The sequence below is a fragment of the Osmerus eperlanus genome, chromosome 12, assembly GCF_963692335.1.
Source record: "Osmerus eperlanus chromosome 12, fOsmEpe2.1, whole genome shotgun sequence".
Taxonomy (NCBI): domain Eukaryota; kingdom Metazoa; phylum Chordata; class Actinopteri; order Osmeriformes; family Osmeridae; genus Osmerus; species Osmerus eperlanus.
The window spans coordinates 3,410,990-3,482,530 of NC_085029.1; the positions used below are offsets into that span (position 1 = coordinate 3,410,990).

General features: G+C 43.9%; 4 protein-coding genes and 1 pseudogene across 5 annotated transcripts; 3 read left to right on the forward strand and 2 right to left on the reverse strand.

The window, feature by feature from the left end:
• Positions 1-31,120: 31,120 nt before the first annotated feature.
• Positions 31,121-42,026, forward strand: dhx32a (DEAH (Asp-Glu-Ala-His) box polypeptide 32a). The gene is made up of 11 exons (XM_062475046.1): positions 31,121-31,663; positions 32,899-33,092; positions 33,879-34,251; positions 35,797-36,048; positions 36,134-36,227; positions 36,393-36,542; positions 39,648-39,839; positions 40,020-40,172; positions 40,284-40,474; positions 40,577-40,767; positions 41,055-42,026. Exons 1-11 carry the CDS (start codon positions 31,412-31,414, stop codon positions 41,251-41,253), a joined length of 2,241 nt encoding a protein of 746 aa, XP_062331030.1. The 5' UTR covers positions 31,121-31,411; the 3' UTR covers positions 41,254-42,026.
• Positions 41,041-44,159, reverse strand: bccip (BRCA2 and CDKN1A interacting protein). The gene is made up of 7 exons (XM_062475047.1): positions 43,904-44,159; positions 43,657-43,731; positions 43,451-43,531; positions 43,262-43,351; positions 42,968-43,155; positions 42,176-42,344; positions 41,041-42,031 (listed from the first exon to the last, which is right to left on the reverse strand). Exons 1-7 carry the CDS (start codon positions 44,045-44,047, stop codon positions 41,861-41,863), a joined length of 918 nt encoding a protein of 305 aa, XP_062331031.1. The 5' UTR covers positions 44,048-44,159; the 3' UTR covers positions 41,041-41,860.
• A 9,643-nt stretch (positions 44,160-53,802) lies between these two features.
• LOC134031628 (putative nuclease HARBI1) lies at positions 53,803-55,169 on the reverse strand (annotated as a pseudogene).
• Positions 55,170-60,362: 5,193 nt separating this feature from the next.
• uros (uroporphyrinogen III synthase) lies at positions 60,363-63,963 on the forward strand. The gene is made up of 10 exons (XM_062475054.1): positions 60,363-60,612; positions 61,501-61,584; positions 61,674-61,757; positions 61,855-61,951; positions 62,420-62,494; positions 62,896-62,970; positions 63,069-63,152; positions 63,295-63,380; positions 63,464-63,562; positions 63,687-63,963. Exons 2-10 carry the CDS (start codon positions 61,522-61,524, stop codon positions 63,807-63,809), a joined length of 786 nt encoding a protein of 261 aa, XP_062331038.1. The 5' UTR covers positions 60,363-60,612; positions 61,501-61,521; the 3' UTR covers positions 63,810-63,963.
• A 274-nt stretch (positions 63,964-64,237) lies between these two features.
• mmp21 (matrix metallopeptidase 21) lies at positions 64,238-68,466 on the forward strand. Of its 2 annotated transcripts, none has more exons than XM_062475052.1 (7): positions 64,238-64,731; positions 64,856-65,780; positions 65,863-66,002; positions 66,328-66,469; positions 67,134-67,391; positions 67,495-67,667; positions 67,907-68,466. In XM_062475052.1, the coding sequence occupies exons 1-7, from the start codon at positions 64,579-64,581 to the stop codon at positions 68,210-68,212; spliced, it is 2,097 nt and encodes a 698-aa protein (XP_062331036.1). In that variant the 5' UTR covers positions 64,238-64,578; the 3' UTR covers positions 68,213-68,466. The 2 variants fall into 2 exon arrangements, with proteins under 2 accessions (XP_062331036.1, XP_062331037.1); XM_062475053.1 differs by having other exon boundaries at positions 67,495-67,659; positions 67,907-68,068.
• Positions 68,467-71,541: the final 3,075 nt, after the last annotated feature.

Consider the following 71,541-nt stretch of genomic DNA (forward strand, 5'->3'; position numbering starts at 1 on the left):
TTTAATACCTTAAAAACTTAAAGTTATCAATGAGAAAAGTAATAGCACACTAGAGCAGTTCAGACTTTATCAAATTAAGTTTGAACGGTGTTTCTAGCTTAAACGGTGTGAAAGGAGTAGGTGACGGAAAAAAGTGGGAGAAAAAAAAAAAAAGTATGCAGAATAACAATACTGTTTTTGCTTGCAGCAAACACACTAATTATAGTAAAAACCCATGGATGTGTAAAAACCTCATTCATTTCCCTTTCCCCTGCAATACCCTCGTTTCCCCGATAGATGGCGCACTAGTAGACACATTGACCTTTGTTGGAGTGTAACTTTCCAGCTGCCATTTCCCCCCTTCGGTAAAAATGAGCGGACCAAAGAAAAGAAAAGTGGACACTGAGTGCCGAGTGTTTAAAAGGAGTGGACAACAAAATATTTTTTTACTGAAGTCCGATCAATGGCTGTATGTCTGATATGCCAAGAAACGGTTGCAGTTTTCAAAGAGTATAATATCAGCCGTCACTTTGCCACAAAGCATGCTAACTATGCTAGCAATCAGTCAACACATGAACGGGCGGTTACTGCTCAGAGGTTGGCAGCTAATTTACAGACTCAGCAGAATTTTTTTCACCGACAAACTGCGATTCAAGAGTCAAGTACCAAGGCAAGTTTTTTGCTGGCCAGTGTACTGCGTGATAGTGTACGACATGTACACAAATGTGAGAGCCTTCAAATCCAAGCTGATTTTATTCTCCAGGCAAATGTCAAACAAATCTTTCGCTCATTTTCCCACACTGGCCATGCAGAAGGCCACCCGAAACGTGAAGAAATACTGCAAATCACTGGACGACATGCACAGAGAATTCTGCCATCGGTTCACTGATTTTGAAAAAATTGACAAGTCACTTCAGCTGGTGTCCTGTCCCCTGTCACAAGACCCTGAAACAGCACCGCATGAGCTGCAATTGGAGCTGATCGATCTTCAGTCTGACTCCGTCTCAAAAGAGAAGTTCAAATCTCTTAAACTGAATGACTTTTACGCTTCACTTAACAAAGCCACATTTCCAAACCTCCGGAGGACGGCACAGAAGATGCTGGCATTGTTTGGCTCGACCTACGTGTGTGAGCAGACTTTCAGCGTCATGAACATCAACAAAGCCCGTCACAGATCCCGGTTAACTGACCAACACCTCAGATCTATTTTGAGAATTGCCACAACGAAACTAACTCCAGACTTTGATGCACTGGCAAAAAAGGGAGAACAACAACACTGTTCCCACTGAAATGTGAGTTTCTCTACTGTGTTATGAAAAAAATAGCAACTTGCGCATTTACGCACAGCAGCGGTACAGTAGCTTAATTAACATGCCGTACATCGCTCTCAATTTAAAGACCCCTTTCTTTTGTTGGGTGATAATATGTTCTGAATGTTGAAAGTGATTCCATTGATCTTTTTCCACTAAATGTTGATTTCTTTAAATTTGCACCTTCAATTGTGTCTGTTTTTCATACATTTCAATCCCCAGGTTTGATAAATTACATTGCGTGTCCAAATGCTCCTGGCCCGGCCCCTCTGTCAAATTTTAGAACCCATTCTGGCCCGCAAGTCAAAAAGTGTGCCCACCCCTGGTCTAAAGGCAACAAGATGGACGCCATGTCCAAGATCCAGCTGTAAGAAACATCATCGTTCAAGGAATATTTACTCTAAAACAATGTCGCACAGTTGGTTGCTCTTTTCTGTCTTTGCACACCTTTTTGAAAAACATTTGACACAGCTGTCATTGCAAATTTCCAAATTCCATTTGGTGTCATGTCCCTGGGCTGGACCTGCACTTTTCATTTTCTGTCTGTTTGTCTGTCGGTCCCTTTTAATTTTCAATTACAGGCTCCTGCATTCCTGTCCACACGCTGCGTGTTAACTACTCACATCTTCGAATCATTACTCATCACCTCATCTGGATATTAACCCCGGTTCCACATCCACTCTTCGCCAGTTCAACGTCGTTATTGTCCACGTTAGTCAGCCGTCTGATTTATCTTAGTCAGTCTTGCATCGTATTCTGTCAAATAACTCAGTTTCTCTGTCTGTTTCTTAGACCCGGTTCATACCCCAGCCCCCTCCAGTCTCGTCAGTCCAACATTCCCCCCGGATTCTCCGCTACCGCAGCCCTGCCTTTTCTCAGACTTAGTTGTAATAAATCTTTAATTTACTTCCTGGGTCTGAGTCTTGCATTTGGGTCTACCTGCCAGCCAGCCAGCGTGACAGATTGAACTGGCCATGACAGACCCAGCAGACTCAGATCAGCTCCGCCAAGCCCTCTCACACCAGGGTGCCATCTTGGGTCGGCATGAAGAGGCGCTCCAGTCCATGTCAAACCAGATGGCACCACTTGTCGTCGCTTTCAACAACCTCCGGACTGAGTTGTCCTCCCAGACACCATCGGTACCAGCCCATGCAACAGAGCCTGTCAACCCGCCTCCACCTCAACTACATCGGGAACCCCAAGTAGCCTCCCCGGAGAGGTATGCCGGAGAACCACACCGCTGCCGGGACTTTCTCATGCAGTGCTCCCTGGTGTTCGCCCAGCAGCCGTCGTTGTATCCCTTGGATAAATCACGCATCGCTACATCATTGGGGTCCTTTCAGGAAAAGCCTTGTCCGCTTGTGTCATCATTGCTGAATTAACGAAATGTTCTACAGAAATTGTAAATTATATTATTTAAGACAAATAAAGCAACTCTAAAAATATATAATTTAAAAGAAAAGGTGTTACTGTTTTCCCTTTCGTTAATCTCCGTTTTGTTTTGGTATTTTGCACACGGCACAAGCACAATTGGCTGCCGAACTACAAACTTTGCCATAGCCTACTTTGTTGGTGTTATTAGTCAAAATGGTAAAGAAATCTGTGGTATGGCAGCATTTCATTAAAGTACCGGGTGACTCGAAAAACGTTGAATGCAAACTCTGCCAACAACGGTTTATTTTTCATAGTTCGACGTCCAATATGATGTAGCCTACCACCTGAAAAACGTAAGTTGGCCTAGGCCTACTTCGGTCATGCTAACGCGCTGGGTTGAAAAATGAATATGCCTATTATAAGAATCACATCCAAATCGAATGACATTATCTTCTCCGGCCAAGACAACAAAATCTTTCTCTGTTGCACCGTTCCCCACTCAGCTTCTACGTAAGTTCGCATGCTGCAAGTTTTCAGGCAGTGATAAGCTCGCTCTGATGATTTGCATGTTAAACAAACAATATTTTTTATTTGTAGTACATTGTAAGAGATACTAAATACCATCGGCATTCGGTTACAACAGGACTGGTGATACGAGTCTTATTATTAGTAGGCTATTAGCGGCTGAATCTGCATATTAGTAGGCTATTAGCGGCTGAATCTGCAATGTCCAGCAGCCATTGAGTCAGATCGGGAAAATGTATGTACGTTTTTTTTTTTGTGAAAATAGTAAAAAAAAACGTCAGACGTTTTAGTCGAGTCTTGGTCGACCAACAAAAATCTTAGTCGGGACAGCCCTAGTTCCCGCAGTATGGCTGACTATGCATCGAGTTCTGTAAGCTTGCGGTTGAGAGCGACTGGGACGCCGCCGCACTGCGGGCTACTTTCTACCGTGGTCTGGCGGACACCATGAAGGATGAGTTGGCTTCCCAGGGTGAACCCCAGAGTCTGGACCAACTTCTCGAGCTCGCCATCAGGATCGATAATCGCCTACGAGAGCGACGAAGAGAGAGGTCCTCCCGTCCGTTACCCCGACCTTTGTCTCCTGCAAGGGGTCCTCCAGTGTCGTCCCGCTCTCCGTAGTCCTCCCGAGGTAGATCCTCTCTTGAGCCCGAACCCATGCAACTCGGCCACACAAGGTTGTCTCCAGAAGAGAGAGCACGCAGGCGAGCGGAGGGCGCTTGTTTCTACTGCGGTCAATCCGGCCATACCATCGCTGACTGCACCACGCGGTCGGGAAACGACCGTGCCTGTCGGTGAAAGGGGAGATACTGACGGGCAGGGCCGCTGCTCCCTCTGTTCCGCACTCCACCCTCGACGCTGTCGTATGGTGCCAAGCAACATCCCTACCCCTCCAGGCTCTCATCAACTCAGGCGCTGATTGGAGCTTCATAGACCGGGAGGTCGCCAGACAGCGCGGAGTGGAGCTAGAACCTGTGATCCCACCAGTGGTCGTCAGAGGGCTGAGCGGCCGTCGGATTGCATTCATTAAACACTAAACCGCTTCACTCACTATCATTCTCGCCGGAAATCATCACATATGTCCGCTTGTTCGTCCTGGAGAGTCCCCAGTTCCCTCTCATCCTTGGAGACCCGTGGCTACAATGACACAACCCCCACATTAACTGGGCCTCGGGTGAAGTGGCCCCCTGGGATTCCCGCTGCTTTTCACGTTGCCTGGGCTCCGCTACAACGCCAGACTCCTCCGAACCCCTTGTTTCCGATCCACCCGACCTGTCCACGGTACCCAAGGACTACCATGACTTAGCCCCTGTTTTCAATAAGAAGAGCGCCCTGTCTCTACCACCACATCGCCCTTACGACCTTTCCATAGATCTGCTTCCTGGTTCGCCTCTCCCCAGCGGGCGTCTCTATAACCTGTCACGTCCGGAGACCGCTGCCATGGAGGAGTACATTAACCCTTTCACACGTACGTTCTAAATTTCTTGACTGCCCCCACAGCGTGAGTTCTTTTGGCACGTGAGTTTGTTATTAATTTCAACGTTCCAGAGGTTGATTATGACGCATTAAAATCGAATTTCCAGACAATTTCAGCACTTCTCGGTTCGCATTTGAAATAGGGGTTATGCGGAGCGCCCAGCGTTCGAACCGGAAAACAGATGTAATCGGTTCCGCTTCTCACTTCCGTACACATCTGCAGCACTAGGTGATCCAAAGAACTTATATTGACAGGGAAGTTCAAGGATTTTATAAATTATATTACTCTCTACATTAGGCTAAGTGTGACAGGTAAGAATAAAGTGATGAGTTCATATAATGTTATAATAGCCTAACATTAGACAGTTTCCCAGGACGTAACGCTAGCTCTACACATTACAACGTTAGCCTACGGTACATACACAAATAAGTTATCAATGAAATATATGAATTCAGCAAATTAATTTAAGAAGCTAATTTTAATTTAGTGTCATATCCATATAAATCATTATTCTGGTTTCTATGGCTAGGACCTGCAGTTCCTAGAAGGAATTAAGTTTACTAGCCTACTACTAAACTAGGGGTGGGGAACCTTTGTTCTGCCAAGGGCCATTTGGATATTTATAATATCATTCGGGGGCCGTACAGAATTATCAACTTAAAAATGTGCCTGCTATATTTGGTCAAACATTTAATTAACTCACCCCTAATGTGATGGCTGGAACTGCTTCTCTTTGGTGAGGTTTGTGATGTTAGCTGGCACGGATGCAGCCTGCTTTGCCATACGTTGTAAACATTCGGGGCTTAGCCCAAACCAACAACGTATTCTGGGTTTGATTTGCTAGAAAGGAATTCCACACTTAATGCGAGCGAAATTTTTTGGTACATTGGTACGCAACGCTGCGCGCCTCCACGGTCCTCTTCCACATATTAAAATAGTGCTGCTGCCAACGAATAATTCACCTAATAATATGGTTCCTGCAGTGCCATGGCGGGCCAGACCAAATGATTTCGCGGGCCGCATATGGGCCGCAGGCCGGACGTTCCCCACCCCTGTACTAGACAAACAAATCATTAAAGTTAGCAGGTGCATAAGATTACGCTACCGACAAAATGGACCTGTCAGGGTCTTTGGGAAAGCGATGAAAGGCATAAATACTGTCACATTAGTAGTTGTTGCAGTTGATTGCCGAACACTGCGTTCTTTGAGTCCACTTGGACTTCGTTGTCATATGGTGTCTCTTTCTGTGTAACTGTTATAACTAGCTAGTATGTAACTTTGTTACCTATTAGTCCAGGCAAAGTAGCGTTTTACGACAGACTAATTGTAAAAAAAAAAAAAATGCAGCTTAGATCATTTCTATGAGGTGTCCAGAACAACATACTAAAAGTCCTAAGAAATCCTAGTTGAGGAAATATGTTAAATTCTCATCAATCCGAGATGTGTGCCAATAAGGCCAGGCAACATTACACCCCAATGGGGCTATTTTTTTCCTTTACTCCTATCAAAATGAAACTTTACACACTGAAACTACCCATGACAAGTAAAAAATTTTGTATAACAAGTTTCTTTGAAAATGAATATTAATATGCAAATGAGCTATACACTAATCGAATATGCCAAAAATACACCCAAATAGGCTTAATATTTTCCTTTACTCCTACCACAACAAAACTTAACATGGTAAAAGTATACATGAAAAGTAACTTATTTTGTATTACAAGTTTCTTTTGAAATTAATTTGAATATGCACATGAGCTCCACACTTATTGAATATGCTCTAATTTGAATAGGCAGAAACACCATTCATATGACAAATACATCGGCCCAATCTTCATCCAATCATCCTTCTGCCAATGACCTGATGGTCATTATTGGCATAAATCTCCCATCCAAAACATGCCACCCCCAGTCTTTTGGTCCATAAGTTCACTTCCCCCTTTCCACGCCATCATTTGGTAAAAGACCCAAAGATCCTGGAGGAAACTAACATCAGGTCCAGCCAATCATTCCTAAGTACCGGAACAAGTGCGTCTTGAGCCTTTTCTTGAAAGTGGGGAGACAGTGTCTCTGATGGAGGTGGGGAATTGATTCCACCATTGGGGGGCCAGACAGGAGAAGAGCTTGAGTTGGGACCAGGTGCTCTTGAGCAGTGGGACCACCAGACGGTTGTCAGAAGAAGACCGTAGTTGGCGGGTGGGGGTGTAAGGCTGGAGGAGAGACTTGATGTAGTCGGGTGCAGTCCCATTTACCGCTCGGAAAATAAAGTCTCCACTATATTACGCTGCACCTCAAAATGCTTCTGACCTTAGATCACAATACTTTCTTTTAGAAATTTACAATTTTTATTGCTGCATACATAGCCTAACTCTTACATACATATACAGTACATTTGCCTCAACCCTTACTGCAGTTCTGGACTTGTGCTATTGTTGTTCAGTTTCTGTGCAGGCATGAACAGGGGGGGACAACCTGGATATTGAGCTCTGAGTAATGAGCATGAAGAATGAGAATGAACACACTGCTGTGCCAGCTTTGCACGAACACTGACTGGAGGTCATGACGAAAGGTTCTGAATCACGTAGCACTATCTGTGTAGAATACACAAAGAGACAATTAGACAAACATTGATACTGATGTATCCTCTGAAGTGTTTTTGAAGTGAATTTTGCTACTATTCAGATACCGCTGAATTAAGAATTGGCCTAGTAAAGTTGCTGGGGTAAGTTTGTTGACAAGGGGTTTCCTACAAGTCTATTACAATACGAGGTGAGGTATACCATACCAAATATGTTGCAATAGAAAGATTTACTGTCAATCAACTTTGCCCCAATTACCTTTCTTCTCCACTAACAGGTAGACTATAGCCATTTATCAAGTGTCTCAGAAGAATGTTTACATAGTCGAGAACATGCTCATGGTCAAATGAAAGCAGTTGTAATGTAAATATTTTCGTTCTGAGAGGCTTGATGAACGCATGCTATGCTGTAGTCATTGAACTGGAACAGACTGCAAAATTGAACAGAATACCCAAACCCATCCCTAAACATTAGCCTACTCTCAAGCTGTGTGGTTTTTCATTCTTCTGCATGGACCTGTGACAAGCTGCTCTGACACTGATAGTACCTGTCAACCTGTCTTTGTTTGAAACTGGTGGACAAGAAGATACAGCATTCATCCATTCAGTACTTTTATCATTATTCTAACACTATTTTAGAAATCTGAAACACCTGCCAGAACAGCAGTCTACATCAGCAGTCTACATTAGACCTACAGTCAGATGGATTACATAACGGTTGACCAGCATAAACACACAGGACATTGTAGTAATTATACTGTTGGTACTATAACCCCATCGCTAAAATGCAGTCTTCGTTTGACTGTTTTAAACGTCTGCGAGCAAAAATAAAAGGCTAAACTACTGAGAGCATACAAGTCTAAACTAATTACTAACTGACACTATCGCTATATCCGGTGCCATTAGCAAAAGTTACATATATTACATACCTTCATAATTATGAATAAATGAGGAGGCGTAAAACTTAAATACCTTGTCTAACAGATTACTCGGGGCTCTGGACGTCCGTTTGGCAATACGGTGTACATCGGAAATTGTAATCAAGGGTAGCTCCTGTAAACACCGGCTATAGAAGGTGGCCATTACTACGCTGTGTCTACCTCAGTAGCGGACGGCCAGAAGTAGTTACATCTGTTTTGTAGAACCCGGAAGAATGTTGCGCATAACCCCTTTTCATAGATATATATAAGGGCTAGGGCTGTGTCTACTACAGAGCACTTGTGCACTTTGAGCACTGACTTTCAGTGCTTAGGGCGTTTTCACTGACAGAACCAGCAAAATTCAGGGCACTGAAAGTACCCGGATGGCACTGCAAACAGTCAAAAACTACAATGTACAACGATGGACACTACCCGCCCTAAACAGGCGCCATCTTGGCTACGTAGCGGAGGAGGAGGAGCCCTTTCGGCAGCATTTCATTTCTAAAATAATGGCGGACGAAATGACTTGCGAGCAGATTTGAGTCCGTCACTTCCGCCTTAGATTCGCGGGTACCGCGAGCAGATTTGCGTCCGTCACTTCTTCCAAGTGGTTAACGTAAGTGTTCCATTTGAGACAGCACTAATCAGCGATGGAGTGCACTACAGATGTAAGTGCACTGTATTACAGTGCACTGTATTGCAGTGTACTTCGTAAAGTGTTCTGTAATAGACACACACTGGATGTCTTACGGCGGAGTATAGAACGGCCGCACATGGCGGCCATCTTGCTACAGTCAACTTGCTCACCCATAACATTGTGTTGGTGCTACATGTACTTTTTAAATAATAATAACTTGCTCAATTTTCAACCGATTTTTCAACGTTTTGGTTTGTTATCAATGTCAGAGATGTCGTTATGCCACTGCATACTTCTATTCTATAAAAAACAACAACATCATTATTCATAAGTAATAAGTACATGGCCTTGTCTCAGGTGTCGAACAAGTAAGGTCAGCACAAAGCGACCCATCCCTGCTGAACATCAACTAAACCGTCGAGCACCTAATTCCTTGGTGTACCAGCAGTGGCTAAAAGCCCATCTCCCATCCCACATCTTCATCACATTGCATAGAGGGACTATAGAGAGCATCCCGAGGAGCTGCATCACGGCCTGGTTTGGGAACTGCACCGCCTCGAACCGCAACTCTGCAGAGGATAGTGAGGACAGCCGAGAAGATAGTCTAGGTCTCTCTTCCCTCCCTCACAAACATCTATACCTAACGCTGCCTCCGCAAAGCCACACGCATTGTGGACAAACCCATGCACCCCACACGCACCTGTACATCATCAGACTCCACTCAATATTTTGGCATATGGATGCTACCTCAATAACCGATGTTCACATATGGTATTAGTATGTTATGTTTACATTCACATATTGTATATTATCTGTATATTTAGGAGGTTACCTATATTTTAGCTTATCATAGATGTAATCTATGTTCTGTGTACTTATGTATGTTATGTTATGCCAGGTTGCCTTGCGTTGTCTTGTCCTAAGAATTTCAGTGCCCAGTCTGACCTTGTGGTGTTCTGTGCACCTGACAATAAAAGACTTGAACTTGAAGTATCCCCACCTCTTTGTGTCTTGGGGAATTTGTCAAAAATGTAATCTCGTCTTGTTGGACCAATTTTATTTACCTAATTTTACTTAGTTGTTGTAGTTGTCTAGGTTATGCCTAGGTCCTGGAAGAATGTTTTTTCGTTTAACCCTTGTGTTATCTTCGGGTCGTTCTGACCCATCAGCCGTGTGACCCACCGTCGTATTGCGACAACTTTACCGCATACAAAAACAAAGTGAAGCATTTTCTTTTAACTGTTGGGCTGTCTCAGACCCCCCACATTGCGAAGGTTAAAAGAAAATTATTTTTATTTGTTTTTGTATTGGGTAAAATTGGGTAAACACAACGATGGTTCGTTATGAACCTTTGGGTCATGTGACCCGAAGGCAGCACGAGGGTTAATTGTGTAATGAAAGCCCATCATGATCCTGGATGTCCATAGTGGATCCTGTGTAAAGGTCCTAAATATAGCCAGTACATCACACAACTCAAACATGCTGTACATTGTGATATGTTTTATGGCTCAATGTTTGTGCTAATGATATTCCTTGATATGTAACATGATAGTGACGTGATTGTACCCTTTCCTGGACATGTACCTGAAACGAATTCAAGGATGCTGTGGTAAAAATTAAGAAACGTGTTTATGTGGGCTTTTTATAGGTTGTTGCAAATTAGGGGTATAACTCATTACTGTCATTTCTGTTCCGAATTTGAAATATTCATATAAGTGAATCCCCAGTGATCGGATATGGTATACGATCGTATGTAGCTGTCGACAAGCTAACTTGTCTATAACCGATTATGTGGGCTGCCATGTTTTTTGTTTTGATCAGTACTCAATGCATTGTGGGTGTCAAAAGGTCAACGAGATAACCTACTCTTCTCACAGGAAAATACTGAGGTGTACGGGGTCATGTGTTACATCTTCAAGGGTCACATTTGTTGCCGGAACACAAAAAACTCAAAGATAGCCGCAAGTAAATACGAGACGAAAGACAGACGAATGTCGGATGTTTTAGATGCATATTTGTGAATGTATATCTATTATTTTCGATCTATGGTTGGTTGTACAATAGTAAAATAAGTTGAAAGTGATAGCCAAGTCAAGGAATACGGATAATATTATGGTTTACTAGGTGGCATGAGTAAAAGTGTGAGTTATTTTTGGTTAGCTGTTAGCTAACATTAGCTAAACTACATTGTCTGAATGTTTTCATATATATAATAAAGGTAAACTTTCTCAAAATATACAGTAAATTGAGTCTTATGTTCATAATATACACGTAGGCTAATGTTGAACTCTCTATTGTGACGTTTATAAACAAAACTGGACGTTCTAAGGACGCGTTCTAATCACACCTGTGTGATTGTACGCTCCTGGGCCCAGCCAGAACTGATCACACAGGTGTGATCGTACGCGTCAAAGGGTTAAGGACTCGGTAGCAGACGGTATTATCTGGCCCTCCTTTTCGCCGCTATGGGCAGGATTCTTCTTCGTGGGCAACAAAGACGGAGGCCTGTGTCCGTGTATAGATTACCGGAGCTTGAACGCCATTTCAACCTGCAACAAATATCCTTTGCCACTCCTCAGCTCTGCTTTCGTTCCCCTCCACGGAGCCTCTGTTTTCACCAAGTTAGACCTGCGCAACCTTACCACCGGGTGCGCATCCGGGAGGGGGATGAATGGAAGACAGCCTTTAACACACCCCTGGGGCACTTTGAGTATTTGGTGGCTCCGTTTGGTCTCACCAATGCTCCCTCATGCGTCTTCCAAGCCCTGGTGAATGACGTCCTCCGAGACATGCTGAACCGCTTCGTCTTCGTTTACCTTGACGACATCCTAATTTTTTCTCACTCCCTTCCAGAACACATCCAACATGTTCGGTTGGTCCTGGAACGCCTGCTTCGGAACCGGTTGTTTGTCAAGTTGGAGAAATGCCACTTCCACGCCTCTACTGTCTCGTTCCTGGGTCACGTTCTTTCCGAGGGGAGAGTGGAAATGGATCCAGCCAAAGTGGCCACGGTGAAGGAGTGGCCTGTTCCAGGGACCCTAAAAGAGCTCCAACGGTTCCTGGGGTTTGCAAACTTCTATAGAAGGTTTCTATAAAAGGAAACTTGTGGCTACAGTCAGGTGGCTGCTCCGCTCACCACGCTCACCTCCACCGCGACTCCATTCAAATGGATGTCGGAAGCGGACACCGCCTTCCACACTCTTAACCCTCGTGCTGCCTTCGGGTCACATGACCCAAAGGTTCATAACGAACCATCGTTGTGTTTACCCAATTTTACCCAATACAAAAACAAATAAAAATAATTTTCTTTTAACCTTGGCAATGTGGGGGGTCTGAGACAGCCCAACGGTTAAAAGAAAATGCTTCACTTTGTTTTTGTATGCGGTAAAGTTGTCGCAATACGACGGTGGGTCACAATGACTGATGGGTCAGAACGACCCGAAGATAACACAAGGGTTAAGACCCGGTTCATCTCAGCCCCGTTACTCACTCAGCCTGACCCAGCCCTACAGTTTGTGGTGGAGGTAGATGCGTCCAACACCGGAGTGGGAGCTGGAGTCCCTCATCACTCGAGCCCAACAACAGCAGCCCGACCCCAGACCCGGCCCACAGAGCCTCCGGTTTGTCCCTGACACTGTCCGTACCGAGGAGCTCCAATGGGCTCACATGCCATCCCGGAATCACACGCACCATAGCGTTCTTACAGCAACACTTGGTGGCCTACCATGGCTAAGGACGCACACTCTTTTGTGTATGCCTGCTCTACCTGTGCCCACAGCAAAACCTCCACACGCCCACCAGCGGGTTTCCTGCGCTCCCTACCGGTTCCTAGCCGACCTTGGTCCCACATCGCCATGGATTTCGTCACAGGTCTCCCTCCCTCCGACAATACCACCACAGTCTTCACCATAATTGACCGATTCTCCAAGGCAGCTCATTTCATTGCCTTGCCCGAGCTCCCGTCAGCCCGCGAAACATCAGATCTCTTGGTTGTCCACGTGTTCCGCCTGCATGGGATCCCGGTGGACATCGTATCTGACCGTGGCCCACAGTTCACATCACAAGTCTGGAGGGCTTCCTGCAATGCCATGGGGGCAACAGTCAGTCTGTCCTCGGGATACCACCCCCAGACCAACGGCCAGACAGAAAGGATCAACCAGGAGATAGAAGACGCTGTCTGCAGTTTGTGCTCCTCCAGACCCGCGTCCTGGAGCTCTTACCTGCCCTGGGTGGAGTATGCATATGTGGTATACTCAAAACATACACCCTGTGTTTCTTTTTTTTTGTATTACTCTATGTACAGTAATACGTTATTTCTGTTGTAACATGCACAGCATTTATTAATAGGAACAAGAGAAGTGGAACTAATTAGTTTAAGTGGTGTTGCACCCAGTTTTCGTTAGGTGAGGGGCTCCGCCCTCCCCTTCAGAGAAGATTTGGGAAGAGAAAAGCACGCTTCTGTCTCCATTCCTGTTAATACTTTTCTGTATTACATACATTACGCATACATACATGACATATGAAGAAAACGAACAATGGTTCCCAGTTGCCCCTGCCCGGAAGCGGGTCACCGGGGTCCCCCCCTGGAGCCAGGCCCGGGGGTGGGGCTCGATGGCGAGCGCCTGGTGGCCAGGCCTTTTCCCATGGGGCCCGGCCGGGCACAGCCCGAAGAGACAACGTGGGACCCCCTTCCAGTGGGCTCACCATCCGCAGGAGGGGTCATGGGGGTCGGGTGCAGTGTGAGACGGGCAGCGGCCGAAGGCGGGGGCTTTGGCGGTCGATCCTCGGCTGCAGAAGCTAGCTCTAGGGACGTTGAACGTCACCTCGCTGGCGGGAAAGGAGCCGGAGCTGGTGCGCGAGGTAGAGAGGTTCCGGCCAGATATAGTCGGCCTCGCCTCGACGCACAGCATCGGCTCCGGAACCAGTCTCCTTGAGAGGGGCTGGACTCTCTTCCACTCTGGAGTTGCCCTCGGTGAGAGGCATCGAGCTGGCGTGGAAATACTTGTTTCCCCTCGGTTCGGCGCCTGTACGTTGGGGTTCGCCCCGGTGGACGATAGGGTAGCCTCCCTCCACCTTCGGGTGGGGGGACGGGTCCTCACTGTCGTTTGTGCTTACGCACCAAACGGCAGCGCAGAGTACCCACCCTTTTTGGAGTCTCTGGGGGGGTGCTGGAAAGCGCTCCTCCCGGAGATGCCCTCGTCCTCCTGGGGGACTTCAATGCTCATGTGGGCAATGAAAGTGAGACCTGGAGGGGCGTGATTGGGAGGAACGGCCCCCCCGATCTGAACCCGAGCGGTGTTTTGTTGTTGGACTTCTGTGCTAGACACGACTTGTCCATAACGAACACAATGTTCAAGCATAAGGGTGTCCATATGTGCACTTGCCACCAGGACACCCGAGGTCTCAGTTCGATGATTGACTTTGTAGTCGTGTCGTCGGATCTGAGGCCGAATGTCTTGGACACTCGGGTGAGGAGAGGGGCGGAGCTGTCAACTGATCACCACCTGGTGGTGAGTTGGCTACGATGGTGGGGGAAGACGCCGGTCAGGCCTGGCAGGCCCAAACGTAATGTGAGGGTCTGCTGGGAACGGCTGGCAGAATCCCCTGTCAGAAGGATCTTCAACTACGGGAGAGCTTCGATCATGTCTCGGGGGGGGGCCGGGAACATTGAGTCCGAATGGGCCATGGGTTTCATTAACTTGTTGTGACACTCTACTAGAATAAACCCTTATGTGAAGCTGTAGAAATTATTGTTGAAATATTGTTTTACCATGACTATTTGCCTTAATCCACATGCCTAACATGTCTGATCTTTAATTTACACCATGCGATTTCTTATCAAATCTTACTCAGGCCCACTAGCAATGTTATCAGACTAGTTAAATAAAGATGCCAAGTTCAATACACTTACAATTCAATACACGTACACCTTGATGAAGAACATCAAGTTATTAAACACAACAAACAGAACAGAAAAAATAGTTAATTTTTAAGATTTGAAATGTGTGTGTCAACGCACTTCGTTAACACATCCACCACCACCTCTACCATTCCTGGCCCCAAGGTGTGAGTGAGGAGGCTAAATTGCTCATTACACCTAACTTGGTTGGCGAGGTGCTGGAGCTGTTGTCTGGAGAAAAAGATAAAAACATAAATTCAAGATAAATATTACTTAATGTCTATTATACCTGTATGAGCCAAGATATAGGATTTGGAATATTGCAACTTACTTAAATTTAACAGCTCTCCCTGTGGCCACAGTGGGGTCTGAGGCAGGCAGCATGCTCACTTCTTTGAATTTAATGCTCCTGGCAGCCAGGGCACCAACAGAGGAGCACAGGTCCTTGGCTTCTCCTTAACAAAAATGGGAAAGACATATCATGACACGAACACAGTATTAAATTCAGATTTTATCCGGTGCTGATGGACCGGGAGTGTGTTCCCAGCTTGACGCACTGCTTCCTGTCAGACAGGAAGTCAGTGATGAAAGCAGAGCTGAAGTCCACAAACAGGATCCTGGCATAGGATGCCGGGGAGTCCAGGTGCTGGAGGGTGAAGTGGAGGGCCTCAATCGTCCTCAACAGGGACAGAAGTGTACGGTTAAACCTTTCGCAGGCTCCAGAGCTCCAGATGGTCCCACTCTCGGAGCAGGCGATGGAGTTGTGGGGACAAGGCCGAATGGTTACCAGTGACTGTTGGGTCACCCATCGTTGTTCTGTTGCCCCCAGTGCGGTCTCCAGGTGGACTAGCGGGTTGTTGTCCGTGAACACCGTAACTTGGGCCCCCCACAGATAGTCTTTGAATTTGTCTGTGATCGCCCACTTCAGGGCCAAGAGCTCCAACTTAAAGGAGCTGTAATTTTTGTTGTTGCGCTCAGTCGGACAGAGGCTACGGCTGGCGTATGCTATGACGTCAAATGGATGTCGGAAGCGGACACCGCCTTCCACACTCTTAACCCTCGTGCTGCCTTCGGGTCACATGACCCAAAGGTTCATAACGAACCATCGTTGTGTTTACCCAATTTTACCCAATACAAAAACAAATAAAAATAATTTTCTTTTAACCTTGGCAAGGAGTCTTTGTGCGTCATGGAATTAAGCTTGCGGTAATCCAAACAGAATCTCCAAGACCCGTCTTTCTTTTTTGCCAGGACCACTGGAGCTGCCCACGGACTCAAGCTTTCTTTCACAACCCCTCTCTCAAGCATTCCCTGCAATAAGGCCCTCAACTCCGGGAGCGACAGGGCGGTAGCGTTCCCTTATTGGGGGTGCTGTGCCAGTGGGTATTTGGTGGGTGACCACTGAGGTCCTTCCAAAATCTTCATCGTGTGCAGCGAATACATGTGACCACTTCCGCAGGAGGGCCTTCAGTTACGCCTGAAGTATGTCCTACGTGCTGTACATCGACCTCAACTAACTGGGGACCAGTATTGCGTAGCACCAGCTGCGACCGCCCTTGTACGTCTCTGGGGTCAACCTGGGTTACTGTAGCCAAGGGGCGCCGTTGAGGTAGTTCCAGCGGGAAAGGATTAGGGTTACAGATGCGCAGGGGGACCATCCCGCCGCTCAACGATCTGGCCACTCTCCATTCGTGCCCATGGTCTTCTAGGTCTTCAACCAGGACCAGGCAATCCTGTAGGCCAGCTGCTTGTGGAACTGTGGGCCCAGATAATAGTCTCTGTGGTAGGAGGCAACCTCACAGGGGACTGCCTCTGGAGTCTAGCCACTCCTTGTAGCTCCGTCTGGCCCATCGACGTATCCGCTTTCCGGCAAGCGGCAAAAGCTGCATCCCAAGCCTTCTCTGCATGGGGAGAGAACACAGATTTAAATGCTGTGACTCCTGGATGCCCTCCACGGAATACCTCTGTCCAACAATCCGCCACCACGTTCATTCCAAGGAGGCCATATTCTGTGTTTATACAATCACCACGCCCTTTTTCTTAATGTCTATTCCCCCAATACTAAAATCCAAGACCGCATAACCCACATAGGGAATATGAAGACCATTGGCCGCTTTCAAGGTTAGCCATGGTATCCCACTGGGATCTTGTATGCACCCCCCTCCGAAATAATGTTGGAACAGTGTTTGACTTGTGATCCGGTGTCAAGTATACATGGAACCTGTTGTCCTTTTACAAACACTTCGACTTCAGGGCATTTGCCCACCATTGAGGGCCTTTGTGGGGGTGCGGTCTGGAACCCCTCCCGGTTCACTCGCCCTGCTGTGACCGGGGGTACTGAAAACCCGGTTGGTGAGGGCGTCGTTGTGGACAAAACCTCTGAATATGCCCAGCCTCCCCGCAGTCACAGCAAATGGCTCTCCCTTGGTCATCCCATTGGTAAGACGTATTACCCGGGGGGGCATACCCTAGCCGCTGTCTCGGCCCACTTGGTGCTTGACGCCAAGACTGTTGAGGGTTTGCGTCCCTGGCTGGCGGCGTTGTAGCAGGGGTGGCTGGTGTGATTTTCAAGTGCCCTTGCAGCTCTTCGACGATGGATTTACTTAGGAGGCTCACCTGCTCTGTCAACTCTTGATGCAATTCGGCTCGAAGGGCTTCTTTCATTTGCTGCCAATTGGGGTAACTGTTGAGGCCCTTTTGAATGTTGTGGCAACGGTTGGGCAAACTTGGGCTTCTTCTGTGTGGCCCAGTTCACGCTCTAATGGTTTCGCCTCTTCACAGGCCTGGACAAACGTAAGCTTTGTAATCCTTCTGAGTTGTCTTTGCTGTTCTTGTTTGACCAATCCGTGCCTCAGGCCCATGGCGAACTGGGTGCGCAGCAGTTCGTCCTCCGAGCCCGCGCCCCACCTGTGGTGCAGCTCCCGCAGCCGAAGAGTGAACGTGCCCACATTCTCTCCAGGTTCTTGTTTACATTTAAATAACTGTACTCGCAGCAGGGCTACTGGTTGCTGGCCCCCATACATCCTTGCCAGGGCGTCTAGAATCTTTACATCCGTATTTCGATCAGCCTCGGCCAACAGCACCACCTCTCTTTTTGCTTTCCCCTCCAATATGCTCAACAAAAAGTCTACCCGTTGTTCGTCATTTAGCCCCTGGGCCCGAATAAAAGCCTCAGTTTGGATTCGCCAATCAGAAATCTGGATGGTTCCCCTTCCCCACTATATTTTGGCACCCATGGCCCACTCATGAACCATGGCATCATAGCGGCTACTACTTGGGGTTGTGCCCCCGCTACTATTGGCTGCCCGCCGTTATCCATATTGCTGTGTACGTCAAGGGTCCTGCCGACTTACGCCAAATTTGTAACCGTAGCAGGTTCTAAATGTTTGACCCTCGGATACACAACAATACAGAAACGTATTCGTAAAGAAAGGTTCGATTTTTATTGACAAGATTTAAAACAGTAAAACTATCGCACTATAAAATACCAGCAGAAGAAGTAGTTCATCAATAAGACGGCTAGACTGAGCGCAGGCAGTGTATAGTATGTGTCAAAGCGGCAGAAGGGGCTAGAGCAATCTTAATGACCGTATGCAACCTCCGTAGTAAGCGTCACGTTTGCAAAATATCAATACTAACAAGTCACACTGCAATCGTATGTGTAAAAAGGTGATCAACTCGGCACTACAATCGTCTGTGCAAACGGTGCAATCAATTCAGTCAACGGGTAAACACCACCACATAATGTTACCACGCGGACATCTAGTGCTCTAGACACGGGGATTTACAACAAACAAATAAAGGCACTGCGGGCAGCCAGTGGTACGTACGTCTAATCGTAACTTGCTACACTATCTACGGCTCAAAAGGAGGGACGGCTCACAGGCCAACCACAGTCCAGGGTTCTCACGACCCAACCCACGGCCTAGCCAATAAGAGTCTAGCAGGAGGTTGGCTGAACGAGGCGCTCCGTCCGGCAACGCCTATATGGCCCTGGTGTAGTTCTCCCGTGCTCTCGCTACTCCGTTCAGGCTGGGGGGCAAGGAAGCAATAATGAGCACCAAACAACAATTCTGACCCCGGCCCAATTGTTCCGTGATCACGTTTTGGCGTGAGTACTTTCCTTAGGCCGAGGAAGATGCGTGCGTTGCTAGAACTCGGGGTAGTTGTCTTGGCCGATCGCTCAGGGCTCCGAACGGCGAGTAGCTGGTTCTGACTCTTGTCGTAGTGTGTGGAAATCTTCGTTGTCCGTAGCGTGTCACGTTGAAAGGAGATCTCGTTTTTTATGCCCCGCCGCAACCAATCCCGTAGGTTGCCAATCAGCCAACACAATCGGGAACACCTGCAGAGGGACGTCTCACAAGCACACACACAATCCACAGAAAGAGACAGGCTGTCCGACCCCCAAACACATGTTCATTTATGACATTTTCCCCCGTTACACCAGCACCAGGCGCTCAAAAGACTACATTAACACAGAGGTCAGGGCAACGGGTCCATGGCCGCGGGAACTAGGGGTGTGTGATGGCATTTTTTGATATAGTTACTAAGAATGTATTTTTAATAGACTGAGGTTGTGTTTAAACAAATGGATGTTGCAGTTGGTCTTAAGGTATTTATGGTGTTGGTTTATGATGCCTGATTGAGAAGCTAGGGGCACGGAGGTTGGGGGATATTTGAGTTCTGTGGCCTAAAGGGAGATGGGTAGATGGATCAGTTGATCTAGCAGCCCTGACCTTTTGGCCGAGGAGATTGTGTCCTGTGTCCTGTTTGTGTTTCATTAAGGGTATCTTTACTGTCCTCATTTAGAGAAAGAGCCGTGACATCAAAAGACTTTGGTCACTTGACCTGGGGGGTTATATTGTCTTAACTGTCACTGACCAGTGTTAGCCAATCACAGAGACCACTGCATTGATGAATTGAACATTTATTAGGGGATCTGTTTTAAGTGTATAAAAGCACAAGCTTTATGATTGTTCTTTATCACTCTGGCGAACGACCTGTGGCTAGCACCTCCTTCGTTATGACTGATCACAAAGTACTTTGTTAAATCTTGATTTGTACAAGCAAAATAAATTTATTGTAACCGCCATCTCTTGACTATTCAAATTTACACAGTGCCACTAGAATTTTTCCATAACAGGTGCTGAGGGTGCTGCACCCCCTGCTGACAGCACAACTTGAAAATCCACCACCGCGGCACCGACCCGCAACATTAAACCCCCCCCCAGCTCCTCCCTGATAAAATATGTTCCCGGGGGGGCGCTGCTGACCAAGCATGGAGTAGGACGTGTGTTTGTGTAGCTCTGCAGGAAACTACGGTTAAACTATTACTTTCAGAGGTACCCTCTCTAAACAGCACTTTAAACAAAAAAAATTTTGCTTTGTGCAACTGTTATACACCCAAACCTAGCAAAACACGACAAAAAAAAACATATCTGCGTCGAAGCCATCTTCAACGAGTCAGGCCACATGCGAAAAACCGATGGCAGAAGAAGGCCCCCAGGCTATGCCTCTTGATTTTGAAGGATTCAAACGTGAGCTACGCGAAGACCTAGTTGGTGCAATGAAAAAGGAGGTTCGATCTGTACTCTAAAGCAAACTGGGATTTTTCAAATCTGAAGTTTTGGCTTTAAAATCAGGTTTGGTGGAATTCAAAAACACGACCAACTCAGAAATTGCTGTGCTACGCAGCACGCTAGCTAGCACAGAGCACAGTCTGTCCACTTGTAGTGATGATGTGACTACACTGCAGCGTGATGTGAAGCGTTTGACAGAGCTGGCTGATACCCTTCAAAAGAAATGTGACGATTTAGAAGCGAGGTTGCGGAGAAATAATATAAGGATAGTTGGAATACCTGAATCTCCTGGCAGTTGTTCCACTTCAGCGATTTCAGCTTTGCTCAAAGATGCGTTCAACCTGGAAAAAGCGCCCCTGGTCGACAGATCGCACCGATCACTACAGCCAGCCCCACAAAGACGGTCATAGCGCGTCTTCACTACTACAAGGACTGCAACGATATCCTGCGACTAGCAAGAACCAAACAGAGGATGAAGGTTGACGGCGTGACCATCTCTGTCTACCCGGATTTCACTGCGAGTGTGGCCAAAGCGAGAGCGGCATTTAACGACGTTAGACGAATGTTAAAGGATGTGCCAGGAGTTAAGTTTGGCATTCTTTTCCCAGCCCGGCTACGCGTTACATTCAACGGGACCGAGTCGTTTTTCACGGATCCTGAAGCTGCTCGTACATATGTTTCTCATAACATTGTTCACAATCAAGAGGGCTGACTGGTAATCACAACCGCCATCCATGGGGACTGTCAAGGTGATATTTTTCGTTTTCCTCTCTGTTTTGCAATATGTTTGATTTTAACATAAGCTAATTGTCTAATAATGACTGCCAAAGCCACACAATAGGTTTGTGTGGATTGTCGAGGTGTTTTTTCCTTATTCACCGTTTTGCAGCAGGCTATATTTGTTTTTGATATAAGTTAACTAGATAATAAGGACTACCGAAGCCACAATAATAATTTCAGAAGATATTTATATATATTTAAAGTATTTCAAGGTGATACTTTACATTTTTATTATTATTCTCCTCCTCACTGTTTTGCATTATGTTTGGTTTGGTCATTACAAACTTAGTAATAGATGATGGCTTAGTAATACATGATGGCTATTTCCAATGTTTAAATTGTGGAACCTATGTTTATCATTTCTAATTTCCTGCAGACTGCATACTAGTTCAGTAGTTAGGCTACCTGTAAAGCCATGTGCTACTACCTCTGTTTAGGGGTTGTTTATGCGATCTCCAGTTTAGGGGGATGTCGGCATAGGGGTATAGGGTTCTTACTTGTTTGTTTGTTTCTTTTTTGAATGTATGTTTTTTTGTCTGCTCACCACCTGGACCTTTTACTACAAATTCACCAAGTGTTTTCTTAAAATACTGAATGACTTCACAAGGTAGCGGTGCACCCTGCACCACACGTCTCATCAGTTGGAATATAAAGGGGATGAACCACCCAATTAAACGCACCCGTGTCTTCTCGCGCTTAAAATCCCTAGGCCCGGATATCATTTTCTTACAGGAGACACATGTCTTGGCTACTGAGCGTTCTAAATTAGAAAGAGGCTGGATTGACCAAATATTCTGCTCTAACTATGAGGCAAGAGCCAGAGGGGTGGCAATTTTGATTAAAAGGGGGACCCCTTTTGTCCCATCTCAAGTTATCTCTGATACAATTGGGCGATACATCATAGTCTCGGGGAAACTGTTTGGCACTCCCATTATCCTAGCCAACGTATATGGTCCAAACTGGGACAATCCACAGTTTTTCTCACGCCTTATAGCCAAGTTACCAGATATCAACTCACATCATCTAGTATTGGGTGGTGATTTCAACTGCGTTCTTGACCCAGTTTTGGATAGGTCCAGGGCCGGTGACCCAAATCAATATTTCCAAGTCTGGGGAGGTACTTCTGTCTTTTCTGAATGACTACAGGCTACAGGACCCTTGGAGAAGCTCTAACCCCACAACCAGACAATATTCCTTTTACTCTCCAGTTCACAAGTCTTACTCAAGAATTGTTTTTTTTCTTGTTGATGATAGGTCTCTTTCTTTTGTCAAACATTCAAAATATCACAGTATCATCATATCAGATCACTGCCCTCTTCAGTTAGACCTTCATATACCTAATAGTAGCACAAAGCACAGAACGTGGCGCTTTGACCCGCTGCTATTGGCTGACAAGGATTTTATTAATTTCATTAGTAGTCAAATAGACAGATTTTTTGAGACCAATACAACTCCAGGTATGTCATATAGCATCATTTCAATCAGGAGAGACCTGGGATGAGTGAAAGATGTTTATTACAGAATAATAAATGTACTATGGTGTTTGGAGCTTGAACCCCACGGGGAATTATATAGATCAACGGGCGCCTGCCCAACGCCCGAAGTAGAATCCCCCACGGAGTCCAGACACTGGTGGCGGTGGCGGCAGCCGACGACCAATCGAGCCGAAGACTGAGACAGGAACCGGGTGGCGACGGGGTGGTGGAGGGTCGCGCACTTGATAGCATGGACAAACTACACAGGGAGAGAATCATATTTAAAGGCACGGATCATGTGACGCCATTAATTGATAGCGGGAGCGCTAATCGACCTGAACCCCAGTGACCGCCCGACCAGGGAACGGGGGAAGGTAGGGCGTTCTTAGCGGGGGGAGTGAGTAGTGTACATTACGATTAAGCCCGAGTGCAGGGATCGGTCTTGCCTGACCGAACTTGCGCAAGCTTTATTTCAATCAGGAAAGACCTGGGATGAGTGAAAGATGTTTATTACAGAATAATAAATGTACTTTGGTGTTTGGAGCTTGAACCCCACGGGGAATTATATAGATCAACGGGCCCCTGCCCAACGCCCGAAGAAGAATCCCCAAAAGTAAAAAGGTAGGAAGTTAAGACGAGAACAAAAAGAAAAACATACTCACCAACAGGAAGGAACCATAAACCGCTGGGGAATAAGCAACACAAACACAACACGGAGAGCGACCGACATGGGTGCACAGCACCGATCGGAGTGACCGCGATCAGTACGAGAGCGTACAGAATGACCTAGGCTAAAAGCATACATACCCGGGCCGGATCCTGCAGGAGATGGCAAGCCATGCACGGACAGATCCGTAGACATGTTCCTATATCGAGAACCCAAAGGAAAGAGAAGCAATGATTGTAGGCTGTAGCCTCCTGGCCAGAGGCCGATGCCCTAGTGCATGAATGAGTTATGTGCTAGAGGGCCGACCCCCTCATGCTGTCAGTGTTTGCCTAGGCTGGCTGAGGCCCAACGCCCTCAGGAATGAAAGTGATAGCCTTTGCGGCTTTGGTCGGCTAGAGGGCCGACGCCCTGGGTCTATGTGGACAGCCTGTGCCGGCTGGAGGACCGACGTCCCCACGTACATGACCTATGTAGGCTAGAGGGCCGACGCCCTTGAGTCTATGTGACAGCCTGTGCCTGGCTGGGGGACCAGCGTCCCCGCGTACGTGAGTCTAAGTGTGCTATAGGGCTGACGCCCTTGAGTCTATGTGAACAGCCTGTGCCGGCTGGAGGACCGACGTCCCAGCATACTGATGACCCTATGTAGGCTAGCGGGCTGAAGCCCTAAAGTGTGTGAGCAGCCTTTGCTGGTTGGAGGACCGACACCCTCGTGACTTGCGCTAGCAAGAGAGTCAGGAACCAGGGACCCTCTGTTTGCATACAGAAACCAAGTCGCTGTATCCGCAGGCAACGTTAGCATCGAGCCTGTTAACACTAGACAGTTTAACGAGAGACACGGTAACAACACCGATCACCAGTGCTTTATGGCGTGGTCCACGGTGGCATAGTGAAGCGAAAAAGGCTCAAGGTGAATAAGCCCGTTAACGCCAGGAACCGGACCGGAGCACGGAGCAGACAGGTCCAGGATGAGACGTTTCTTACCGGAATACTTCCGCGTAGCGACGCCGAGGGGACTACTACGAAACAATGAAAAGGGGGACGAGTCGAACGGGCCTATCTCATAGCGTTTACTGCACTCTCTGGCCAGCAGCTGGGATACGACGGCCGGCTCCCGCAGCGCTGACTGGAGATTGCCCAAAACCAGTGAAGAGGACAATGGACAGGAAACCCCCACCCTGAACCCTTGAGTCAGACCAGTGAGCAGATGATCGACGAACACGGAATCGGGATGGGACGAGAGTTCAAAAGCTAGTGAGAAACATTTATTGGAGTGGATGCGTGCTCGGCTGTTAGTTCGGACCACCACGACGCCCTCGCTGAGGGCGGCCCCGACGTGGGCACACCGACCACGGATGGGCTTCCTGACAGCCGCTGCAAACATGAAGGAAATTACAATTGCCAAAGGAGCACACACTCATTGAAATTATTGCAGATAACCCTCCTGGAAGCAACGTGCACCTTGCGGCCACGAACATCCACATTCGCCTTTCTGATGGAAGCACCAAGCCCGCGAGCGCGAGGCTGGGCCCCGGGATCCCCTGGGAGAAAAGGCACCAGCGGACAGAGAGGAGCAGGATGCCCCAGGCCACCGCACGTGCCGCAAGACACGGCCTGGGAGCCCCCGACCAGCATAACCAGCAGCTCAGTATCCAGCACAGACCAGTCCAGCAACACGTTCGAGCGGGAAACGTAGCGAGCAGCCTTGCTCGAAAAGTCCTTGTGGTACTGGTAGAACAGGTCTCTCCCGTAGCGCAGATTCAGGTCCCCAATGAGAGCCATGTAACCGTCTAGTTCCTGCCGTCTATGGGGAAACACGGAGCACACCACATCGCGGAAGATCCCGAAAGCTACTAGAAACTCCCCAATCGACAGGTCCCTTGCCAACCTGGGATCAGCAGAACGGAGCACCGTGCTGTACTGATCACTGGTGGAAATGCTCGCGTCACACTCGGGAGAGGGGAGGATCAGCCGAATCAAATTGATATTCCTGCCTTGTAGGATGTGGGATCGCAAGGGATGTGAGGCCTACCTGCTGAAAGAACAGCCACTGCGGAAGCCAGGGTGTGCAGTGGCTCCTCCATGGGCACGAGGGGCTACGAGGCGGGGAGCGGCGCAGCCACGGGAGCGGAAGCTCCGGCGTTCTCCAGAGACCGCAGACGGGCATCTATGGATTGAAGGGAAGACGCCAGGACCAGAAGGGTAGAAGAGAGGGCTTCCCAGGGAGGATCGGAAACGGGAACAGGCAGAAGAGCGACAGCAGGGCCGGCAGATGTGCCAGCGTCTGAATCCAGCACCTCCGGACGGCGCGACTTCCTTGTACGCGTCCGACCTTGAGCAGCGCTGGAGCGGGCAGCCTCGGGCAACGGGACTCGGCCAGGAGACACGCAGTCCACCCCGACGGCCAGGGCGCGGAGCTGGGAAAGCCCCAACTCGGGCGCTGGAAGGACACCCACGGCGCGCAGCCCCGCCTCTAACGCAGACCCGTCGGAGCCCCGACGAGCAGCGAGCCAGGAACTACGTCGAGCAGCGGGGGAGGCGGAACCCGGAATGGGGACGACCTCCTCGAACAACTCCAGCTCGTAATCCGACATAGCCTCCAAAAACACAACAAGGGAGGTCCAGCCAACACGACACACTAATAGCAATCGCGCACTTGATAGCATGGACAAACTACACAGGGAGAGAATCATATTTAAAGGCACGGATCATGTGATGCCATTAATTGATAGCGGGAGCGCTAATCGACCTGAACCCCAGTGACCGCCCGACCAGGGAACGGGGGAAGGTAGGGCGTTCTTAGCGGGGGGAGTGAGTAGTGTACACTACGATTAAGCCCGAGTGCAGGGATCGGTCTTGCCTGACTGAACTCGCGCAAGCTTCATTTGGGAGGCATTTAAAGCATATATATTTGCCGAGTAGGCAAATCATCTCCTACTCGGCCAACTTGCAATCACTGCGTAATTTGCAACTTACTGATTTATCTAGACGGATAAAAGATCTAGAATGTAGAGCTGCTTCTGATCCTGACTCCAATCTGCACAAAGAGCGTCTGCTACTGCAATCAGAGTATGACTGCTTATCCATTAGAGACAGGGATGTAGTGGGGGCTAAACACACGTAAACGCTATTTACGCACCTCCCGAAATTCGGAAATAGCGTTTATCCACCTCTAAATTGCTGAAATTGCGCTTATCCACCTCTAAATAGCGTTTATGCGCGTTTACGCACATCTAAGTTCCCTGCGCCTCGTAGGCTATTCTGCCGTTGGAATAATGCAAAATACATTTGGTGTAATAAAAAAAAAACAAAGACTAAATTTCACATTGTTTAATATATAAACGCTGTAGTCTGAATCATTTCATTTGCGCTGTATGGTCTGTGACCCTCCAATCAATGCGTTGCGGCTGCGGCAGCGACACCAATCAGGATCCACGAAGTACACACATACACGTTGTGGATTAGTCTACCTGTTCGGAATGGATTAATTAGCCATGGATATCAGGCAATTTTTGAAGAGACCATCGAGTGCTCCCACTACCACAGATTCCCGCAAAAGGCCTCAAGTACAGAGTAAGATCAATTCACGTTTGTAAACGTTGTTTTGGTTTGCACAACATCGCATTAAGACAGGGACAAATGGCTAGCCTACTATTATTAACGTTCTTTTAAATACGATGATACAGATGCTTGACGACCCTGTAAATAAATAAATAATAAAATTCATAGTTTACCCACCTCTATTTTTACCACTACACCACTGATTAGAGACACAGAACAACTTCTTTATAAATCAAAGCAAACGCATTACGAACACAGTGATAAGGCAGGCAGACTCCTCGCTCATCAACTACGTCAGAAAACAGCTAAGACAGCTATCCCTGAAATTCGTATTGCACCGGATAAAACCACCACCCATCCACAGACCATTAATGCCCAATTCAAACATTATTATGCAGATATTTATACATCAGAGGCTAATGCTAATACTGAGGAGATCCAGGAGTTCCTGGATAAACTCGACATTCCACAGATAAGCCAAGAGAAACAAACATTTATTGATGCCCCTATAACATGCCAGGTAATCACACAAGCCATCGGCTCATTGCAAAGCGCTAAGGCGGCAGGTCCTGATGGGATTTCAATTGATTTCTACAAAGCTTTTTCTACCAAACTGGCACCTGTATTGGGTTTTCTATACACAGAGATTTTATCCACAAGGAGAATGCCAGAAACAATGGATCAGGCTGTAACAGTATTACTAAAAAAAGGCAAGGACCCCCTAGAATGTAGTGGATACCGTCCAATAAGCCTTCTTTGCTATGATTACAAAATTCTTACAAAAATACTAGCACGCCGACTGGAAACTGTCATGGCTGATCTCATTTCCTCTGATCAAACGGGTTTCATACCTGGTAGGCAATTCTTTTTTAATATGCGACATCTTCTCAGCGTACTTCACCCCAATCATTCCTCAGACACACCAGAGGTTCTACTCTCCCTAGATGCCGAAAAGGCTTTTGACCGCATTGAGTGGTCATACCTTTTTGAAGTGCTTAGTAGATTTGGTTATGGCCCAACATTTCTTACATGGATGAACCTGATTTACAGTACCCCACAGGCAGCTGTGCGCACTAATTTTATAAATTCAAATTTCTTTTTTCTTTACCGTGGGGTGAGGCAGGGCTGCTGTTTGTCACCTTTTCTGTTTAACTTAGCAATTGAACCTCTGGCCATAGCTCTCAGAGCTGACAATAGAGTTCCTGGCATTGTTAAGGGGGGCTTTACCCACAAGGTTTCAATTTATGCTGACGACCTTCTTTTGTATCTTTCCAAGCTTCCTTTGTCACGGCCACAGCCGTGCCCCCCTGTTGTTTTTGGTTTTGACCTGTCCTAGTGTTTCCCTGTCATTGTCTTCACCTGTGTCTCGTCCTCGTTAGCGTCATTGTGTCCACCTGTGTGTCATTTGGTTCTGTGTATTTAGGTTTCTGTTTTGTGTCCAGTCTTGGTCTTGTCATTACTACCCATGTCCCTGTGAGTACCCTAGCTGTTTCCCGTTTTTGAGTAATAAACCCTTTTCGTTCCACCATGCCTGCCGACTCTCGTGCATTTGGGTCTTACCCCACCTCGCACCGTGACATCCTTACCTTATGTCACTCAGCTACTAAACAATGTTAAAAGGATATCTAGCTATAAACTGAATTTTTCCAAAAGCGTTCTTTTTCCTATTAATAGTTTAGCACAGAATATTAATTATAATGCTTGCCCATTTAGACTGGACAGAGAATCCTTTACCTACCTTGGTATTGTGGTCACGCTCTTACAATAATTTATATGAGGCCAACTTTAAAAAGCTCCTTGAAAATACGAAACTCAATCCGAAGCGGTGGTCTACCTTGCCCATCTCCCTAGCAAGACGTGTCAACACTTCATCTTTGTGCCTTAGACACAATCTGATACAATTTAAGATCCGACACAGGCTTCACTTCTCTAGGGATCGGTTGGCTGCCATTTACCCAAACGCTGATCCACATTGTTTGAGATGTCTTCAGGGCATAGCTACCATTGGGCATATGTTCTGGGCCTGCCCAACACTGACACATTTCTGGACCCGGATATTTGAGGCTTTTACACATGTGTGGCAGGCCCATTCCACCAGACCCTATTACTGCTGTCTTTGGTGTTAGAGCTGGGGAGGTTTAGACTTCTACATCCCAAGCGTATGCCATCGCATTTGCTTCACTTTTAGCTAGGAGACTTATCCTGCGGCAGTGGAAGTCTGCTAATCCCCCTTCTTTCCTTTGCTGGGTAAAAGAAGTCCTCTCTTTTCTACCCCTAGAAAAAATGTGATACTCTAGGGCAGGGGTGGGGAACGTCCGGCCCGCGGGCCGCATTTGGTCCGGCCCGCCATGGCACTGCAGGAACCATATTATTAGGTGCATTATTCGTTGGCAGCAGCATTATTTTAATATGTGGAAGAGGACCGTGGAGGCGCGCAGCGTTGCGTACCAATGTACCAAAAAATTACGCTTGCGCGCTCTGCGCGCTCGCATTAAGTGTGGAATTCCTTTCGAGCAAATCAAACCCAGAATACGTTGTTGGTTTGGGCTAAGCCCCGAATGTTTACAACGTATGGCTCCGCGCCTGATTAACACTCAGATCGATAAGCAGTCTCAAAAATGGTAGCAATATAAAAAATAATACAATCCCTTTCCGTAATCATGATACCCCCCAAGAAATGTTCGATGCACCCCTAGTCAAAGCAGGCTGCATCCGTGCCAGCTAACATCACAAACCTCACCAAAGAGGAGCAGTTCCAGCCATCACATTAGGGGTGAGTTAATTAAATGTTTGGCCAAATATAGCAGGCACATTTTTAAGTTGATAATTCTGTACGGCCCCCGAATGATTTTATAAATATCCAAATGGCCCTTGGCAGAAAAAAGGTTCCCCACTCCTGCTCTAGGGGTAAATACTCCAATAGATTCCATAACACCTGGAGTACTTTTCTACAATTTGCAGATAATCTATCCTTCTCTTGATCCTCAATTGCACACATGACGGCTGGACTGGTGGGGTGCTGTGTGCAGCACAATTGCATTACTTATGAACAGTCATTCATTAATGAAACTTATCCTATACAGGGTGTCTTTAAGAATATTCAATTTTGTCTCAAAGGTGACATATTTTTTATTTTTTTATTTAACCCTTGTGTTATCTTCGGGTCATTCTGACCCATCAGTCATTGTGACCCACCGTTGTATTGCGACAACTTTACCGCATACAAAAACAAAGTGAAGCATTTTCTTTTAACCGGTGGGCTGTCTCAGACCCCCCACATTGCGAAGGTTAAAAGAAAATTATTTTTATTTGTTTTTGTATTGGGTAAAATTGGGTAAACACAACGATGGTTCGTTATGAACCTTTGGGTCATGTGACCCGAAGACAGCACGAGGGTTAAGTTTCCTCTTTGATGTTGTGTATGTGCGTGTATTATGTGTATCCTTGGTGGGTGGGATCAGGGTGAATGTTTGTATAATTGTACTGTGAAAACTGGAAAATAAAGTTGTAAAAAATATATATATATATGTTCCCGTGGCTATGAACGGGTCTGTAGATATTAACCCTTGTGCTGCCTTCGGGTCACATGACCCAAAGGTTCATAACGAACCATTGTTGTGTTTACTCAATTTTACCCAATACAAAAACAAATTAAAATAATTTTCTTTTAACCTTCGCAATGTGGGGGGTCTGAGACAGCCCACCGGTTAAAAGAAAATGCTTCACTTTGTTTTTAAATGCGGTAAAGTTGTCGCAATACAACGGTGGGTCACAATGACTGATGGGTCAGAATGACCCGAAGATAACACAAGGGTTAAGTCCTGTTGGCCTTGGCTTTTTGGGCACCGGGATGATGGTGGAGGACTTGAGACAGGCTGGCACATGGCATGTCTCCAAGGAGTTGTTAAAGATGTTGGTGAACACTGGACTGCTGGTCGACCCAGTGCTTCCGGGTGGCTGGAGAGACAGAATCTTTTAGGTAAACATTTGGGTTGTCATTTTCAGCATATAGCCTATATGACTCAGACGTAATGTTTATATTACATAAAGCAAAAATACAAATGCTACCGAAGATGGTGTATGCATACGCGATTTTACTGTGGGTGCAGGGGGTGCATTTGCACCTCTTACCGTTGGGATGAAAAAATTCTAATTAATTAACATTAATTTTCAAATTAATGTAAAAAAAAACATTAAATGATTTTAGAACATTTTTAAGTGAGGTCAGAGTTGTATGTTCTATCATGGTTACATTTTAAGATCTACTATACATTTTAAGCATGTTTTTTTCTAAGCAATTTTTTTTTCAATAGGCCTACCCTTTGCACCCCGAGTTTTAGAACCTAGGTTCGCCTATGGGCACATCACAGCACGTGGAGCCTCCGAGCACGCAGTTACCAGTGTGCTGCACTGTGCTGCTGAGCACTGTGCCCAGCCTCTCCGGATAGGAATCGATTAATTTGAGTAGTCTTGACCACACAGTTATTTTGTCTCTGTCACGCAGTTTTACTCTCAAAAATACTTTTTATTTTACTTTATTTACATTTGCAGGTGAGAGAGGCGTCGCCGTGTTTAGTGACTTCTTTTTGGATCGTCCGCTACTTTTGACGAGTTTGTGCAAGTGATGCACTCGTGTCTGGATTAAAAGTCACGGTAATGGCAGATACATGTGACATGTCGGAAGAAAGTCATGAAACTGCCGACTGTTCAGATGAACCTTTTGGCTTTGGTTATGATCTTGAGCTGAATCAGTTTGATGGATTGCCTTTCTCCTCACGCTACTACAAACTGTTGAAAGAAAGGAAGACTCTAGCAGTCTGGAAAGCCAGAAGAGAACTTTTGGATACACTGGTGAACAATAAACTAGTGATTGTATCTGGTTCAACAAAGACTGGTAAAAGCACTCAGGTGAGTTTATAATGCTTAAGCATTCCATGGCCTATTAGATTGTTATTGGATTGGATAGACCCTTTGAATGTCTCTTGTAAATTGTTAAAATAATATTTGACCAAGAAAAAACGCAGTTTCAAATGATCTCTTGTAAACTGCCCTGACCTCATTTCCACCAAGTCATTGGCAATAAGTTCTCTCATGAGGTACTCATGAGTACTCAATATAGCCTACTGACAGGGAATTTGATGTTGACATCAGTTATTCACACTGCGGCAATGGGACTCAAGACTGTAAAACCAAGTCCTTTGTATGCCTAGCTTTGCCTAGTTTTAGAGACACTCGGGCTGTGCTCACATTCGATATCATTGGGCTAGTTGAATGAATTGCCTCTGACTAAATTGCTGTGCACCTTTTTAAGCTCTGGACAGTAGTCATTTCAGTCTGAATGAATAGCCTCCCTTCATTTGATGCAATCACAGGACATTCCATTTGAAATATGCTCAGTTTCAGACTTCATAACCAGTTATACTTGGCTTACACTGTCTAAATCAAAAACAGATGGATTGAATCTTATATCGTCAAGCTCCAATCTATTTCATTTCATTTCCCACTAGAAAGGTTGAATTTATTACAAAATAGATAAAAAACGCACACAGCCAGTGTCAGCTCCATTGAAAAAGAATGTGTCGCAGTGACAGTAGCCTGCCCACAGACTAGAGGGGAGCGGAGCTTTGAATGATCCTCCCCGCTCAGCAGATGCTGTTGTTGCACGCTATGATGGGGCCAGCCAGACATGCAGGCAGGCAAGCAAGCAGGGAGACAGAAAGATAGGCGGGTAGGTCGGACAAAGGGTCCAGCTGTTGGCTAAGTCGTGCAGCCTTTACAGGGGACCTCCCACTGCTGAGCTGTGATCACTGGAAGAGGCACGTGCTGCCAAAGCAATTTAGCATTATGGATGCTAATACCACAGGACGTCTCTTGTCAACACTGTCGCTTGTTGTTCATTTTGTTTGTTTACACTTGTACAATTAAAATCTCAAAGCTTTTGCTTTTATGGATTCCCATAGCATTGGCAGCCCACAATGTGTTTCAACTCCGGATTATTTTGAACCATGCTTTTAATTACTTAAAATAAATGAAATAATTAGTTTGTTTATTTTTGCCTTCACCACAATGCCTCTAGGCCTAACATGTAGCGGGAGGCACTTTGAATGTGCTGTGTTGCAGATCCATGTTTCCATGTGTTGCAGATCCCTCAGTGGTGTGCTGAGTTCTGCCTGTCAGCCCAGTACCGGCATGGCATGGTGGTGTGTACCCAGACCCATCGGCAGCAGGCCGTGGACCTGGCTCTACGTGTAGCGGACGAGATGGACGTCAACATCGGGCACGAAGTGGGCTACACTATCCCCCTGGAGACGTGCTGCTCCTCCGACACCGTGCTCAGGTCTGTCTCGGAGGAATTGCAGCTGACAGCAATGACTAGTGCGTAGAATGCCGATACGCAGATGTTAGTGAAGGTCCAGGACGTTTGATGCTTGATCTAGCAAAACCCTCTTCTGGAGTCACATAAACCACCATACTATAAGCCACACTCACCAGACACCACTTGTCACATTTTGATCTAGGGCTTCTTAATCTCAACACTTGAACGTGAACCACACACCACCACTGCCCACATGGACATCTAAAGGACGTCTAAAGGAGCTGTCTCAGCACTAGACCTGCCTATAAAAGGGGCCAGCCAGTGTGTATTCTGGTGTGTCTGTTGTGCCTACTTAAGTTAGTGTGGGGGCATAGGCCCACATGTCACTACTATGCAGTATCTATAGAGTATAAAGCAGAGCATCGTTATTGATCCTCAGGGAGAAACTGCACTGTTGCAATACAAAATATATGTAATGCAAAATATACAAATTAACAGCATCTTATAAAAACTTTTTATGTTTTATCTCCTACAGATCAAACACTATACATTGACATACTGACTGTCAATAAGGCACCTACCACATCATGTTTCATCTAATTGATCATTTATGTATCCATGGAACTGAAAGAATGGACTGTAAACATGTGTTGCTGTAGGCTAAAACACGCTAATATTAATGCCTGTTCTCATACATTTGTTAGTCTATGTTCCAGACTAAACTGAGTGAAACAGATTTCTGCATAGGCCTCATCCCACGGGATCCATTTTCTACCATTAACTCCGGTCTTATCCCCAATGGTCCAGGTTCTGCACTGACGACATGCTCCTGAGGGAGTTGATGTCCGACCCATTCCTGGAGCGTTACGGCGCCATTGTCATCGACCAGGCCCACGAGAGGACGGTGAGCACTGACATCCTGCTGGGCCTGCTCAAGGACATCCTCCTCCACCGGCCGGAGCTCCGTATGGTGGTCCTCACTGCCCCCTCCATGACGGACAGGCTGCTCGGCCATTACGGCAGCGTTCCCGTCATCGCCCTGGAGAGCGCGAGCAAGGCCGAGGTGGTCTACAGTAACAGCAGCCATAAGGACTACTTCTACTCAGCGATCAGGCTGGTGCTGGAGATCCACCGCACCAAGGAGGAGGGGGATGTTGCCGTCTTCTTGGCCTCGGCTCAGGTAAGGTGTGCTTATTTATACATGTCCTCATGGCTGTTGTAGTTTAGATCAACATTAGTGCCCACAGAGGACGTTAGCAGCTCAAAGAATTTGAGAGTGAGTGAGATAGAAAGCAAGAGAAATAATTACAGAAAGAATAATTGGGAACTGATAATTGTATGCCAAACTTTTTATTGTATTATTTCAGTTTCGGTGGAGTTTCAAATTCATTTCAGAATTCCGATTTCAAATGTAGTCCCTCAAATCAGGCACTCATCCAGGAACTCCAGATTTGGTCAAATAAAAAAGAGCTCCAATTCAGGAGGGAGGGAGAAAAGGGGAAGACATTCAGGAAATGGTCCAGCCCAGAATCAAACCCCAGGCCCCTGCGTTAAGGCCTCACTCTTTGTGGTACACACACTTACCCAGTTAGCCACTAGGGCACCCCAACATGTTAATTCATTAGTGACAGTCTCACAATAACATCTAGTATTGTGTCTAGTACAGTGCAGCAAAAACAACAATATATCTTAAGTGCAAGATCAGCTCCTGTGCAGACTCCTGCCCAACATGTTAATTCATTAGTGACAGTCTCACAATAACATCTAGTATTGTGTCTAGTACAGTGCAGCAAAAACAACAATATATCTTAAGTGCAAGATCAGCTCCTGTGCAGACTCCTGCCAGAAATACCAGAGGGTAGCTACACACTATAGTGACAATGGTTTATCATCGGACCCACACAATGCTGTATTTCAGCATGTGCGGGTCCGAAAAAAGAAAGAATCTGTGCACTTCCATTCTATCTTGTATTGACGGGAGTTCCTCTGAGGAGAAACTGTATGTTAAAACTGAAATTTCTAATCGAATTTGGATCTCCACCGAAATCTTTATAATTCAAGTTGAAAGCAGTACGAGTTGAATTCAATTTAAAACCATTACACCATTATTTCAGAAACAAATACAATTTCAAATGTTACATACAACAGTATGTCATTTTCAGTTTTTACCATTTAAAATTCTAAACGATTAAATCCGATTCAGTTTGTGCTGGCACTAAAATAACTTCATTGCTCGCACGGTTTCGATGACAATGGCCGTGTGTGTTTAAAAAAAGACTTGTCTGTCTCCCCAATGCGTGACAATGAGCCATCAGCTCTCAGGCCTGTCAATAGAGCTGCCAACTCAGACCTTTTCATTTACTGGATTTGTGACTAAATATTTACGTGTAGGAAGACATTTAATAAATCAGCATAGTGATGTGTGTCTATGTGCCTTTTGGAGCAAAAAAAGGTTATGCATTTAATTTTACAGATTTAAAAACAGTTTCTTGTGTAGCCAGAATATATGTACTTGGATATGGGGGTTGTTGTAATTCATACACCGGTTACCCAATTTGGATGTAACTACCCTCAGATTAAAGATGACAGTCTACACTTAATGTATATCTTGATTGTTTCCTTTCAAATCCATTGTGGTGGCATACATAACGAAAATGATGACAATTGTGTTACTGTCCAAATATTTATGGACCTACCTGTAACTGCATGTTTACCCTCCATATAGGAAGTTGACTGTGCCTGCAGTATCCTCCAGAAAGAGGGCACCAGGCTGGGGGCTGACCTTGGCCAGTTGGTGCCAGTTAACCTGAGCATGGGGCTGGGCCAGGTACAGTGGCAAGGTGGGGTTCCCTTTATCCTGGCCGGGGAGCAGAGCAAGACCAGACGGGTATTTCTCTCAACACATCGGGGTGAGGACACGTTCTGGGCTGTGGACTCGGTCAACTTTGTCATTGACACGGGAGTGGAGAAACGATTTGTACGTATGATGCCGGCCAGACATTCACTTTAATTTACTGACAGTTGTATGGTTATTTAACTTGTGGTTACAATGCTGGTGCCAGGTATACAATCCTAGGATACGGGCTAACTCTGAAGTTCTACAACCCATCAGTGTGTGCCAGGCAGACATCTGCAAACAGCTTACTCAAGCAGCAGGTCAGTAAACTCCTGTTGTCAGTGGACTTGAATTAGGGTGCTAAAGTTGATTTGCTTGGTCAATTCAGTCTAATGACATTCCACTCAACATAAGCTCTTCCGAAAATGGCATTCCTCTTCAAGCCCAGTCTTTTCCATGGCCTGTATTCTGCCCACCATTTCCAGGGAAGTGTTTCTGCCTGTACTCGGAGGAGAGCCCGCTTCCCGCCGAGACGTCCCCCCAGATCCTGGAGACCAACATCACCTCCACCGTCCTCTTCCTCAAGAGGATGGAGATAGCAGGCCTGGCACGCTGCCACTTCCTCACCAGACCAGGTTGGCCAATCCTGTTCCATGTTAACTGAACTGTGGGTGGGGGGTGTAGGGTGTGTGTGTGCATCGATTTCTGATCCACAAACCATCTACTACTGCCCCTGCGACAAGGGATATTAAACTCATACTCCAGAGCAGGCAGAGTGTGCTGGTCCTAGTGGAAGCACTTCCCTGTCTCTCGGTACCAACATTACCGCTGCTGTGTGACAGCAATGACAGCAATCCAATGCAGCCTGTTCTGCAAACGTACCCCATGCGCATTTTCAGCCAAGGTCCTATAGGCATCGCTCTCAAACTTGGTTAGAGAACTCAGCCAAGCTACATGCATGTTTCTGCTTCCCCTGTCGACAATTTGGAGCCAGAAATGATAAAGACATCACCTTCATAGACAAGGTTTTTATTTTACATAGAGCTCAAAAAACTATTTTGTGCTCAAATGAATGCCCAAAAATTTCGCTCGCGCGCTGGGCGCGCCCGCAATGTGGAGGATCCTATCCAGCATCACATCAAACCCAGGATATGTCATGGGTTTGGGCTAAGCCCCGAATGTGCATAACGTCTGGCTCCGTGCCTGATTAACACTCGGATCGTTAAGCAGACTCAAAAATGATAACATAATGGTTATATAAAAAATTATACGACCCCCTTCCGTAATCATGATGCCCCCCCAGAAATGTTCACTGCCCCCCCTGTCAAAGCAGGCTGCATCCGGCCCTGCTGAGCAAGGGCAGCAATCGCTATCGAATCAACAGACATGTGCAATTTAGCTAGCAAGGGAAGAATACAAACAACGAAAATCACCAGTTAACTTGATTTAAATTTGCAAGAACTATAGACGTATACAATAACAGGCTTAAATGAACTGACAACATAAGTTATACGACTTACAGTTCTCAAGGACGCACACACGCAATCTCAACTGCGGTGTGTAGCGCGTGTCCGTTCAATTTTCCGACATGCACTCTAACGATCACTGCTGATAGACGGCCTAAAATGTTGTACAGCCTGATTTCTAGTGATGTGTCGTTCGTGAACGATTCGTTCATTTTGAACGAATCATTAGTATGACTCGGGAGTAACGAGTAGTCTCAGAGAGCGATTCGTTCATTTTCTCGTGGCCGAGAACAAAAAAAAAGTTTAAGTAACTAAACCTATAATTATCACTTGTAAACGAATATCATTCACGTCTTACTAAGACTAGTCACGCAAAAGTGAACGAGGTAAACAAATCCTTTCTGTTTCCTCTTCTGAGCCTATGCAGGTCACGTGAAAAATGATCCAAAGATCCGTATCCGAAGACCCTGTCAAAATGAACGAATCGTTTCTGTTTCCTCTAGTTACCAGTACTAAGCCTATGCAGGTCACGTGAAAAATGATCCAAAGACTCATACCCGGCAGATGAACGAATCATTGATCCGAAGACCCGGTTGTCAGAAGAACGAAACATTGATCCGAAGACACGGTTGGGAGGAACGATTCGTTCATCTGCCGGGTACGAGTCTTTGGATCGTTTTTCACGTGACCTGCATAGGCTCAGTACTGGTAGCGAGCAAAAACAGAAACGATTCGTTCATTTTGACTGGGTCTTCGGATACGGATCTTTGGATAATTTTTCACGTGACCTGCATAGCTCAGAAGAGGAAACAGAAAGGATTTGTTTACCTCGTTCACTTTCGCGTGACTAGGTTTAGTAAGATGTGAATGATATTCGTTCACAAGTAATAATTACAGGTTTTGTTATTTTCACTTTTTTTGTACTTTACTTATAGTTCAGTGCAGCGTAATTGTTTTCTGTGATAATTAAATGCTAGTGTGATAATAAATGACCATTTCAAATCATACAAACTGTCATGATACATTATTTTAATGCAGGAATTTCTTTTAAAATTGTATCTGCTGGTTTACATGCACTAACATGAGAATATGATACGTGTTTGCAGTGGATGTATATAGGCCAGGGAATTGGCTATAAAATGTTGAGCAACCCCCCCCTCCCAGTTGAAATGAACGAATGACTCGAAAAAAGATTCGTTCATTTTGCTGAACGAGATTCAAAGAACCGAATCAGTAAAATGATCCGAACTTCCCATCACTACTGATTTCTGATACCGTGGCGGCAGAAATTTAGCAATAGAGGAAACACTGCACTATATATTATCATTTCAGGTTAAGAATACCAATGGAGGCTGCGTTTGAAATCGTAAATCAAACTTTTGTCAGCATTTTGAGTGGAAATTTCATTTGCATTTGTACAGGTGTATTCGTGCACGTCGGGCTGGCGCTCGCAGAGGAACGTCAGTTTAGTGGCCACTCTGTCCATTCGCGCACCTCACAGTTGCATATTGATCAGACAAGAAGACACGCTTATCAACTCGATTACTATTGATCAAAACAGAACGAGGGTTCGGCTGTAGCCTACTTGAAACATACTATTGAGAACATATATTCGCTGACATACATTGCACGCGTGATGAACACAGCTTTTTTCTTTTCTTCATCGCAGACTTTTTTTTGCCTTTGGCGCTCGGGATTTGTCATTGGCGCTCGGGAAAACGGCTTTGGCGCACGCCAAAATTTTCTCTATGCAGGAAAAACCCTGATATATGGTTTGGGGTGTGTGTGTGTGTGTGTGTGTGCCATGGGGAGGGGGGTGTACTGGTCCAGTGGAGAGCGTGGTATACAGATGGGTTCTTGGTTCTGCTGTTTGGACCTGGTCAGGCGTGGATGACCGGGGCTGACAGATCTCTGCCACCAGCCTTTGTCCAGGTCGTCCTCATGTCCCCTTGGCCGCTTGGGAACAGCTAGGGGACAGACTAAAAGGGGCCAGGTCATTAGTGGTTGCACAATGTCTCTCGTTAGGCCAGAGCAGGAAGTGGCGTGTCCAAATGCCCTGAAACACATCCATTCTGCATTCCTGTCAAAGATATTACTGGGACCATGTAGTTTTGTGTTATCATATATGTATTATAATTATGTATAATTTCACTTGTATCACAAGTTAAGATCAGAGGTCTAATGCTCACATAGACCCATTTACCATATGGTTTGCAGATCAAATTTTCTAAAGATCTTTAGCTCACCCGTTATTCTCTGCTATCCTCTGTCTAGATCCAGAAGGTTTGATGCAGGCCTTGGAGGAGCTGGACTACCTGGCGGCCTTAGACAACGATGGGAACTTGTCCGAGATCGGAATCATCATCTCTGAGTTCCCGCTGGACGCCCAAATGGCCAGGGCTTTGCTGGCCTCCTGCGAGTTTGACTGTGTTAGCGAGGTAGCCACTATTGCAGCTATGCTATCTGGTATGTGTGTAAAATTAATTTTAAAATCTATTAGGATTCATTGCATTTACCAGATGGTGTCATTTTGGGCTTTGACCTTTGTTGCTTACATTCCTAAAATGGCTGTGCCTAGTGTTTTCCTGCTGAATTTGATTTTGTTGCTTCGTAGACACAATGCCAACCATACTCATTCTGTTACAGCACCAAGCTGCTTTCTGGAGCCACCTGTCGGTATGAGCCACAAGGCAGTGCAATGCCACAGGAAGTTTCAGCACCCTGAGGGGGACCACTTTACCCTCATAAACATCTACAATGCCTTCAAACAGAGCCAGAGAGAGCCATGCAAACTCAATGGTTGAGCCTTTGTTTTGTTTATTTTCTGTATCAGTAGAAAATCCCACCCTCCCACAAATCTTCATATACAGTGAGGCTTCTCTGATTGTGTTCCACCCCCCTCCCTCCCAGACTTTGGTGTTGGGAGGTGGTGCAAGGACTACTTCCTGAACCACGCTGCCCTGCAGACTGCTGATGCCACCAGGTCCGAGCTGACAGACATCCTGCGGAGGATCGAATTGCCCATCTCAGAGCCCTGCTTCGGCACCAAAACCAACACACGCAACATCAAGAGAGCTCTGCTGGCAGGTTTTTTCATGCAGGTATGTTAATAAGTAGTATGAATCAATACACTACTTGTTCAATTTATATTCAGCTATGATTTTCTACTGACTTTCCTACCTCAACTGTCACCTTCTATTTAGATTGCTAGGGATGTGGATGGGTCTGGGAATTACTTTATGCTCACTCACAAGCATATGGCCCAAGTGCACCCCTTCTCCAGCTATGGGGCCACAGCACAAAAGCTGGGCTTTCCAGAGTGGGTGCTGTTCCATGAGTACACCCTGTCTGAGAATAACTGCATCAGAACCGTCTCAGAAATTTTCCCTGAAGTGTAAGTGTGTGTTCTACATGTCTGGGTAAACCCCTTTGTCATTCCAGTTCTTCCCTGTGCCAGCAATAACTGGGATTAGAGAGGAGCTCATACAGTTTGGCTTCATTCCGTGAAAACAAGACTAACATGTTTTTATCATGCATGTTTTGGATGCCTTGCATGTATTGGATTTTGGTTAATCCTGTAAATCTGCACAGATTATAGATTTTTTCAGCAGGGGTTTACAAATGTGGATTTGTATGTCTTTCATGGTTCAGACTTAAACCAACTGTATTCTTTTCTATTAGATTTATTCAGATGGCACCACAGTACTTTTTCTACAATCTGCCCCCTAGTGAGAGCAAAGACATGTTGCAGCCCATGTTGGACAGTGCTGGATCAAGAAATATTAAAAACAAGACACAGAAGGACCTAACAATTACTGGCACTGAAGTACATAAAGACTATTCCGTCACTCAGTCAAATGACAGATGCGTCATTCAGTGAGTTTCTTGTGACTGGTACATACACAGTGACAATTGGGGAAGAGAACAAAACAGAAGAACTGCCAAAGGAATTTCCTGCTTGCAGATTATTCATTACAGATTTAGTTTTTTGTCAAGTTGTCATTTAGCTGCAGCACTGCCACATTAACACAGTAGATTATTGAAATATTTTGAGCTACCATAGTCATCAACATGACAGAAATACAAAATGGCATTTTGAAATATTATTTGAAATTGTATTATTTATTATTGAAAACCTTGTATTGTATACAACATTCTGTGCAGAAATTATATGTAAGGAACTGTTTGTACAATACTTGATGCAGATTTTCCTGTAAATACACTTCTGCATTGTAGCATGTTCTTGAGGGGATTTCTTTAACAGGTCAGGAAAATTCTAGGAACTACCAAATGGTGCATCTACCTTAAAGAGACCATTACATAGTGGTGTACATATGATGTATTCAATGCATCAGGTTATTTTACACACACTAGCAGTTTGTAAAATTATTTTGATGCATATAGTCCTCCTTTCCGTATACCTTCCAAAATGATTCAGTTGTAGTATGAGTGAGGGTGTCCATCTTATGTTTAAACAAGAGTTTATTTCACAAAGTGAGGTACTCTTTGAGCTTTTCCATGATTGCAGGCATCCTGTCGGCTGGAATCAGCATCACGGTACGATAGGGCTTCATGGGGACGTCGTTGAAGGACCACCTCCCAGTGAGGCAAGAGTCAGTCTCCTCCTGGACAGAGTAGTTGAACTTAATGGTGGCTTGCTGTGGAGACAGTCAAAAGGTCAGTGACCATTTGGATGGGTGCACCTAAATACTGCCATGATTGATGTTGCCAAATGGCTCATGTTTTTTAGGTTTCATGCATTGCCTTCCACTGCAGAAAATTCCTTAAATGCCCTATTGTACCTCATAGAAGAACTCCTCCTCTGCATTGGCAAACATCAGTTCCTCTTTTGGGGCTTGGCCTCGGGCTGGGATGGTTTTGTTTGCCTCCTTGCAGGTCTTGCTGATCATCAGACAGAAGTGACACCTCCCACTGGGCTTATTGGTCCTCTGGGCCTCTGCCATCTCCTCCCTGGCAGAAAAATAAAAATGCAGATCAGATAATTTTTTTTGCCATTTAACATGACAATTGTTCTTTGAAATCAGACTGTTAGATATGTTGTGAGCTCACTTTTTTAGGCAAATGGTTAAACAACTGACTTGCATTATTCAGTAGTAATGCTGCAGGCTTACACAGTCGTGAATGTTAGTCCGCTCTGAACAAAATAATCTCTTCCAACAATATGAATATATCTTGGTAAAATTGTAAAGTGTAATAAGTAGGAAGGCAATCAAAGTTAGATGTGTTGACTTGTTAAGTCACAGTAAAGTTATTTACATTTTAGCAGACGCTCTTATCCAGAGCGACTTACAGTAAGTACAGGGACATTCCCCCTGAGGCAAGTAGGGTGAATCGCTTGCCCAAGGACACAACGTCATATGTCTGGCCGGAAATCGAACCGGCAACCTTCTGATTACTAGCCCAACTCCCTAACCGCTCAGCCACCTGACATTGCACATGGCGGACAACACACTAACCAGGCCACAAGCAACAAGACACAATGGAAAATCCCTGAACCTGCTGTAACCTGAGAGCATGCCTGGCCAGGCTGAGAGGGGTAGTGTTCTGAGGTAAGGTGGTGGAGGGGTACTTACTGGAGCTGTTTGTGCAGGGGTAATGCAATCTGTGGGGGGACATTGATGAAGCGTTCGCTCAGCAGCAGACCCACAGTCTTACTGGTGTCTTTGAGCACCTTCTCCAGCTGCTCCGTCATGCTGTGTGGGCAGCTCTTCTCACATTGGGCCAGAACCAGCTCCTTCACATCCTCAACACACTGGACCCCCTGCAAACGCATCAATAAAAGTAAAGAAATAAGTTAATCGCGACTACACTGCCTCAATAAAGTTCACTTTATTTTTGGTCTTGGTATTTGTGTGCCTGTGCTGTACCTTTCTCTCTGTGAGATTAAGCATACTGATGAATCCGAAAACTTCATCAAGATCCCCCTCGTTGTCACTGTCTTCTGGTACCTCTGCTTGCTAGAACAAAATGCAGGGATGTATTGTTCATAAGCTATCCAGTTCAATCTATATCTCCATGTTTAACAGGACAAGCATCGGTGGTCTCGTTCGCCTCACCCTAATGACGCTTCCGACGTGGTTCTGTTGGATAAGGATGTCCGTCATCTCTGACGTGTTAACATGAGCCTTCAGAAACAGCTGCATTGAAAAGAAGAGACTTAAAAGCGGTCCTAATAAAGATCGCAGTGACAATTAAATTCAAAGCTGATCATGTTAGGTAGTGGTGTCAATAAGCATACCGTATCCCTTTTGCCATTACATACCTGTTGCAATAGCTTTTTAACACCATTGAAATCATTATCTGAGATGGTATGCGCCTCGAAGTCCACGATTACCTCCTGACATACACGAAACAAGACTTGTTCAGATGCAATTAAATGTATATCTACATAAACCAGAAAGATATAGCTTGCTAACTAGCTACATAGCTAGCGTTCTGACTGATGGTTTCTTAGCCAGTTAGCTAGCTAGCTAGGCCTTGAATGCAGACACACACACATGTCAATTTACTTCATTGATCTCCTCGTCTGAGGCTTCACTGTCCTCCTCTCCTGATTCATCGTCGTCTTCCAAGCCCTCGTCCGAGCTGTTATCCTCACATTCCTCTGGATTTTCACCCAATCCTACTGCTCGTCTTTTAGCCGAAGAAGCCATGGTGCTTGCAAACTTTCACACCACGTTAAATTTGAAACGGAGGCGGGGCCAGGGTTGAACGGAGCTCCGAAACTGAAAGGATGAAGCTAAGCTACCATCATGGCGCAAATATTGTAAGCTTTCTTCTTCTGTTTAATGGCGGATGGCAACAAGCGTGAAAGTGCATTACCGCCACCTATTTCTTCTTCTCGGCATTTGGTTGGCAAATCTGATCGCAACGCAAGGGGTTATGCGGAGCGCCCAGCATTCAAACCGGAAAACAGATGTAATCGTTTCCGCTTCTCACTTCCGTACATATGTGCAGCGCTAGGTGATGCAAAGAACTTATATTGACAGAGAAGTTCAAGCATTTTATAAATTACATTACTCTCTACATTAGGCTAAGTGTGTGACAGGTAAGAATAAAGTGATGAGTTAATATAACGTTATAATAGCCTAACGTTAGACCGTTTCCCAGGAGGTAACCTAACGCTAGCTCCACACATTACAACGTTAGCCTACAGTACATACACAAATAAGTTATCAATGAAATATGGGCGATTCTTAGATTATGTGTACTTTTGGCCTTGTGAAGTGGAGTGAAAAAAACATTATACAAATTCAACTCACACAGCTCCATATGTTTAAATAACTAGTGTAGTATGGATATCCATTAGACTTCAAACTAAATTTACAAGACTAATGGTTATTTTTCACATTTTATATATATATATATATGAATTCAGCAAATTAATTTAAGAAGCTCATTTTAATTTACATATCCATATAAATCATTATTCTGGTTTCTATGGCTAGGACCTGCAGTTCCTAGAAGGAATTAAGTTTACTAGCCTACTACTAGACAAAAAAAACGTGAAAGTTAGCAGGTGCATAAGATTACGCTACCGACAAAATTTACCTGTCAGGGTCTTTGGGAAAGCGATGAAAGGCATAAATACTGTCACATTGGTAGTTGTTGCAGTTGATTGCCGAACACTGCGTTCTTTGAGTCCACTTGGACTTCGTTGTCATATTGTGTCTCTTTCTGTGTAACTGTTATAACTAGCTAGTATGTAACTTTGTTACTATTAGTCCAGGCAAAGTAGCGTTTTACGACAGACTAAATGTATTTTTTTTTTTTGCAGCTTAGATCATTTCTATGAGGTGTCCAGAACAACATACTAAAAGTCCTAAGAAATCCTAGTTGAGAAAATATGTTAAATTCTCATCAATCCGAGATGTGTGCCAATAAGGCCAGGCAACATTACACCCCAATGGGGCTATTTTTTTCTTTTACTCCTATCAAAATGAAACTTTACACACTGAAACTACCCATGACAAGTAAATTTTTTTTTGTATTACAAGTTCTTTAAAAATTAATGTTAATATGCAAATGAGCTACACACGAATCGAATATGCCCAAAATACACCCAAATAGGCTTAATATTTTCCTTTACTCCTACCACAATAAAACTTAACAGAGTAAAAGTATACATGAAAAATAACTTTTTTTGTATTACAAGTTTCTTTTGAAATTAATTTGAATATGCACATGAGCTCCACACTTATTGAATATGCTCAATTTGAATAGGCAGAAACACCATTCATATGACAAATACATCGGCCCAATCTTCATCCAATCATCCTTCTGCCAATGACCTAATGGTCATTATTGGCATAAATCTCCCATCCAAAACATGCCACCCCCAGTCTTTTGGTCAATACGTTCACTTCCCCCTTTCCACTCCATCATTTGGTAAAAGACCCGAAGACTATGGAACTTTGCAGCTGTTGACGTTGGAGGGATAGTTACATTTATGCATTTGGCAGACACTTTTATCCAAAGCGACTTCCAAGAGAGAGCTTTACAAAAGTGCATAGGTCACTGATCATAACAACGAGATACAAACATTGCGGATAGCCAAAACATGAAACATACATTGTGAAAAACCAAATAAGTCCCAAAGGGAAGAACCATAAGAGCATGTTTAGACAAGTTACAATTAAACAACATGAACTTCAGAAGTGCAAGAGTGTACCTGTATAAAAAGCAAGCAACAATAATATAATTCACAGCGAGTACAATAACTTTAAGTCAGTTACAACTAACCAACAAGAGCAACAAGTCTCTCAATAAGAGTCATTGTGATCCTGGAGGAAACTAACATCAGGTCCAGCCAATCATTCCTAAGTACCGGAACAACTGCGTCTTGAGCCTTTTCTTGAACGTGGGGAGACAGTCAGTGTCTCTGATGGAGGTGGGGAATTGATTCCACCATTGGGGGGCCAGACAGGAGAAGAGCTTGTGTTGGGACCGGGCACTCTTGAGCGGTGGGACCACCAGACGGTTGTCAGAAGAAGACCGTAGTTGGCGGGTGGGGGTGTAAGGCTGGAGGAGAGACTTGATGTAGTCGGGTGCAGTCCCATTTACCGCTCGGAAAATAAACTGAGTCTCCACTATATTACGCTGCACCTCAAAATGCTTCTGACCTTAGATCACAATACTTTCTTTTAGCAATTTACAATTTTTATTGCTGCATACATAGCCTAACTCTTACATACATATACAGTACATTTGCCTCAACCCTTACTGTAGTTCTGGGCTTGTGCTATTGTTGTTCAGTTTCTGTGCAGGCATGAACAGGGGGGACAACCTGGATATTGAGCTCTGAGTAATGAGCTGTCTGAAAGAGCAGTGCAGCAGTGTCATTACACACTGCTGTGCCAGCTTTGCACGAACACTGACTGGAGGTCATGACGAAAGGTTCTGAATCACGTAGCACTATCTGTGTAAAATACACAAAGAGACAATTAGACAAACATTGATACTGATGTATCCTCTGAAGTGTTTTTGAAGTGAATTTTGCTACTATTCAGATACAGCTGAATTAAGAATTGGCCTAGGAAAGTTGCTGGGGTAAGTTTGTTGACAAGGGGTTTCCTACAAGTCTATTACAATACGAGGTGAGGTATACCATACCAAATATGTTGCAATAGAAAGATTTACTGTCAATCAACTTTGCCCCAATTACCTTACTTCTCCACTAACAGGTAGACTATAGCCATTTATCAAGTGTCTCAGAAGAATGTTTACATAGTCGAGAACATGCTCATGGTCAAATGAAAGCAGTTGTAATGTAAATATTTTCGTTCTGAGAGGATTGATGAACGCATGCTATGCTGCAGTCATTGAACTGGAACAGACTGCAAAATTGAACAGAATACCCAAACCCATCCCTAAACATTAGCCTACTCTCAAGCTGTGTGGTTTTTCATTCTTCTGCATGGACCTGTGACAAGCTGCTCTGACACTGATAGTACCTGTCAACCTGTCTTTGTTTGAAACTGGTGGACAAGAAGATACAGCATTCATCCATTCAGTACTTTTATCATTATTCTAACACTATTTTAGAAATCTGAAACACCTGCCAGAACAGCAGTCTACATTAGACCTACAGTCAGATGGATTACATAACGGTTGACCAGCATAAACACACAGGACATCGTAGTAATTATACTGTTGGTACTATAACCCCATCGCTAAAATGCAGTCTTCGTTTGACTGTTTTAATCGTCTGCGAGCAAAAATAAAAGACTAAACTACTGATAGCATACAAGTCTATAGGCTAACACTATCGCTATATCCGATGCCATTAGCAAAAGCTACATATATTACATAATTATGAATACATGAGGAGGCGTAAAACTTAAATACTTTGTCTAACAGAGTACTCGGGGCTCTGGACGTCCGTTTGGCAATACGGTGTACATCGGAAATTGTAATCAAGGGTAGCTCCTGTAAACACCGAAGGTGGCCATTACTACGCTGTGTTTACCTCAGTAGCGGACGGCCGGAAGTAGTTACATCTGTTTTGTAGAACCCGGAAGAATGTTGCGCATAACCCCTATTTACAGTTTTTCACAAAACACTAAACTACATTCTCTGAATAAAATTTTCAGTGGCCTAAACCCATTCGTCAAATCAGACACTCTTTTGGCAAAACTCTAAACACATTCTCATTCACTAAAAACATTTTGCACTGTGATGCACTGCAAAATGTTAAACACAGGCGACAAACAGTAAACACAACTACAACACAGTTGTCATCTGTAAAACACAATGACTCAAAATTGTTCACACTTGTTTCTAATGGTGGTTTGGGACAAGGCCGTAGCAATGGAGTCAACAAACGGGGGGGGGGGACGACAAAATCTGCTGGGGAGTCTGAGGGTATCCCGCTGGGGGGGGGATGTGTGTCCCCCAATATACATTATGATTACGGCCCTGGTTTGGGATAATATCAGCTTTCACCGTGGTGTCCGTACACAAGAATAGTTCAACATCAAACAGCAAGAGTTCTTCTCTGCATGGCGGTGAAAGGTCTCAAATCAAATTTACTGTATTTGTATATCCCTTTTTCCAAGTTTACATGTCACAGAGGGCTTCACATACGCCCATAGAACTGCCCCTCAGCCAACTTCAACCCTCAAGGAAGACAAGGAAAAACTCCCAGAAAAACTCAATAGAGGAGAAAAAAATGAAGAAACCTTGGGAGGAGCAATTCAGTGAGGGATTCCCTCCTCCAGAGATGGTTGGTGAAAGAAAGGCGCAGAACACAGGCTAAACATAGTCATACATCAGGAAAGTGTCAATTGGTATTGAATCACAGGTCTATGACCGAAACCCAAACACCAGGGTAGACGCGTTGTTAGACATAAAACTACTGGGGCACAGGCCCCTATTCATATCCCTTTTTTTCTTTCAAGCTTGCTGCGTACAATGCACTACTAGGCTATAGAAACTCCCCTTGCTTAACCCATTATACAACAGTTCAGGGACGCAAGTTTGATATCAGTATATCTGCTGAGGTTGGGCTGAACTCTTTGTCCAGCCTCTCTCAATGTTGCCCCATGGTTCAAAACATATTCAACCAATGTTGTTCGAATTTCATTAGATACTGTACATTTTGCCCTATTCTTCCATGGCTTCCAGGTCTACCTCTCCCTACCACTCTTCCTCCACGGGCTCCCCCTCTCATCCTCACTCTCCCTCTTTCTGCAACATTGCCTTCCATATTTGATGAGGACAGGTACACTGACCTATTGCCTTTTTATAGTGCTTACACCTGATTGGTATGTTTACAATTAAGCACTTTAGTGCTTGTACACCTGATGCCCGTGTTTGATCCATTCAGTCACAGATGTAGCATTTTACAAGGCAGTGTCTTGAAAAGGCAATTAAGTGACATAATCTTATATTTCTGTGTATAATGCAGAAAAGTGTGTTTAGTGATTTGCAAAACACTCTGTGTAGTATTTTGCAAATAGTGTGAGGCTGAGAATGTGCTTATAGTTGTGAAGATCTGGGCTGCTGTTTTGCTCCTTGAGTGTCAGGTTTCACTAACTGTGTGTTTTTTCAAAATGTTATGTCCAAACAATCGGAAAAAAATGTAACTTGAATTTTCCTCAAACCACACCCCCAAAAACCTAGTTTCAATTGTTCCATACCCTTTGCCCAAAACCTCTGTGTCTAGTGAACATTACAGCCTAGTTTTTTATATTTTTATTGATAACTTGAATCCCCATGAACGTGACAACTTTTTAACCATAACTGCCTCTTTTATTTTTCCTATAATAAGATTAACATCTTTTCCACAAGACTCCATTATGTGAGCCGCAATTTATCTTACAGTTTTTCACAATTGCTAAAACACATTTCTTGTGACAGTCATCCATTTTCTCAAAACTTTAAACACAAAACCAAATCTTCAATTTGGTTTTCTCTTTCTTTAAATTTCCAAAACCTATGACTCTTCTGGCAAAATCAAACACTCGCCCCTAAACCAATTAACCTGGCTCCAAATCAAACAATGCTTTCAGATCATAAACACAGCAAATCAATATATAAACACTATGGAGCAATCATTAGACACAACACAAAATTAGAACACAGCATCCAGGGCATGTAGTTACATCTAAAGAAACATTTGTTTATGTATACACAGTAAATGCATTTTATAAAATATTACAGTAACCATTACAACTTGTAGTACTGTCAACCAAGAACAAAGAAAGAATGGGGTAAAAACCCTCTGGTGTGCTGGATCCAGCCTTGAAAACACTATACACCTATGTCACCACAGGCTAATTACATTGAGAATTACATAGGAGATGTACCCTGGTACAGTATATGAGTTGCGGTCGTAGACCTTCCACCACCACGCAGAGAAAAACTCTTCAATTGGGTTGAGAAAAGGGTTGTATGGTGGAAGGCAAACATATACAGTAAAAGTTGCTGGTTGATGTTGAACTATTCTCGTACACGGACACCACGGTGAAAGCTGACATTGTCCCAAACCACCATTAGAAACAAGTGTGAACAATTTTGAGTCACTGTGTTTACAAATAACAACTGTGTTCTAGTTGTGTTTACTGTTTGCCGCCTGTGTTTACCATTTTTTGCCGCCTGTGTTTACCATTTTTCAGTTTAAGTGCATCACAGTACAAAATGTTTTTAGTGAGTGAGAATGTGTTTGGAGTTTTGCCAAAAGAGTGTCTGATTCGACAAATGGGTTTTAGGCCACTGAACATTTGATTCAGAGAATGGGGTTCAGTGTTTTAGCAATTGTGAAAAACTGTATTTATCAGCAGGTGGAAGCCAGCCTCAACAAGGAATCTAATTTCCGGGGAATTAGTTTCAAAATAAAGGCCACGTTACAAAATGCTCTTAATATTTAAGTAAACAGAAAACTTTATATCCCCAAATGTTTGGAAAATGCAAATGATAAAATCACGCAAACAAATTAATTAACGACTATTGACAAATTGTTGGCACTGTTCAACGTTCAATAAACCCCAAATAAGTCCACTATTGCAAAAAATATAAATCTTATTCCAATTATCATAATGTAGTCTATCTAAACCAGCCAAGATAAATTATAGTATAGCCTACCAATGGGGTGTTCCATCAATGTTGCTAACGCAAGTCGCGCTTACACGAATAAGTCTCACTTGGGTAAACGTTAGGGATGCGTATTGATAAGATTTTAACGATTCCGACTCCTTATCAATTCCTGCTCATCGATTCGATTCCTTATCGATTCTCTTATCGATTCTCCCCTCTACAGCCAACTTGGTCTGTGCGTCCTGCACCCCCCCACACAAACACTTGTTCTAAACGAATTTCTCAAACTGGCTTTGACTGGCTCTGAAATGAGCTAATACCTACCACCTCTAGGCCTCTTCAGGCCTCTGTTTTCAAAACAAAATCTAGTCGGAGATAGAAACTTTCAGCTTCTATTACTCAACACCAGTAGGACTTACAGGGGTCCTAACAACAGGGGAAATAACTTCAGTGTCACCTTTCAAAAGAGACCATGTACATGCATGTACTCCAAATGGTTCAACAACAGCTTTCAATGTACTTTGGGTATGTTGTTTAGGCGTTTTCAGTCACATTTAACAGGACTATTAAAAGGTTAAACAATTAAAATGCTAAGTTTAATAATGCGAACGTTTGCTGATAACACACGCCGCCCCGATAACGTGAAATGATCAATAAGATCAATACTAATGGGAGACGAATGCCGGAGCTAAAATGTATGATTCAAACGACGGGACAGAAGATAACTAGATCGACTACACACAATAAAGGCAAATTGCTTCACACAGTAACAAGTGGTTGTGATCACTTTTGAGCAGTTTAGCTCTACCTTAGATAGTTAGAGATGAAGCGCGAACGTTAGCTGCGCTGCTGCATGCATCGAACACATGACGTTCCAGTAACTTCATTCCATGCTGTGTGTTCAAATGCTTCTTCATATTTGTAGTATTTCCTCCCTTCGACGAAATAGACTTTTTACACGCGTTACAAGTGGCGTTGTTGTCATTTTGTCGTGTGAAATACAACCAAACTTTAGAACGCTTCTTCCTAGTTGCCATGTTTGCTGCAGTCTGTCTGAATAAACTATAAAGGTTTGCGCATGCGCAACGGCACAGAGAATCGTTAAGAGAATCGTTAAGGAATTTTGCTAACGATTCCAAGGAATCGATTCACTGGGAACCGGTTCTAAACAAGAACCGGTTCTCGATACCCATCCCTAGTAAACGTCAACTTAGACTTAAGCCTCAAGCCGTTCCACTAACGTTCCGTTCCACTAACAATCAACGCTAACACAAACCAGACTTGCGTAATCTCAAACTGTGGACGCGCACATTGTATTTAAGCAGGCCAGAACAGGCGATCGTCGAAAAGAAGAGAAATGGCGAAAAGAACGGCAAAGACAGCCCGAGCTGATGTTTTTGCCGTTGCGGAGCAGACATTTTTAATGCAACTATATCAGGATTATCGAGACGTCATTGTCAAAAAGGGCAATACGGCAATTATTAATAAAGCAAGGGAAGTGGCTTGGCAAACCATTGCTGACCGACTAAATGCGTAAGTTGTACGATTGTTTTATTCTAATTATTGTGGTGTGTAGACAAATTAATGCATTTACAGTTTTTAGCCAATTTTGATGAGGTGTTTAAAGCCTTTCTGACAGTAGGCCTAATTATTGGGCTATTCTCAACAGCAGCCACCTGAACACTCAAAAAAGGACTTGGCAGCAAGTCAAAACTAAATATAAGAACATTTTCCAGAGTGGTAAGTATAAGTAGCCTAGTAAATTCAAATGTTACTGTAAAGTGTTCTGTAAAATTGCACCCTTTATAGCCACTCAAAAGATGGGTGACACCATTGCCACTGGTGGGGGACCACCTCCAGAGAGCCTTACACCTGTGGAGGAGCTGGCCTTAAGCCTCAACCGGGGGCGCCCTCTAGTAGAGGGAATAGAGGGTGGGACCTCTTCCAACGTCCTTCCCCAAGGTGTTCGGGAGAAATATGTTCAAGGTATTTTGACTGCTATACCTTTCCTCAAAAGGTATCAGTCTCTCTATGGTAAAATTAACAGGCCTATCTTTCAGTGACTGGAGATGAAATATCCCTTTTGGATCCCACTGAAGGTGCACAAGGCCATTACATTGATCCCGTAAGTGGTCCTTTTATAAAGGCTGTGCATGATTACATTATTATTTGCCTTTTTAACTGCTGTGCTCTATTTGCAGGGAGAAGATACTAGCATGTGTATGGCCCCTGATGAAGAGACCATTTCTGCCATGACAGAAATGCCAGAGGTAAGACCAAATAATGTTATTGGATGTCTGTTTTCTTTTAAATTATGTTTAACCATACACCTTGCTGCAGGAAATGGCAAGAACATCAGCAAGGAGCGAAGTAGGTAACTATTAATATTGCTATTGACTACATAATCGGCTACTCTGACGATCTTCTTTTTCACAGGATGTCCGGGCAATATACAAGAGGCATTTGCTTCTTGACATTGAGAGCAAAAAACTCGACATGGAGTACAGAAGATTAAAAATAAAAAAGTTGCAGTTGGAGATAAAGAAACTGGAAAAAGATGTATGTATACATTTAAAACATTGCAGACGGTCATGTTTGGACTTTTTAATAACTTTTCTTTTTTGTCTTCACAGCTTGATGAGAATGAATGAATAAATAAAATGAAATTGCAATGTGTTGTATATTCTGTTTTACAAGCAATGTCACAAAGGCCTTTACATATGCCCATAGAACTGCACCTAAAACCCCCCAAAACCCTCAAGGAAGACAAGGAAAAACTTCCCTCTTAAATGAATTCAAACCAATTTAACTGAAATTCTGAGCTTTGAAATAAATGGTTAATTCAAACAAAGGTGACCGTGACTAAAATGGGTTAAATGAAATAGGTATTCTTGTAAAGATCCCGCACGGTTCTTCCATCTCGGTCCTGAAGGGCTGGGTTCAATTCTTCCCATTGCTCCTCTGGCAACACTCTGGGCAGTCTCTCACGGCGTAGGGTGTTGTGCAAGACTGCACAGGCAACTGTTATGTCACAGGCCCTGTCTGGAGCAACCCTGAGGCCTTTTAGGCACTGGAACCTAGATTTCAGTTGGCCAAAAACCATCTCAATCCGTGCCCTGGTTTTAGCATGGGCATGGTTGAAGGCTCTCTCTGGGTCTGTTGCTGGTTCTGGGTAGGGTGTCAGCAGGTATGGCATACAGGCATAACCTCTGTCCCCAAGCAGAAGTCCATTAAACTCTCCTGCAGAATGGAAGTGTTTTAATATACAAAATTGTTAAGGTGAAGTACATTATGTAAGCCCTATAGTAACAGCATGCTCTTCCGTTGTGCAAACCTCTGTGAAAGAGATGATGCTCGAAATATTCTGGAATCATGGACAGAGCCGGGCCATTTTGCCTCAATATTGGAGATCAGGCAACTTGCATTGCAGATCATCTGACAAGATAAGTGTGTTCAATTATGGGGCACACTGCTTTAAAGAACGTTAATTTGAAATCGCTAGGCATGCCTATAGAAATATATAATTAGCTCTATTGTAGAAGGGCACATTTCATCCAATCTAATTAATAATTTTCCCCCTCAAGTGTATGGACAGCTGTCATCAGCTGGTACATACCTGTACATTTAGGCTATGGAAAGATTTGCGATTGACATAGTCTGCCTCCACAGGTCCAGATGGGGCTTGGATTCGCACATGGGTGCAGTCTATTGACTCTATGACATTAGGGAAGCCTGAAGGAGAGGAGTCAATAAATGCTTGTCAACCTGCAGACTTCTTGAAAAATAATACTGTCACATACCTGCAATTGAATAAAAAGTCTCTTTGACTTAGTTGTATCTCACGATGACCAGGAAAACAGACGTAGATATTCAGTTACCGCTTTAGAGCAAGGTATACTGTTCTTATTTCCCGGCATACCGTTGCCTTTGCAAGACCTTCTGCGTCCCCAACACTGTACAAGAATGTCCCACAAGCAAAGAAACGCAGAGCTATGCAGACGGACTGTACAGTGGTCAAACCCTGGCTGCTGTGTTTTTTTTCTTTATGTGCAGCTCCAGCAGACTACATAGGTAAACTATGCTGGGCCTGCTGAACCGATACCTCTCCCACAGATAATCGTCAGGGAAGCACAGCGGATTGTTTCTGTCTCTGAAGACCCGTGGGGCTGGTTGGGTTAACGCTATTTGGATGATCTGTGCACCTTCGTCCACAGGGTTGTCGATGAATGGACACGCCATGATGGGTCATATTAATAAATTATCTTTTGACGCACTGCTTTTATAGTTTAGGCTTATGTCAATTATCCAATGACTTTTGAAAACGGTTTAAGTGACATAATTTCTTAAGTGGTTTATTTTGATCGGCCTAATAATATATCATTATTTATTAAAAGATGAGAGAAACATGGCAATTAGCCTAATTCATACTGGGTCATTGTGAGAAAAAAAGGTTTACACTTATGTTTCCGAACACGGACGGAACAAAAATGCTCGGAAGGCTGAAATTTCCTTGGCGGAACTATCTTTTTAGATTCTGTTTCCGCCTGTTTGAAATTATTTGCAACACATTTTAGTTTAGCTTGACTTTTAGCCTGACACGGATCAGGCTAGTTCCAAAGTATAAGTTACCTTGGTTACGTAGCTTGAACTAAAATAAGCCACCTTAATGGAACGGAATTCTCATAAGTATGTGAGACTTGGCGAAATAAGTCTCGCTTTTCCTTAATCGACGTTGATGGAACCATAGATATATATAAACACTAGATGTCTTACGGCGGAGTCTAGAACGTCATGCACAGTCAACTCGCTCACCCATAACATTGTGTTGAATCTACATGTACTTTTTAAATGACCATAACTTGCTCAATTTTCAACCGATTTTGAAACGGTTTGGTTTGTTATCAACGTCAGAGATGTCGTTATGCCACTGCATACTTCTATTCTATTTAAAATATATATATATAATTATTCATAAGTATGTAGTGGCATACCGACATCTCTGACGTTGATAACAAACCAAACCGTTTCAAAATCGGTTGAAAATTGAGCAAGTTATGGTCATTTAAAAAGTACATGTAGCATCAACACAATGTTATGGGTGAGCGAGTTGACTGTAGCAAGATGGCCGCCATGTGCGGACGTTCGACTCTGTTGTCCGGCAATGCGGACGAGACATCTAGTGTTTATATATATCTATGGATGGAACACCCCCTAGGACACGAGGGTGGGCTATTTCCGGAATCCCGAATACATTAGGGGCGTTCGACATGGATTGCGGCTGCATGAAATGACCGGCGAGAATAGCCGCTTGCAGTCGGGGAGGAGTTGAAAATGGCTCTGTAAAGTCGGACATTCCAGCTTTTCGTGGTTTGCTGCGTTGACGTCAGTCATGGCCGATCAAGCGCTGTTTGCTTACTTTACTTTATTTATAATTAAACTTAGTCTTTCCGTTAGTGAAGAGGCAGATTAAAACCCTTTCTTCAACACATTTTTAATTGGTCCGGATTTGAGCGTTGGCGAAACTGAAGGCAGAGAATGTCTAATATAGAGAGAACTGCCACTCTCGGGAAACTTCCGGGTTCTGAACTGGTTGCGGTTCCACTGTAGTTCCATATGAGGTCGCTAACGGTCGAGTGCAGAATGAATGGAGGTCTATGGAGCATACCCCTCAAAATCCACTTTTCTCAGGATATAATTTTTTGTCTAGTAATTTGAATTCTGAATTGAAAGGCAAAAAAATACACACCGCTGGGTGATAGATTTTTTCAAAGTCGCCTTTCTGTTCTAAAAAGCCTTTTACAATGTCATTGACGTCATACACATTGTACGGCCTGAGATACTGCTTGACGGCAAGCTCTGGTTACTTCCACTTTTCTCTCGAGGCATCGACAACATAGCTGACAGGTTAGGCTCTCTCTGTCAATACACATGCTAGAAAGAGTTTTGGTTTGCTAATGTTGTTGCTAATGTTGCTAATGCTCTGACATTCTGGTTCTGCTTCGGATGCCATCAAGCGGGATCAATGGGCGTAGTCAGTCCTTCACTAACCAATCAGAATTTGTTAGCAGAATGCTAGCGTGTTATGGGCAACAACGACTTGCCCTGTAAGAAATCGAAAGGACATAAGTACTCGTTCATTCAACTTTAGACCTGTAATACATGTTGAACATGCAAAAACTACAATCAAATCTGAGATTTCTCAACGACAATCAGGTGAAAGAGACACATTTAGCCGTTTAGCTCCATAGACTCCCATTCATTCTGCACTCGACCGCGATCATTCCCAGTGGAACTCTGGTGGAACTGCAACAAAATTCGGTACAATGGGGCTTAATAGGGAGTGGCCAGGCTCTCCTTAAACAGGCTCTGCTGAAGGTGTCAGAGTAATTACAAAACACGCGTCAAAGTTGTCGTATGTGAGTCTGGCCAATCATGAAATAGCTGTGTCGTCATTAGAACCCTTGCAGTTGCTCTTGAGAAAATGCGCTCGGCTACACAGCCGGCAGTTCTCGAATCGATCTCACGGTACTTTAATGGCTACGTCACAGTGACCTAGCCTCGGCGCCGTCTCAAGTCGGACATAAAGTCTAACCAGAATTCACTGTTTCAAGTCAGCCGGCTGCAGCGCTGCATGAAGTCAGTTCATGTCGAACGCACCTTTTGTTTTACTTTTAGCAGGCTACTGCAGCTCCTACCAGTAGCCTAACTAGAACTATGGGCATATGCCTTTTTTATCATGACTATAGCCTATTCATATTAACATACGTTATTTCACTTAATTAAACTTATTTTAACCCCGATAATAACTCAATCAATTCGAACAGAAGTGTACTGCACAACCACATTCACACGTTTAATCGCCTACAAATTAGTGATGGGTCGTTCGCGAACGATCCGGCTCTAATAGCCGGCTCTTGAAGGTGAACGTCGGGAGCTGGCTCGCATATCTGAAGAGCCGACTCTATTTTTAATAGATTAATACAGCCTATAAAAACTAAATGATTATGAAATAATTAATTTTAATTGTATTTAAAATAATTGACTGATTCAAAGTAAGTAAGACTTTATTTATATAGAACATTTCATACAAGAATTGTAGCTCAAGGTGCTTTACATAAAATAAATAAAAACAATAATACAAGTGATAAACAATTCAAATAAAAATCCCAATAAGATCTCTGTTCAAGAGAGAAAACAACTTTAAAAAGTAGGAAAACCCTTTTGAAATAAAATTACTTAACCCTCGTGCTGCCTTCGGGTCACATGACCCAAAGGTTCATAACGAACCATCGTTGTGTTTACCCAATTTTACCCAATACAAAAACAAATACAAATAATTTTCTTTTAACCATTCCAATGTGGGGGGTCTGAGACAGCCCGACAGTTAAAAGAAAATGCTTCACTTTGTTTTTGTATGAGGTAAATTTGTCGCAATACGACGGTGGGTCACAATGACTGATGGGTCAGAATGACCCGAAGATAACACAAGGGTTAAATGCTTCGGTAAAAAGGTAGGTTTTAAGCTGTCTTTTAAAAATGTCTAGAGTGTTTGCATCCCTAATATTTATGGGTAATTTGTTCCATAGTTTTGGGGTGTAATTGACAAAGGCCGAATCACCAATCTTCTTATGACTGCTTCTGGTGACCTCTAATAGGCCTGCATTTGATGATCGCAGTGTTCTAGCTGGTGTGTAGTTTATAAAGGAGTTAGCAATGTAGCTAGGTCCTTGTCCGTGTAGAGCTTTGTATGTGAGGAAAAGGACCTTAAGTCAATTCTGAAGGTAACAGGGAGCCAGTGTAAAGTAGCTAGGACAGGACTAATGTGTTCTCTCCTTTTAGTTTTGGTTAATAATCTAGCTGCAGAATTTTGAATGAGCTGTAGTCTTTCAGTGGTTTTCTTGGGAAGACCAGTGAAAAGTGTGTTACAGTAGTCCAGCCGGCTGGATATAAAAGCATGAATTAACTTCTCTGCATCATTTTGGTTTATGAATGGTCGTACCTTTGCTATATTCCTCAGGTGAAAGAAAGCTGTTTTGGTCACTTTATTAATGTGAGAGTTGAAATTCAAATCTGAGTCCAGGATTACACCGAGACTCGTCACCTCTGGTTTAAGACAGGGGGTTAAGCCTCCAAGATTCTTAATAAGCATCTCTCTTTTGGATTTGGGGCCACATAGTAGGACTTCGGTTTTGTCTTCATTTAATTTAAGAAAGTTATCATTCATCCATTTGTTTATTGCCAACAGGCAGTTGGTAATGGAATTGATGGCCGTTGCATCGTTGGGTTCAGTGGATATATATAGTTGTGTGTCATCCGCATAGCTATGGAAATCTATGTTATGTTCTCTGATTATGTCGCCGAGTGGTAACATATAAAGAGAAAAAAGTAATGGACCTAAGCAGCTTCCTTGAGCAACCCCGTAGCAGTTCTCATGTTTCTTGGACCTATGGTCACCTAAACTAACATAAAACTTCCTTCCTGTGATATATGATTTCAGCCAGTTCAATACACTATCCGTGAACCCAATAAGCTTTTCCAGTCTATTGATTAGGATGTCGTGATCAATTGTATCAAATGCTGCACTGAGATCTAACAGGATAAGGATAGACTTTATTTGCATCAGAGTTTAGTCTGAGGTCGCTAATTATTTTGGTGAGAGCAGTTTCAGTACTGTGATATTTCCTGAAACCTGACTGCGAGACTTCCAGGATGTTATTTTCTTCAAGAAAAGAATTTAATTGGACTAAAACTATCTTTTCCAGTACTTTACTAATAAATGGAAGAAGAACAACAACAAAAAATACTTGTAGGCTTAAAGGCACACACGATCATCCTCACATTCTGTTCCTGTCAATCCTGCATGAGGGAGGGCCGAGCCAACTCACACACAGAGAGTAGTCAAAACTCGGAGGAGAGCCATGACAAATCAATGCATTTTTAAAGATATGTGGTTACGGTTGAGTATGATTTCATTTAACCCTCGTGCTGCCTTCGGGTCACATGACCCAAAGGTTCATAACGAACCATCGTTGTGTTTACCCAATTTTACCCAATACAAAAACAAATAAAAATAATTTTCTTTTAACCTTCGCAATGTGGGGGGTCTGAGACAGCCCAACGGTTAAAAGAAAATGCTTCACTTTGTTTTTGTATGCGGTAAAGTTGTCGCAATACGACGGTGGGTCACAATGACTGATGGGTCAGAACGACCCGAAGATAACACAAGGGTTAATAATTTAATTCAAATAGTTTTCACACCTATCATAGTCAAATTCATAGTTAAAACATGTATTTTTTAAAGAGCCGTTGGAGAGCCAAAAGAGCCGGCTCTTTTTAGTGAGCTGAGCCATACGAGCCGGCTCACGAAAAAGAGCCGGAATGCCCATCACTACTACAAATCAGGCCGGTTTTTATTCTGAAGGCGGATTCGCCAAACCGGAAATACTATTCAAATCTATTGGATTTAGTAGCAATTTGGAATACAATATTTGCTAAAAGGATACAAATCACTAAATGTAGTAAGTTAGTTAAAGTCAAATCGAGCAGTATGTTACATAGCATATTTAAACATTGCTTTGAGTACAATTTCCCCCAAAAATAAAATAGTTCTAGTGAACCACGGCACTATGTTTCCACGGTTTATGTAGCCTATCAACTATGATCCTAGCTGGAGGAAGTCGAGGTACAGTAACAAACTCCAACTGTTACAATGTTTTTCATGATTAACAAATTCACAATAATTGTTCTGGTGGATAGTTTGGAAGTTAACCACAGACTGTTTACTTTGAGGGCGTAAATTCTCTGCACACAGGGCACACAAGTTGTTTGTGTTGACATCTTAACTGCACAACCACAACAGCAACAACAACATCGCTGTGCTATTAACGACTATATCCTACTATAGTCTACTTAGATATAAATAATTTGAATTAAACTCGTTCGGCTAGTCTAACCCTACTCTAAATGCTGTTCGAATGCCCTACACCAAAAATGACTCGACCATGCATGGCATCATTTTGCCTACTCAACAAGATAAGCTTGCTGCACTTAATTGGTTTATGACATTTTAGGCTACGTTTTTGTCCTTTAGCAGTTTTAAGTGTTATCCAGCTTGTTAGCTTGTTATCCAAAGCGACATAAGATAAGTAGCTACGTTTTTTATGAAGTAAATCAACTGTGAGTCATCGTTTGGAGAGCCTAAAAGAAAATTACATCAGAAGTCACAGTGCTAGATCTTGCACAATCATAATACACCCCTTTCTCTCTCTCGTAGACACATACATTTATCTCTGTCATTTAAATGAAATTGCTTAAAAGTACGATGCGTTTTTTCAAACGAATTGTTTGCGAAATGCATATTCAGTTACTTGATGACAGCACTCTTATCAGAAGGTAACATATGACAGTCCTTGGGTGTAGCTAAGCTAGTTCTGCCTTCCCACACATAACGCCTCTTACAGTAATCCCCACATGACGGTAGTCCTTGAGCTAGTTGATTTGGTTCTCTCATCTCTCATTTTATTCCTGACTATTTTGACAAACACTTATCAATATACTTTGTCTTTCATAGCATTCTGAGACTTCTATTAGGATGCGTGTACTACTTTTGAAAGAGCCAAGAGAGGGAGATTCTGGACCTGACCCATACATACAGGTACTCTATGGGACTTGTCGTGGATTTTCTGTTTTGAAGTTGTGCTGTAACTCAGACACAGTACTATTTACTGTTTTGTCTCTTTACAGGAACTGGCATCATATGGACATACAGCCAAATTAATTCCTGTATTGTCTTTTAAGTTGATGTCTTTGAACACCTTGTTGGACAAGGTAAGTACAATTTCAGGAAATTATGCAGTTATACACATACTTTTTTGATTAACCATTTTATGTCACATCTCTTTTAATCTTTCCATGGTACTTACAGCTTTTTCAACCAGACAAGTATGGTGGCCTCATCTTTACTAGTCCTAGGGCTGTTGAGGCTGTCAACATGTGTTTAAAGGTAGAAGAAAGAAAGCAAGGTGAGAAGATATAACGTATCTCATGTGGGGCTCAGGGGGTAGAGAGGGTTGTCTGTTAATCGCAAGGTTGGCGGTTCGATCCCTGACTCCTCCTACGTCATGTGCCGAAGTATCTTTGAGCAAGACTCTGAACCCCAAGTAGCTCCCGATGGGCAGGCCGGCGCCTTGCATGGTAGCTCGTCGGTATGTGTGAGTGAGAGTATGAATGGGTGAATGAGAGGCAAACATTGTAAAGCGCTTTGAGTGCCGCTAAGGTAGAAAAGCGCTATATAAATGCAGTCCATTTACCATTTATCATGTCGATATTAGCAGAGAAACATGTTGCTTTGCACACGGTGACTTTTATGGGGCAGCTATTTTCTGAAGTTACAATGTAGGTCCAGTGAATGTCAGAAGAGGACTTATCACATTTTCTGTGTTTAAAATAATTAGGCTACTAATATTACAATTTTATTTCATTTATTTCAGAGTGGAATAGTCATGTAAAAGACAAATGGAATGCCAAGTCCATTTATGTTGTTGGAAAGACTACCGCATCTTTAGGTATGTATTTGCTACCCAATGTGTGAAGTGCCTCTATCAATCACGATTGACTAATTCAAGCACTGAGTGTGCCAGGCACCTGGATGTCACATAAATGTGTCAACGATGATACCACCCGGCTGTATGTAACTGGAAATGTGTTCTCTACAAGTGACAGTTTACTGTGAATGCATTTATTCACACCTTGTATTAAGAGACTGGGCAGATGAAACTCTCTTTTGATAGCCAATTCTGCACCTGACTAATTCTTCTATACCTGCAAAATATAGGAAAATAATAGCTGCATTGTCATTATTATTTGAGATGAAACAACCCAGGTTACCCATATAATTTAGATGTTTTATAAATGTATCATCTTGACTTGATTTAAACCAAAGGTGTTTCGGTACCTATTGTTTCAGTGCAACATCTGGGTTTGGTTCCTCTGGGAGAAGATACTGGGACTGCAGATGTTTTGTCACAATTCATTCTTGACAGTATGTCTTTAATGTATGATTTCATAAGAAAAATATGTTGTTTGGAAAGTCAGGTGAAATCAGCTGCCCACAGCCTATGTAATTCTTGTTTAACATAGGACACAATTCCAGGACATTACCATTATTCTTCCCCTGTGGATCAATCAAAAGAGAAGTGCTTCCCACTGCTTTAAGGGAAAATGGTAAGGAGTTATTACTACAGACAATAACTACCAAGTAATTTAACTTAATGCTACAAATGCTTAAACTATTTCTGTGAGTTTCCTTGGGTATAAGTTTACAGTGTACATGAAAATTGGTAACACTTAATTTGACTGTTTCTAGGAATGCTTCTTGAGACACTAACAGTCTATGAAACAGCTCCACATCCTGACCTGGAAAATAATTTGACAGACTATTTTACTGAACAGGTTAGCTCAACTCACACAGAGTGCTTTCTCTTCTATATTATCCATAGCCTTTATGGTTTTAGACATGTCTGATGTACACACAGGGTGTCCCGGCCAGCATTACTTTCTTCAGCCCATCAGGATTCAAGTTTTGCTTTGAAACGGTTAGAAGATTATTGTCTGAACAGCTCAATCAAATCAAGGTATACATTTCTCACCAACACTATTCATTGAACAATTACCTTAAATAATAAATATACTAATAATACATTTACAATTATTTTGATATGTGATACTAAGGCTTAGTTGTCCTGATTTTCTGCCTAGTTTTCAGCCATTGGACCTACTACAGCAGAGGCCATGATGGCAGAAGGACTATCAGTAAGCTGTTGTGCAGAGAAGCCCACTGCTGAACATCTAGCCGCAGGGATAGCAAAGGCTTTAGAGTAACTCACCACCAACCTGAAAAATGTGATTCCATCCACCATCACCATCTGCATTCATATCCTGAATTTAATGAATTTGTTTAGGATTGTTAGTGATTTATTTCTGTCAATCCAATGTTTTCACCGTATTGCTTTTCATTACAAGTATTTATTTATTACCCTGGCTGGTATTGTTTTTCACTCAAGTATGTTACAATGTTTCAATGCAAAGATTATGTTTGTGAAAGCTGAAGTTAGGTTCATAATATTATGCTTTACATGTAATCACTGTTATATTGAAAAATAACAGGTGGCTGTACCTTATTTACCAAAAATTAACTGACCATAGTGTTTATGACTCAGAATGCCAGTTTCATTGTTGGTTCTTTATGATTTAAGACCAATATGTGAAAGTAAAGGCGCGGGGCTTTATCACAACAGGTGTTCCCGAAGAGAGGTGTCGCGTGGCTGTGCTCGCACCTCACGCATAGGGATAAAAGTGAACAACTTCGACTCATAAAACACTCAAATCTCATTCACTGTCACTGGAGCGTGCGCAAAACATTCCATATAATTTCATTGTAGATTTCAACAGTTGCACTAGACTGAAACCAAAGTTTACTTTTCGTTCGATAGCGATATTACCGACACGCATAAATTAACGTACGATGACTGCCTCTTTTCAGAAAATCTCAACTTTTGGGCGTGGTATGTGAGTGAGTGTATTTAAACGCACTGCTGTTTTCGTAGTGCCAGCATTAGTCTTTGCAACTACTTCTAGCTGCACCATTACGATGCTGACTTTTATCCAGCTGATAACATGTCTCATTCTGACGAGCATCCATTGCATGGATGCAGAGAAACTCTTTCACAGCCGGGATCATTCGGATGTGGAGATTCCTGCATCTCACCAGGCTGAACTCATAACTGATGACGACACCGCAGAGGTAAACACTACTATTTGAATACCAGTGGTTAACATGATAACATGTCAAATTGAAATTACATTTAAGCACTATTTCTTCTGTCATACAAAGGTCGTTTCATGTTTATAATTAGCCATGTTGTCAGCGGTTTCTTTCCAGGTATGGCTTTATAAAACCAGTAAATTGGGAAGAGATCCAGTTGGAAGAAGAGTTCAGAGAAGATTTTGCTGGCAGTGACCTACCATCCGTTATCAAGGAGGGGGGGTCACAACCTCTTGAAGGTGGTAATAATGATGATGCTAAAAGTCCTTTGTTTGCCTTAGCTCTCAGGGAATTCCAGAGAGTGTCAGGTCTTTCAGTTACGGGCATCTTTGACGATGCGACCAAGACAGCTATGAACAAGCCGAGATGTGGAGTCCCAGACAAGGAGAAAGAACCAGATGATCCCTCAGAATCCAACCCAACAACTCTTTGGAGTGGCAGCCTACCAACAACTACCACAGGAGATGCAAACATTCACACTTCAGATGGGATGATCAGCAACCAAACAGAAGCTGGTGTGTTCAATGATGCTGTTAATAGCTCTAAAATAGACTACTTTGGGGGTGACACAACATTTCATGATGTTTTTAATGACACCAACATGTTGACTCTGAATGTCACTAACACAGACAATACTTCCACTGTTGGTCCCAATATTAACACCACTGTTATAGATAATTCTGAGAAAAACGATATGAATGGTCGCATGGAGAATGGTACTGTGAGCACCCCATCAGTCCCGCATCCGAGTCGTGAGTTTACCCGTAGGAAGCGTCAACTGGCAACCCTCCTGTACAAGCGCAGGCAGAGGAGAGAGGTGCGCGGGACGGGATACATGGCCTTCTCCAAGACGGTACTCAAGTGGAGATTAATAGGAGAGGGCTACAGCAGCCAGTTGTCCATCGAGGACCAGAGACACATATTCAGACTAGCCTTCAGGATGTGGAGTGAGGTTTCTTTTCTTGAGTTCATGGAGGACACAGGCTCTCCTCTGGAGTATATAGATATCAAACTTGGCTTCGGCACAGGTAAGTCCAAACACACATTTCAAATGACATGTTTCAGTGAGTAATTTGATGGAAATACTGTCTCGCTGTGATTGCAATGAAGGAAGACATTTAGGATGCAACCAGAAGTTTGACGGCTCTGGCAGAGAGTTTGCACATGCCTGGTTCCTAGGGGACATCCATTTTGACGATGATGAACATTTCACAGCACCTAATGCTGGGAGTGGCATCAGCCTTCTAAAAGTGAGTGAGATACTATTACGTAACATTTTATTGTTTTAGAAGACCCTTTCATCCAAAGTAGTAGAAAATCAAGGATTAGAGCTCAACTGTATTTACCAGGTACAGTGCAAAGTTGCCACATCTCAACTATGATGAACAGCAATAATAATTCAACTACAGTGCAACAGTAACACCTCATACTATAACAGCATATTTAGGAATTTGAAAATATTTACTAAGGCATTGATTTTTGCATCTCTTTTTAAATGCAGAAATCATCGGCATAGTGACACAACAGGAAACATGGAGAATAAGCTTGAATCTCATCCTCTTCTGTATTTGTCAGGTTGCAGTGCATGAGATAGGACATGTCCTAGGTCTGCCTCATATCTACAGGGGTGGCTCTATCATGCAGCCCAGCTACCTGCCACAGGAGTCAGGCTTTGAGATTGACTGGATGGACAGGAAGGCTATGCAGTATCTTTATGGTAGGGGAGGCTAATTAAAATGTGGGAATACAGCACCATTTGATCAAATCAAAATGTATTTGTGTAGCCCTTTTTACACGCAAGCATGTCACAGAGGGCTTCACATATGCCCATAGAACTGCCCCTCAACCAACCTAAACCTTCAAGGAAGACAAGGAAAAACTCACTGGAGGGGAAAAATTGAAGAAACCTTGGGAAGAGCAATTCAGTGAGGGATCTCCTCCAGAGACAGTTGGTGAAATAGAGGAACAGAACACAGGCTTAACATAGTCATACAGCAGGGAAGTGTCAATTGGTTTTGAAACACCAAAATCCATTGTTCAACTTGGTAGATGTGGGAAGGGACGGGAAACTCGCTGTTGCCGGTCATGGAGACTGGTTTCCGGTTGGCGACCAGGTCCAGTGTTGGCAGACCGACCAGGCAGGTGCTGACAGCTCAAACCCCCCACACCACAGGGGATGTGTGGAGGGGGGACAGAGAGGAGAGCAGGGATTAGAGAATGCCAGGAGCAGCTAACAGTTACAGTCATATTAGAATGAGATCCCCACCGGTCAAGTGTGGACTAGTGACACAAGTTCCATTGAGCGACACACTTCCTTACATTGCTGTACCTTAAATTACAATAGACATACATATATTCATGTGGTTGTTTTTTATTGTTAGGTGGCTGCAGCGGCCGTTTCAACACAGTGTTTGATTGGATCAGGAAGGAGAGAACGTCATACGGCGAGGTGGTTATCCGTTTTAACACCTACTTTATGAGGGACAGCTGGTACTGGCTGTATGAGAACAGGAACAACCGCACACGCTACGGGGATCCTGTGGCAGTGCAGGTCGGCTGGCATGGGATACCCATGGATGGTGTGGATGCATATGTACACGTTTGGTCTAAGACAACAGATGCTGTCTACTTCTTTAAAGGTGACAATGGTCCACCCAATTCACAGGCCAGTGACTCACACTCACTCACAGGTAGTGCACTCGGTAAGTGACATGTCTGTATGAATTCTCTCCTTTGGGACAGGCACTCAGTTCTGGAGGTATGATGCTGACAATGACCAGGCTTTCACAGAGGACCCAGAGGGACACCACTACCCTAGACTCATCTCTGCTGGCTTCCCAGGGGTCTCCAGTCCCATTGACACAGCCTTCTATGACAGAAGGGACTCACACATCTACTTCTTCATTGGTATTTATGTAAGGACTGCCAGCCTCCTCTGCACCACTGAGACTCATTTTATACTCCCACTGCTCTATGACTTCAAATTGTATTCACACGGGGGATAAGAATTGTAGGGCTATTGCAGGAAAGCTTAACATAGGCCGATTGCAGGACACATATGGAATTGCACATATTGCCCAATACATCCAGCTAGAAACAGTTGTTTGTTTTAGTAAATTGATTGTTTGCCTGTTTACTTTATCTAAATTGATAGGTGTACGCATTTGATGTAAAAGCCAACCGACTGGCCCTTGGCTTTCCAAGAAAGATCTCAGATGTTTTCCCGGCAGTAGTGCCAGGCAACCATCCGGGTGGGAACATAGATGCTGCCTACTTCTCTTACACACACAATGCCATCTTCCTGCTCAAGGGCACATACTACTGGAGGGTGGTGAGCAGTCGAGACCGTTGGCGTCGACCCTCACTACCGCATAACGGCCTGTTGCCATGTAAGGCAGTGGACCAGCATTGGTTTGACATCTGTAATGTTCATCCCACAGCACTGAAACTGTCTCGTTGAGTTTGAGTCTGGGGACTAGAAGTGATCATGATGATGATCTGTCAGTTAACGTATAGTTTTTAGTGATGCATCTACATTTAGCATGGTATGCTGTCCTCAGATTAAATGTGATTCATAATTTTTTTTATGTCCTTTACTGGACTGTAAATCAATTTACATGTACTATGTATATATGTATTACTGTAATGTACTACTGTATGTACTATGTAATATTATTGACTTAAAAAACAATTATATTTTAGATTGAAAAGTTATGGTTCTCGTCTCCCCCCACCCATCTATCCAACTCTTCTGTTCTTTTTGATTATATTCTAGTCCAGTGTGTTCTAGATTCACATTCATACATGAGAAGTGACGCTATCTGAGTAAGATTAACTAGCTACGAATGAAATTATTTGAGATACTGCCAGTCCGCACATAAGGAGTAGGCCTATTACAAAACATAAAAGACCAGGATGAAAATGTTTTCCATAAATGTTGATTTTGGCTAGTTTTCCACCTAGGTTACCTCAAACACAAAGACATAAGCACCATAGTTTCTCCACAAAGTAAGCAGATGGTTATAGTTAGCGATCCTCTGATGATCAAAATGAGTGAACAGGTGGGACCCGCTCCTTTGATAGGCTACATCAGCCTACATGAGGTACACTTAAACCCACTTGTGACGGCCGCACCCCAGGCCACACAAACCCTAAACTACATTATTGTAACATTTCTCTGTCACTTTTTGTCATTATTTTATCCTTGGGCTGTTCTTTATTTTCTTTGTCTTATGTGTTTGTGTGGTTAGAGCATGGCACACTTCCAATTGGGGTTAATTGGGGGTAATTGGAAGGTACCAGGTCCCTAACAAGATCAGGGGGGATGTGTTAAAGCAATTGTTTAGTTAGTTGTTGATATGGCTTCCCCCACCCCCCACTTGCACTATATATAGCTGCATATATATAGATAGATAGATAGATATAGTGCAAGTAGTTTATATTATTATAATATATAACTGAGTTTTATCATATTTTTCCATATTGTGCTGTTCATTTTCCTGCTATTGATTACCAGTGGTAACTCTCTACAAACAGGGTTTAGGACGTAAGAAGTTCAAGGGCAATAAACTACAGAATTGCATCACTTGTGGGCTGGCAAAAGGGAAGGTTTTGTGGAGGAGGGAGTTGCAACCTCATCAGATAAACTAATTGTGCAGGCAGAACCCAGAGAGCTCTGTCCGACAGTAATGCCGCTTTGCTCAAATTCACCTGAAGTAATCGACCAGTGCTGCTGCTTCCCAGGTGGGGAAGAATGTGTGTTGATTCACCAGCTTTGCCATTCATCTTGAGAGAACAGGATGATCGGCATACACCTTGCCGCTAACGGTCCTTTGTCAGAGAAACCATGGCTCATCCCCCCAACTGCTTTAGGAAAAGAAGTACACTGTAGAAATAAGATTGCTTTTGTTAATAAACACTGGAAGTGCTGGAAAACAGATTGAGGTGCTATTCTTTTGTTTGCAGTATCTTCCTTCTTTTCAGTATTTGAAATGTTGATAGGTCTAGTTCTTAAGAAGCGTTGGCCATAAAATAAACTTTGATCGAACAAGAAAGAACAAGGGATGAATTTTATTTTATAGCGTTGTTCCATTTAGCCCATCAAGTGAGCATGGTGCAAAGAAACAGACATTGATTCAGTAATCAATACCTTACTTGAGCACTCTCCTATTAATTCACCTCATTTTTAGAGATTAGGCTCCTGGTGGGCTTCAGATAACTGACGTTGTGCTCCAGGCGTTCCATGGGCCTTTATTAATAAAATTGAAGTAGAAATCAATTACAAGCAGACTTACAAAATTACATGGTAAGTGGAGCCAGAGAGAAAGATGTTGGGAGAAAATTGTGATAAGCCTGCTCACACATTCACTACAGGAACCCCTTCTCTATCCAGACATTCTCAGCATACCAATCAGTCAATTCTCGTATTAATCTTCCTCTGTTGAAGATGTGCTTGTTTTCCTGAGTCAATACTCAGCGATGCTTTGTAATTTTCATGGCATGTCTGGGATTTAAATGAACAACCAGAAGGAGAAATAATTTCTTGCTTCAAAAGGTCAGCCTACTTAAAATCAGTTAATGCCCATTCACAGGTTTGGTGTGGGATTAATGGAATATTAAGTGGAATTACTATTCCCACCATGTTTGGATGTGACTGGAAATATTTTTTAGACTTACCTGGGCTAGGTTTAAAGTAAACTTGCTTTGTTGTTTGCCACACTGCATATGTTTAGATGCATCTTCATGCTTTGTATATTGTGAAATGATTGATACACGTGTATTCAAGCTAAGTTGATATATCCCAAGCCCTGCAGTCTGTTGTAACACTTGTTGTTTACCTGTCATGATGAATAGTGATGAAGCTCATTTACCTTGTATGCTTCCATAAAGGGATCACAAATGCATACTGTGACGCCACGAGAGGCTACACAGCCCTCAGCGGGACAGCTCAAAGTAGTGCGAGGACACCGGGGTCGAACAAAAACAAGGTGTTTCTTATATACTAGTGTAATAATTGGACCAATACGCTGTTCCCATTTGTCCAGAAGACGTTCTCAAAAGTTAATAATACCGTTTATATACCTCCCGAATGTTCGCAGAGGTAAATAAACGGTTTTATGGACCTATCAACAAGCGGTTGCCTTGGAGATGTAGCCATTGACCTTAACAACGTAGCATCTGCTCGACAACAAAGTAGCCTAAGTTGCCCCCCAAAAAACTAAAACAACCAAATATGGTTTCTGCACAGGTCCGCAAACGCCCCGCAATCGCTTCGCGTTTAAAAAAAAGTATCTGAAGCAGACAGAAGACGAATTGATGTTGTTGATATCAGATCGAGTCAGATGGCTGAGCGGTGAGGGAATCGGGCTAGTAATCCGAAAGTTGCCAGTTCGATTCCCGGTCATGCCAACTGACGTTGTGTCCTTGGGCAAGGCACTTCACTTACTTACTGTAAGTCAGTAAGATAAGATAAGATAAGATAAGAGCGTCTGCTAAATGACTAATGCCTTGGAGGAGTGACGTCACCAGTGCAAGTGCAGCTGATTGCTCTGACAACATGGCGTCTGCTCCAGATTCGACCTGTTTGATTTGTGATCTTCCCACGTATTGTTGTAGTATATAAGAAACCAAATGTTTACTCCTCGACAGGTCAGCAAACGCTTTGTCGCCGCGATTTGTTAAAACGATTGACCTATGGTCTCGGTTAACAAACGTTTTAACAAATCTCGGTTTACAAAGGTGTTTGCAGAGCTGTCAAGGAGTAAATATTTGCAGTTTATTAGAGGTCTT

Excerpts from the sequence above, each read along its gene's own strand:
- dhx32a (XM_062475046.1), top strand. The coding sequence starts at position 31,412 with ATGGCAGATACATGTGACATGTCGGAAGAAAGTCATGAAACTGCCGAC. Across the intron at positions 31,664-32,898 it reads AGACTGGTAAAAGCACTCAG|ATCCCTCAGTGGTGTGCTGA; the intron begins GTGAGTTTATAA and ends CATGTGTTGCAG. Across the intron at positions 36,228-36,392 it reads ACAGCTTACTCAAGCAGCAG|GGAAGTGTTTCTGCCTGTAC; the intron begins GTCAGTAAACTC and ends CACCATTTCCAG.
- bccip (XM_062475047.1), bottom strand. The coding sequence starts at position 44,047 with ATGGCTTCTTCGGCTAAAAGACGAGCAGTAGGATTGGGTGAAAATCCA. Across the intron at positions 43,532-43,656 it reads TTAAAAAGCTATTGCAACAG|CTGTTTCTGAAGGCTCATGT; the intron begins GTATGTAATGGC and ends TTTTCAATGCAG. Across the intron at positions 42,345-42,967 it reads CCCCTGCACAAACAGCTCCA|GGAGGAGATGGCAGAGGCCC; the intron begins GTAAGTACCCCT and ends TTTTTCTGCCAG.
- uros (XM_062475054.1), top strand. The coding sequence starts at position 61,522 with ATGCGTGTACTACTTTTGAAAGAGCCAAGAGAGGGAGATTCTGGACCT. Across the intron at positions 61,585-61,673 it reads GACCTGACCCATACATACAG|GAACTGGCATCATATGGACA; the intron begins GTACTCTATGGG and ends GTCTCTTTACAG. Across the intron at positions 62,971-63,068 it reads GTCACAATTCATTCTTGACA|GACACAATTCCAGGACATTA; the intron begins GTATGTCTTTAA and ends TGTTTAACATAG.
- mmp21 (XM_062475052.1), top strand. The coding sequence starts at position 64,579 with ATGCTGACTTTTATCCAGCTGATAACATGTCTCATTCTGACGAGCATC. Across the intron at positions 65,781-65,862 it reads CAAACTTGGCTTCGGCACAG|GAAGACATTTAGGATGCAAC; the intron begins GTAAGTCCAAAC and ends ATTGCAATGAAG. Across the intron at positions 66,003-66,327 it reads GTGGCATCAGCCTTCTAAAA|GTTGCAGTGCATGAGATAGG; the intron begins GTGAGTGAGATA and ends TGTATTTGTCAG.